The following is a 60,948-nucleotide window of genomic DNA, read 5'->3' on the forward strand; positions in this document are numbered from 1 at the left end:
GTGAAATTTTTCAGTGCAGCCTAGACATATACAGTGTTGCTGGAACCTGACATTCTTATACTAACATCACGGTCTTTACCGTATCAGCATACCATCTGTACTCTCATGAATATTTATCTTAAATGGATCAATTCTTTTTATTTTAATGCAATCATTCAAAAAAGGAAATTTTACACATTTCCATAAATGGAAAACTGTATAAATTGCCGTGAATTTAAAAGTGTTAACAATAAAATTTCAACTAAGTCAATTTTAAAGATCTTACTGGCTTTAATCAGTGATTTATGAATTGGGCAGCTCTTTTTTAGGACTGCACTGCTGGAACTTTTCATAAGGAATCTCAGCTTGAGCACTTAAAAGCCTTGAGGCTAGGAAGCCAAGCCAAGATTTTGTCTACAATAAGATGTGGGTGAATTTCTCTCTCCTTGTGGGCCCCCCTCCCAAATGCTGACGTCCCTGGGCCTGCCAGGAAGTGGTCTTCCTTACTCACCTGGTGAGGCTGCCAAGAACCCTGTAAGCAATGTACCAGGTTGGTTTTTTTTTTTTTTAATTTTTCCATATTTTATTGGTTCCATAAAGTTACCTTTAGTTCTTTAGAGCTGTCTAGTCATATCCGAGTCCTTGCGCATCCAACTGAAATACAACATTTCAGTCAAACCTTTGGTAATATAACCTATGTTTCCAATTATGGCCTGTTCCAAGGATAACAGATTCTTACTGAACATATGCAAATAACTAACTGTATTGGTATGAAAAGAATACTCAAGAGTTTCTGAATTCCGAAGGGATCGGGTGTGCTTACCAAACTGCTATAAGTCATAGATCGCTCAAGAGAAAAGGTTTCCTTATATCTGGGCAAACAAGACATTAAGGAAAGAAGCATTGTTTCAAACCAAATGTTCTAAAAATTATAATCCTCCTCCTCAGTTTATTCAGTCTCATGTAATTAACACTTGTTCTGCTTGAATCCAGTTCTGGAAATTCTTCCCCGGTTCAGTTTTATGATCTTAAAGTTAGTAGAAAATTGTACTTAAAGTCTTTCCCATGAATCTCCTTGAAGATGAAGCAGTTTGCAGGAACACTTTAGCAAAAGCATCAGAGTAAGACAGTGACTGTAAATGACAAAAGACTTTTAAATGGCCATAGTTAAAGATCTGATGAGAGTTTATTATAATGCAATGGACAAAGAAATGTGGTTCTCTCTTAACAAAATATTTCGAGATAATAGCTAGAATAACTAATAACATTATACCAGGGCATAGCAGAATTTTAGGAATTTTATACAATTTCTGGAACATTTATATTAACTATATCTATATAAAAGGAGATTTAGTATTACTTCTCATTGGACAATGCCTCCCATGTAATTTAATATATCAAATGAGCCCAGTTAGTTTAACATCTGTCTTTTTATATGGAGAGAGAACAAATGTATTGAGATGTTCTAGGGGCCCTCTGAAAAATAACCAAAGTTAGTTCAAGGTTAAAAATAATTCATTTAGTATTTGATATTTTGAAAGTCTGTGAAAAATATCAAAAAGTTTAAAAACATTTGGTCATATAGGATCATAAGTCACTGTGAAACAATACTTGGTTATTTATCCCCTTTAAACCAAAGTGATAATTAAAGACTACACAGTTACGTAATTGTTTTTAAAATTTTTTATAAAAACTTATCTCTCTTAGCTCTTTTAATAAAGAAGACTCAGTTTTCTTAAGTAATCAGGGACTTCATAAACACAACAAATAAATCTATGCTAGCTTTGTTATAAAATTTATCAGTGAATCAGGGGAGGGTGTAGCTCAGTTTTCTTAAATAATCAAAGACTTCATAAATACAACAAATAAATCTATGTTTGCTTTGTTATAAAATTTATCAGTGAATCGGGGGAGGGTATAGCTCAATTTTCTTAAGTAATCAAAGACTTCATAAACAGAACAAATACATCTGTTAGCTTTGTTATAAAACTTATCAGTGAATTGGGGGAGGGTATAGCTCAAGTGGTAGAGTGCATACTTAGCATAACAAGGTGCTGGGTTCAATCCCCTGGCACTGGCTCCAAAAATAAATAAATAAATAAACCTAATTACCTCCCCTCTCAAAAAAAGAAAGAAAGAAAGAACAATTTATCAGTGACAAAGAATAGCTTGGATTATGGCTAGCTTTGCCCAGTGTTTCATGAAGTTTTTATGGGTAAGTGTAAACATAATTAAGAACAATTAAACAGGTGTACATAAGATATAAGTTTATAAGTAAACTTTTCAGCAATTGTGCCTTATGGTATGTCTACTTAAATAGTTTCCTAAAATCTTTTTGATAACTTGAAACTTTAGAGTTTCTCTAAGTGAAGTTAAATGATGGCCAGCCATTGAATATCTAGGTCACTTCCAAATAAGAGAAAATACTAAGACATTGATTAGTGAAGATAGGTCTATCCATTTTGGGTTTCTTTTTAAAGAGGAACTAAAGATATTGGTTCTATTAGTAAACATGTCTTGTGTCACATTGAAAAATATACTCGGAGGAAGAATATACTTCTAGAAATTATTAAGTATACTGTGTAAGTCTGCCAAGTCACAGAATGCTAGTGCAGGAGCCCACAATTCCTCACTTCTTAGTTTTCACTAGGAATTAAGGATTCTAAGAGCTAACAATTCTAGCCAATATATGTAATTCAAGCTACTTAGAAACAGTAAGGGGAACGGAGAGGGGATAGCTCAGTGGGAGTGCTTGCCTAGCATGCAGAAGGTCCTGGGTTCAATCCCCAGTACCTCCACTTAAAAAATAAGTAAATAAACAAACCTAATTACCTTTTCCCCTAAAAAAAGAGAAAGGAAAAGAAACAATAAGGGTGTAAGAAAACAACTGCATATAAACAGTAGGTAAGGAAAGTAGAGTGGTTAATTGTCCAGAATGAGAGGTTAGACTACGTATGTGCATAACTGAATTGCTTTATTATACACCTGAAACTAACATTGTAAATTGACTATACTTCAAATAAAAAATTTTTTAATTAAAAGAAAAACCAAATTGTAGAAGGCCTGTGGGCAAGGATTCTTGGTAATGAATTTCATGTGTGGTCAAGCTGGCTAAGATTGGAATGAGTTTATTTGAGTTAAAAAAAAATCAGTTAGCACTAATAGTAGCATACTGTGCAAAATCAGAATTGGTTTCAAAATCTATGCTAAAAAGACCAAGAGTTTCTGTTGGGTTTTTTTTTTTTCTTTTTGGACTATTGGTATGCCCTTGATAATAAGAGATTGTGAAAGATTTTTCTTTGCCTATTAGGTAATCTGCCTAGAAAAAAAGATTCTGCGTTTCATCAAAACAATTTCCTGTATCTCAGGTTGTCTTTACATAAAGTCCTTGATTACTTAAGAAACCTGAGTCTTCTCTATCAAAAGAGCTGAGGTTATTTATTTATTTATTTTTACAATTATATAGCTTTGTGTATTTGCCTGTGGAATCTTTGTCACTCTGGTTGTGTACAACAGAAGTATTGTTTCACAGTGACCTATTATCTTATTTGACCAAGTGTTTTTCACTTTTGATGATTTTCACAAACTTCCCAAAAGTTATATTCTAAATAAAGCCTCTGTGATCTCAAACCAACTTTGAGATTTTCGCAAACATCTTTTAGGAATATCCTAAAAGATTTGTTTTCTCTCCTTATAAAAAGAGAGATGTTCAACCAACTTGGCTTATTTGATACGTTTCCTTACATGGGAAGCATTGTCCAATGAGAGGCCCTGGAACTTCAGGATATTTGGGGAGAACTTCAAAAAGAGAGGAGTTCACCCTAACTATATTGCAAGCAAAATTTTGGCTTGGCTTCCTAGCCTCACAGGCTATTAAGAGCTCAGTCTGAGATTTCTTCTGTAAAGTCCAGCAGACCCGTCTTTATCTTATACTTGTATGGGTGCATGTTAATATAAATGTTTGAGAAATTGTGTGAAATTCTTAAATTTCTGATAGGTCCCAGTATAATGTTATCAGTCATAATTCTAGCTATTATCTTTTTTTTTTTTTTTGCTATTATCTTAAAATAGTGTATGTCACAGCAATGCCAACATTTCAGTGTCTATTGATGTAATAATGATCAGCATTTTTTCAGGCCTCAGCTTTTCCTCTTTCTTGATGTGTGACTGTGGGCCAGTCCCTTGATCTTGCTGAGTCCCAGGAGATGACAGTATCAATTCATGGGTTTATTCTGAGAACTAACTGAGATCCTGTATACAACACCCTCAGCACTGTGTCTGCCACAAAGTGAGCTGTCAGTAAATATTTGCCAAGTGACTGATAAATGTGGAAATGAATGAAAAAAAGTAGAAAACACTAATATCTAAAAACACTCACAATACTATAGCCAGAAAGTGGCTGTTGTAATACAAATTAGATGTATAAACTTCCGGAATTTTTGCTACCCAAAGATATATATATATATGTAGTATATATATATGTAGTAAAAAAATATATACATATTTCATATATATATTTCATATACATATATATTTTTTTTACTACATAGGGACATACATGACCAGATGTTTTTTTAATTTCCTTACTGAGAGATCATCCCCACACCACAAAACTCACCTTTTTAAAGTGTAATATTCAGTGGTTTGTAGCATATTCACAAAGTTCTGTAGCCATCATCACTATCTAATCCCAGAAGATTTCCATCATCTCAAAAAGAAACCTCGTACCTATTAGCAGTCACTCCTTATCCCCACCACCTCAGCCCGTAGCAACCGCTAAACTACTTCCTGTCTCTGTGGATTTGCTGATTCTGGGCATTTCATATAAACAGAATCATACAGTATGTGTCCTTCTGTGTCTGGCTTCTTTTCATTAGAGTGATGTTGTCAAGGTTCATCCATGTTTAGCACGTATATCGGTACTTCATTTGCTTTTACGGCTGAATAATATCCCATTGTATGGATAGGTCATATTTGATTCGTCCTTTCATCAGTTGATGGACATTTGAGTTCTTTACACTTTTGGCTATTATGAATAATGCTGCTATTCGAGTTCAGATTTTTGTATGGACATGCTTTCAGCTATCCTAGGCATATACACAGGAGTAGAACTGCTAGGAAATAAGGCAACTTTGTGTTCAATTTTTGAGGAACTGTCAACTGTATCTCATAACTATTTTACAAGCTGATTTTTCCCCCATTCACAATAGATCATGACTGTCTTTCTTCGTTAATAGCAGTGTGCGTCACTAGTTTGAGTGAAAGCATAGTGTTTCCTCAACCAGCTGTACCCGATTGTACTTAAAGAAGGTCCTATGATTGGGCATTTAATGATTCTATGAAACAAAACAGGTTTTGAGCATCTTCCTTGGGTCCCCAGCAGGTAAGGGACACTTTCCCAGGTGTACCCAGAGCACTCTGTGTCCCTGCTTTGGTGCTTTCCCATTGCACTGAAATCTACCTGTATCCCCTCTCCCCTCACCTGTCTCATCCATTGTAGTGAGCTCCCCTAGGAGAAGGACATGTCTTGAACTCATCTTTGAACCAGAACACACAGCACAGTGCCAGACACTTGGTAAATATCTGGAGACTGTTTAATAAATAAAAATGAAATAATGAATAAACAGAAGGAGACATGGATGGTTAGAGCCAAGGACTGTGGAGAGATGGAGTTCCTTTACTATAAGGATGTTCTGTCCAAAGATACCTGCCTGGAGCCGTAGTAAGTTCCCTGCCCCTGGAGGGGTGAGACAAGAGGCTGAATCACTTGGCAGCAATATTGAAAAGTTAATTTAAAAATCAGAAGGGAGACTGGATGAACTTTAAGATGTTTCCAAATTTAAGAGCATAGAACTCCATGAACTAGAAGCCCAGGGAAGCTAAGAGACTGGCCCTAAGTTTCCCAGCTGAGCAGCTGTGGGGCTGGGAGTTGCTCTGAAAGTTTTCAAGTTGTTCTGAGGACCCCAGTCCAAAGCCTCCTCTTGCCTAAAGTCATCTGTCTGCTTGTGCCTGGCTTTGGGAAGCTCACAGCGCACAAAGGTCAAAGTCCAGGAAGGGAGAAATGCTTATGAAACAAGTTGTTGAACAAGTCTGTGGCCAATTATAATCGGAGAGTTTGGCTCTGGTTATGAATACAAAAGAGGGTAAACTCCAGCAGGGGTGGGGGTGGGGGCGGGCAATGTTACAAGGCCCCAAGTTGCCCAGGTTGACACAGAGAGATCTTTGGAACCTGGAGAGCTTTTCTGCTGTCTCCTGGTTAGGCTTCTGGGTGGTGGGGGCGGGAGCTTGTGACCTGAGCTGGAAAGGGCAGTAACTAGAGGAGGGTGGAGCTGGGGGGTGTTAGGACCAGCACAGGCCCTCCAAACTCAGGGACCTGCAGGCACCAGAGCTCTTCTTTTTCCACTTCCCTCACCACTTCCACTGTTTGGAGGGTGAGTCTTCCTAAAATGCAGACAGCAGGGCGACATTTGGAAATTCTTGCCTGGGACAAGGGCAAAGGTTCCGCAGCAGTGCATGCCCCCTTGGACTTGGAGCTTCAAGCCCAGCCAATCTGGAGGCAGGAGACACAGGGGCGGGTACACATGCCGAGACACAGCTGAGCTCCATCCATGTGCCAGAGAAAAATCAGCCAAGCTCTAGCCTTGTAGTTGAAAACTTTGGAGAGCTCCTAGTATTTTCCTCTTGATTATCAGTACAGATGAGATCAGATCATGGAGAGAAGTTTACCAGAATAATAACATTGACTCTGGGGCCAGGGTGCGTGGGTCCGTATCTCTGCTCAGCGCTTCCCAGCCCTGGGTCCTTAGACAAGAGACTGCCCTTTTCTGTGCCTCAACTTGGCATTTCTAAAATGGGGGTGACAACTGTATCTACCTCGGGCTGATGTGAGGTTGAAATGTTGTGAAGACAGACAGGAGAAGACCTGAGGAACGGGGACGAGCACGGGCCCCTAAGGCCACCTGCACGGGAAAGTGTGGGATGGTCCCAGAGCAGGTGGATGCAGGCCTGGTGTGGAAGCTGCAGGGAGATGGGTTTCACCCAGTGAGAAAGAGACGTCTGCTGCACAGACAGAATCTGACGGCAGCCTCTGCCTGGGGAGGGCCGTGCTCAGAGGCCCCGGAGGGGTCCTCTTGTGTCCCTCTGCTGTACTTCAGAACAGATCACTGCTGCTCGTGTACAAACTGAAAAAAGTCCGAATCAATGGACTGGCATCTGAGACCCTCCCATATGAACTGTCTCATTGCCGGATTATGTTCCACTGCCCGTTCCCCGAAATGCTCCAAATGGGCCGATAACTCCCCCAGGCAGGCCTTGCACTTTGCTGTCCTAGGGCCTCACTGCTGCTCAGTCTCAGCTCCACATTGTACTTTTATACCTTCTCTCCCCTCTCCCCTTGTCACTCCTTCTGAGGTGAGAAGCCCCATGAAAAAGACCTCTCCTGCTGGCACCATCTGACTCCCTGGCCCAGTGGCATTATCTCGCTTTTTAAACTCTGAAATGGCTTGCTTCTAGGAAAGCGGAACTTACCCTAAGATTCTGTTGGTTCCCTGAGCTAACTCCTGATTGGTCCATTTGTAGTGCTTCATTTGCATGGAGCTCACTCCTGATTGGTCCATTTCCCTCATTCCTGATTGGTCCATTTCCCTCACTCCTGATTGGTCCATTTCTACAAAGTTTGTTCCTAATTAGTCACCTTTGTTATACCTTATTTGCATATGATGTTACAAAATGTTGCAAAGTCTAGGCTGGTAGCCTATAAAAGCTTGTGTAAACCTACAGACAGGGTCCAGAGCTTGGAGTGTTAACTCCTCTGGGCCCACTGGTGTAATAAACCTGAGTTCTCCAACTCTCTGAGTGCTGCTTGGTCTCTCGCCTGGATCCAGGTTGCGGTCACAACTGAGCTGTAACACTGAGCTATAACACACTTTGCTGCAACACTTCCACCACTGCAAGTCCCAGCTCCAAGTCATCACCTCCACGATGCCACCAATCAGAGGGCCTCCCTCCCTCTTCTGTCTCCTATAGGACCTTACTGGTACCTGTCCTGGACACCGACCACTTCCTTCCCAGCAGGAGGATCAGATATGTATGTGGCTCATTCTCCCCACAAGGTCAGATTTCTGAGATGAGGGACCGCCTCTTGTACATCCTCTCATCCAGCATGTAGCTCAGCACCAGGATCCTTTGGATAACTGTTTCCAGAGGCTCCTAAGACTGGAAACTGACTGCCTTTGTCGTTCCCAGCCCCTCTCCTTCTTGTTTTATTTTTCCCTTAATGCTGATATACCTCCAATTCCAGTTCCCTCCCTCGGATAGCCCCGTGAGCTGGAAGGACAGTTCACCCCGTCTCTCTTTCACATAAGAAGCAACGGGGGCCTGGAGAGTGGAGGGGACTCATTCAAGGTCACATGCAGAAAGTGGCAAGACGCCCTGGAATCGAGTTCAAACCTTCACCAGTGACGTGCCCTCGTTTGCTCTCAATGTCCAGCAGGGCAGCCCCCCTCGCCGCCCGTCGTGGACACGGCGCAGGGCAGAGTCCTGGGGAAGCACGTCCGCTTAGAAGGACTTGCACAGCCTGTGGCCGTTTTCCTGGGAGTCCCTTTTGCCAAGCCCCCTCTCGGATCCTTGAGGTTTGCCCCGCCGCAGCCTGCAGAACCATGGAGCTTCGTGAAGAACACCACCTCCGACCCTCCTATGTAAGCCGGGGTGTGGTTTGGCGTCTCTCGGGGGGGATGTCAGCCTCCTAAGGATGCAGGTTGGAGCCAAGGCAACACTCTGCGTGGCTCATACTTTGTTCTGGAATCCTCAAGATACTGTAGATCCTGCAAAACGTTCCAGAACTCTCACAGCATTCTAGAGCCCTGCATTCCACTCACATTCATTGAGCAGCTTTGCCAGACATCTTCTAGTTTCCCGGGATCCATTAGTGAACAGAATAGAGATCCCACTTCATGCAGTTTGCATTCTAGCAGGGAGCGACAGACACTAGACAATATACAAATTAACAAACAGATTATATAATATGTTTGAATCTGGTAAGTGCAGTGAAAATAAATAGGAAGTTGAGCAGGTGAGGGGGATCAGAAATAATGTTTCTGTTAACCTAAAACCATAAAACAACCAAATATTTTATCAACAAAATGAATTTATCTGGGAGCAGCAAAGAATTGCATTGAGATATGCAACTATGGCGAACCACACACAAGCCTGGTACAACAAAGGAGAAGAAACTTTTTTATAGTGGAGAAGGGGAAGTTGGTAGGCGCTGTTATAAACAAAAAGTCAATTGGAGGAATCTGGGAGTTTGAAATGTAGCGGGCTTTCATGTGCTGAGTTGTGACAGTCTCTCACTGGCTGAGATGTTGGCAGGGCTGGATAAAATCTTTCTTGTAGCAGTGTCATTTCCTGCCAGACATGCGAGGTACTTCTTGTTAGAATCTGCATTGAGGTGAAGCTTTTTTACTGCTCTGGGTTTGGTGCCTCTCATCCCTGCATTATTCAAGAGTCAACTATATATTTATATGTATTTTTATATATTTAAAACATATAAATATGTATATATTAAATATTTCTACATATATGTATCTACATATATAAATATGTCTATATATTTATGTCTATGTACATTTCATTTTGAGTGAAGATCTGCGCCGTCATCTGACTGCTGCTGGCCCCTGGTCAGAGGTTTGCCCTCTGGGGTCACACAGACTTGGCCCCTTTGTGAGGACCCAAGGGTGTAGTCCCGCCCACAGGCACACAGGTCTGTGGTGCTGGCCCTGAGATCAGACAGGGGAGAGGGGGACATGGGTGTGACCTCGAGGGGGAAGCACAGTCACAACGCTGCCCCCTCCCCAGAGCCACCCTTTCCTGCACGCGGTTGTCGACAGAGTGCTGCTGCCGAAGATTCCTGAAGAGATTCTGGCTGAAAAGGTCTTCAACACCGTCCCCTGCATCGTGGGGATCAACAAGCAGGAGTTTGGCTGGATTATTCCAATGGTGAGAAAGTGCAGCCTCTCAGACCTGCCTCCTTGCCTGTCCCATCAGCCCTCCCATCTCTGGTCACAGGACCCTCCTTCTGATCCCCCTCTGGGTCCAGGGCAGCTGTCCCTTCCATACCAGCTGACGTTTCCGTGAAGACCTTGTCCACAATGCCCGGCTGTCACCTGGGAGGTGTGGCCCTGGAGAGCCCCACCCCAAAACATTCTGAGTGTCTTTGCCTCCAAGAATCCGGAAATGTGAGTGCTGGGAGGGCTGCTGGGCAGATGAAAACCTAAGGCCAGGAAAGGGGAAGGGGCTCAGAGTTAAGGAGAGGGAGGTGGGAAGGGCCCAGGGATGGGACCCGAGGGCAGGGTGTGCATAGGGACACACCTGTGCTAGGGCAGGTGATTGGAGCAGAGAGGAGGTGTGGGGTGAGGAGGGGGGGTTTGGATTTACCTTGCAGCCAATGGGAGGCCCATGAGAGGGCTTTAAAGAAGCATGCAGCAGGTGCTCAATAAATGTTTCCTTATCAGTACACCATCAAACTGAGATTTCCTGGGGACAGGGTTATTCCTTCTTTGTATTCTCCAGTTCCTTCCTGGAATATTAATAGGACTGAGTATGATTCTGATCACTGAATGAATGTGTGAATAACTCCATCCAAGATATAATGATACAAAACCAAATGGATCTTTTCATCCAAACAAGAACCATTTTCACACCCCTGATCAGGGAGGTGCTGGGGGTTCAAATAGGCTCTGAGACAGTTCCAGAGAACAAGACCCCTAGTCCTCCTGGCTTCCCTCAGCCTCTGCTTGGCAGCAGGAGCGTGTGCTGGTGCCACCTGGTGGCCACAGTGCTCATGTTCTACTTTGATCAGCTTCCTCAATTGCCAAGGTGCCCTGTCAGGCCAGAGAAGGGGAGTGGGAGCCTGGAGTGAGCAGAAACACTCTGCTCCGCAGACATACCCTCCCACCTACAGTTAGAAGTGTCTCTGTAAATGCCAACCCCAGGTCAGTCTATCCTCACCTGCAGGACCTGAGTCCCAGGTCCCCATAACTTGGGCCCAAGAGAGTAATTAATCTCACCCCATATCACAGAGAAGCCTGTACCTTTGGCCACTCTGACCATGGTGCTTTCTACAGGGGTCCCTGCCATTGTCAGCAGATGATGGAACCAGGTAAGGAAGCCACGGGAAGGGAGGTAATGACCAGCATCCTCCTAATATCCTTCTCATCCTCTTCCTAAGACCCTCTTCCTGATTCTGTCCAGGGCAGTGATGTACCCAGCCACGATTTCCAGAGGTTGCCATGTTACATGGAGATGTAACCCCAGGTGGGGTTATAGGAAATCTACTCATCTCCAGAGTCAAGAGGCACAGGTTCAGCTGGCCTCCGCCTTTCGCCCTGTCTGTTTATTTCCTTTCTACCTGCCTGAAACTTGGGCAAGATGTCCGTAGGTGGATTAGCCATTTTTCTCCGTAAGCATGAAAATCACATGCTACAGATGGTGGAACAGGAAATTAGAAGGTGTCTAAATCCTTGATGACTTTCTTGAGCATCTCCAGAGCCATCCCAGGCTTCTGAGCACGTCCAGAAGGAGGTCCTCACAAAAGCCTGTCCCCAGAACCATGGACACGTCTTCCTCCTCTTCCTGCTGAAGAACATTCCTCTCTGACTCATTGGTTATTTGTTATAATAATAATAATAATAACAAGAGACCACGGTTAGATTTCAGTCACATGCAGCCACTTGTCATCCTAACACATATACGTGTCATCTTCTTGCTTTTTGAGAGTGAGCCCAGGTGGACATAAAGACCAGAGAGCATGGGATTGGGATGTGTTTGGAGAAAGCCAGCAAAGGTATTTTCCTTGAGATACAGGAGGCCTCTGTTCAAGATGAATTCTCTTACTTTGTGATCCAGGGCAAGTCATTTGCTTCCTAGCACATTTAGGCAAATTATATTTCTATATTAATGTATATATATTTAAGTGCATGCATATATATATATATATACACATATAACATACGTATAGAAAGTATATATAAGTGTACAAATTACGAATGTGTATACATACAAATAAATGTATTCTTATGTCTATTATGTTTTTGTAATTGAAGAGGGTGTTGGAACTAGTTGAGGAACCACGCCCCTACCAGCTGGACCATATTATGCCTGGATGGCTGGGGACCAGGGGATACAGGACATCAGAGTGGTTAAAAGCCAGACTTCTTGGCTTCGAATCCCAATCTCACAAGCTAGAAAGTTATTTCATCTATTTGTGTCAGTTTCCCCAGATTGTAAACGGGGATAATAATACTACCTCATCGACTCATTAAGAGGATATGATAGTTGCACTTTGCAAAGACCTAGGAACAATAACTGCCGCAGGATAAGCCAGTGTGCTTGTTAAGTGAATATGCCGTGCACTGGCCTTGTCCGAGGTGCTGATGCTCCTAAGGTCTCAGTCCTCCTGGGAATTCATGGCTCATGAGGCTGGGATGGCCCCATTCTCTCTTTTAACAAAGCCAGGTACTCCTTGCACCATGCTCCCTTCCAATTCCAAAAGTCTGGTATGAACTCTATACATTTAATTGCTTGTCTAATAATTCTAGTCTTGGCTCTGACAGTTCCTGAGCCAACGTCTGCAACTCACTTGAAATGTCAGAGCTGCAATGTCCTTCCTTAATCTGTGATGTGGGTTTGTTGCATGTATCGGCCCTGCCCTCTCGCTCCTCTCCATGGATGGGGTATTGTTACTATCAAGTGACTGGAGATGGGAGTCAGGGGTCAGTAGAAACTACCACAGAAGTCTGAGGGGGGCTGTGGTACAAGAACAGAAATGTAGCAGGCACCTGGGAACGGACTCAGGGTGGGCAGCAGGCAGGTGCCCTGTGGTTGGCCTGACCATGGCCTTCAGGTCTGCGCCCGGCTCACTGTGGCCAGGGGCTGGGCTTGCCCCAGGCCTCTCCTCTTCTGACTCTGAGTCTTCCCGTCCTAGGCTGGGAGTCTAGATTGGAGCCTGAAGGTAGAGTGGCTGCTCCCTGTATAAAGCCACTCGTTGCTGTAGAAACAATGGATCTGTGGCTCCAGGGTATGTCTAGGCCTTGACCCTCGCCAGGGCCTTCACTGGGGATGAAGATGGTCTTCCTTGATTTCCTGCAGCCTTCATGCCCTGCTAATCTTCATGCCCCGCTCAGCCCCTCCCAGGCCTGATGCCAACAAGCCGGTAGCTGATAAGAAGGACATCAGAAACCAGTCAGTTGCCAGCTCTTTCAGGAGTCTCTGGTCACTGCACATCTGTCTCCTCCTCTTCTGGGTCATAGCTGAGGTCAAGGCCTCCCTGAAATGTGATCCAGCTGAGGCAGCATCTCCCTTGCCAGCAGCCTAATGGGGATTGACAGTGGAGGGCTCATGGGGCAGTCGGGTCCTGCGGGAGGTTGGCTGCTGCCTTTGCAGGCCCGTGGAGGCTGGTATTTCCCGAAGCTGGAACTTCCTGCCTGGGTGATCATATGCGGCCACGCCCAGCGAGACTCAGATTTGGCTACTCAGACCCAAATTCAAACCTCTGGGGCACCATCCTAAGGAAGGGACAAGGGTACAGAAATATTGTTTTGGCTACATGAAAACATAGCAGTAGCTGGGCTGTCTTTGGGCAAAAATGGGTGAGAAGGAGAAGAAACCGATATTCATTACGTAGCTGATATGTACTAAACGTATAACAACAAGCTGTGTAAGTTAGTACTGAATCCAATATTAATATTTAATCCTCTCCACGACCCCACAAGGTGGTCACCATTGTCAGTCCCACGGACAGATGATAAACTGAGGCAAAGGGAGGTTAAGTAACCCAAGTTAAGTAGCCCAAGTCTTCATACTATTGTGATGGAACCAGGGTTTGGATGCAGGCATGGTGGCCCCAGAGAAGTTGCTCTTAAGTGTTCCTCATCTTGTTTGATCCTGCTGATAACTCCCTCTTAGCAGTCTTGTTCCCACCCTTCAGAAGCTAGAAAGACTCAGAGATTTTACGTAACTCATCCAAGATTCCACAGGAGTAAGTAGTAGAGCTGGTGTTCAAACCCAGGTCTAATCTAAGGAACCCTTTGTTCTTTTCACTAATCCAGGGCAAACCACACACTGCAGGCCAAGTCCAGCCCATAACCTGTCTTAAAGCTGTGAATAAAGTTGCTTTCATGCTAAAACAGGAGAGCTGAGTACTTGTGACAGAGACCTTTACAGAAAATGTTTGCTGAAATGTACACTAAAAATGTAGGATGGTTGAAAGGCAGCAATTTCTGCCTCCATCAATCAGTGGCTGCCTGGAAAGGTAGTCATTCACAATTTAATGTGAATTAGTCCATTACATCTGTGATTGTTCCCTGAGAGTATGTCATAGGGTCAAAAACAGAAGGGACTTTATAGAATCACCTAATCCAACCATTTCATTTTCACCAATTAGAAAACTAAAGTTTAGTGATAACTTTTCCAATGTGACTCAATCATAACGTCAGAGTAGGTGGTCCCAAGTGGGCTCTGGGTGTCCCAGGTTTTTCCATAGCTTCGAGTCCTTGCAGACTTAACTCACCCAGACTCACCACGACTGTCCTGTTCAGGGCCGTGTGACAGAGTGATCTTCCCAGTCCCTGACAACAAACCCTCCCTTGATGTCCAAGACCTCAGAGCCCCGCTGTCTTTTCCCGCAGCTCTGGGCACCTGTCAGGACTTGTCTTATCTCTACCTCCACGTCACCTCCAGAAGGCAGAAAACATAATGAGAGAAGCAAAGAGTTTGTCTTTCAGGGGCTCTGTGACCTTGGGCCACTTCTCAACTCTAGCCCTCAATTCCCTCATCTGTCCAGCGGGCACATGCTTCCTGTTGCTGCCTGCATTGCAAGATTAGGCCAGGAAAACAAATGAGACATTGGATGTATGGGGTGGATTCAAATGAAAAGTCAACCTAATGCAGGGTGATGGAGATTTAGAAATGAACTCTGCTGTCATGCTAATTTAGCAGAGACAGATGCTATATACCAGAAGAGAGAGACCCCCAAAGGTAATATATACTCTTGAGGCTTCAACATTTGAGAATCTGATGAATGTATCCATTCTCTCTCCCAGAAAAGAAGACACAAACTCATGCACACAAAAATTTGCACCTCCTCTCAGAAGGTTCTGACATCTCTAAAGCCCATCCATGGCCACTTAGTTTTAATAACCCCAGGCCCAATGTACAGAAGAATAAATTGAGGCCTAGAGAAAAACTCCACATAGCAGTGCCTTTTGGATGGAGATAAAAATGAAGCTCTCTGTTTCCAAAAGTAGGATGGGAGTGCAATTAAAATTGGGACAATTCAGAAGCCACCAGTTACTCAAGTGAGGCTCACCTGTTAGCCTTCTCCGACCACATTTGTCAGCCTAGGGAACAGAGTGGCAGCCTGCCCCCCAGAAGAGCTGCCCTTTCCCCCCGGCCCAGGCTCCCTCCTCTACTCCCACAGGTCACTTGCTCATTAAATACCATCAGGTGTGAGGGAAGAGCTGGAGGCACTGTGGCTGCCTTTTGTTTGATTCATTCTCACGAACCCTAACTCCGATTCTGGAGTTAAAATTAACGGATCAGATGATAATACCCTCTCTGGGATGTCGGCCTGACTCCAACTGGACAGGCCAAACAACTCCCCACCCCGGGATTTTTAGCATAAATGTACTTGACTCTCCCAATGCAGGTGTGCAAGGCTGGGCTCAGTGGAAGGGGCCTCAGACGCTATGCAACCCCCTCCCCTACCCCACCTGTCACTAAGTCCCCTCTACAACCTCCCCAAGAGACATTGCTGCTGGGGCACTCCCTGCTTCCAGCACCAGCCCGTTCTCTGTTCTGGTCTCATCTTGTAAACTGTCTTCTTGGACTGCCCATCACTGGCCCCAGTTCAGCCCTTGAGCCCACCACCCACTCCCTGGCAGCCTTTCTATATTCGAAGACATATCCTGAACTGTTGTTTGTCAGTACGTCCCTTATATTGGTGTCACTATCTACTTGCTTACTTGCATTAAAAATAATAATGTAACATCACACTTTCCCCACACAATTCAGCGCTCAGCACTAAGGCCTAAGTATTCATGTAACCCTCTTCCCAGAAAAACTCACACATGCACTAAACTGGGTATTCAATTCAACCCAACTAGAAGTTCTGATCCCCTTGCAACTCAGCCCTAAAAGTGAAAAAAGCAAAACTAGTTAACCAACTTGGTATCCACTTTCTATTTAAATAAAAATATGTGTCAATCTTAGAGCTAAGATTACAGATGTAATTCCTTCCCCCAGTCTCTTGTTCCATAGATTATGAAAAGGGTTCTTTGGGTGAAAGGTGGGCTACTATGACCAGAAGCTCTTCTTTACTAACTAGAGGCTGATCACAGAAGACCCACTAGACTTAGTTAATTGGTAGCATTTTACCTTCATGGCAGAAAGAATTCCACTACCAGATACATGGCACAGGAAATATCCTTTATTATTCTGTACATTTAATTTTCCATGGAGAGAAGAGCTTTTAAAAGAAATGCACACCAGATATAGAAATCTGCATGACATTGGAACAGTCCATGACATGGGGCACCACTGAAAGTCTTTATTTACACAGAAGTGGAGAAACAGAGGGATGGGGTGGGCACGTCCCGAAGCAATGTCACATTCACCAGGATTTTGGTGACTTCTACGACTGCAGCAATAGTCATGCTGCGTATTCGCAGAGAGGCGGATCCTAGGACTCACAAGGACATGACAAGTCTACCCTCAAAATCCTCAAAACAAAAGGGTTGGATTTATTTTTTAAATATCAAGTGTTTCTGGCATCTGTTGAAGAAATATTGGAGAAAGAGGAACTACTGACTGTCCTGAAAAATCATAGGTCTGACATTTCTCTGCTCAGTAGTAGGTTTTGGGTCACTACATCATTCTGGGAAGTCCTACAGTAAGCAGGGTGCTTCCTTCATTGTAAATTTAGCACGATAACACTGTTACAGAGACAGGAACTTTTTTTTTTTTTACTGGATAGGACCTCTGATTCTCTGATCCAACCCTTGGTTTTACAGAACCCGAACTCTGAAGCCCAGAGAGGTGGAGCCCCTCTCCCCAGGCCACCCAGCAAGATAGCTGCAGACCCAGGTCTGTGCAACTCTAAGTGCTGTGCTGTTTTCACCACACTACACTCCCTCTCTGTTCTTCTCCCTTCCATGGCTCTCAAAGGAAACAGACAAACGAAATGAAATGAGCTCAGTGGGCTTCTTACTAAGAAATGACATCTTTGGTAAGAATATCCGGTCTCACATTACCACAGCGGCAACACAGACCATTCTGCACGAGACCAGTCTCCCACCTGGGCAAGAACCCCTCTGAGAATGAAGGCGGCTTTGGGGGCCTTTATTCAGCAGGATACTCAGCAGGAGTTGGCAATTCCCCTTCTCCTCTGTCTCATTCGCATCTGGAATGAAGACCAACTCACAGGTAGACGCTAAATAACTAGACCTTGAGTAGATATTAACGTGATGGTCTTAAACAGATATTTGTACACTTCATGGAAAATAATAATTCCTTAAAAATCTGGGAAAATATCAAAAGTGTCCTGTACAGTACACAGGAGCACCTTTATCCCGGGTAACCTCTATCAAAAAAAAAGGTCCCAAATAAGAAGTCAAACATCACTTATGATAAAGCACATGTTCCCTCCTCATGAAGTGTGGGTGAAAGGTGAACCCAGAAGGTCTGCCAGCACCTCCTTGAGAATGTCCATGGCTGTCCTGGGTCCCCCCCAACCCCAGGGACCCTGGGGTTGGATCAGGTTCCCCCCCAACCCCTCCAGGCTCAGGAGCCAACTTCCCCCACAAGACAGCACCACTGGGTTGGTTGGCGTGGGGTCAGCTAGCACCACATCTCCGGTTCGCCTTCGGACGAGTGTCTGGAGGCAGAAAGGCCATGTGCAGATGGCAAAGAGGAAATGGCAGGCTCTCTCTCAAGACTGCCCTGATACACAGGCTCTTCTGACTGTTTCCCCTCATTTCTGCCAAGCAGATTCAGCTGTTCACATCCCACTGTTCCCTAGAGGAACTGTTTTCACCAAAGGAGAGCAGCTAAGAACTGCCTCTCTGCAACCAGCTAGAGGAGGATAAATGACACCCCCTCTTCCCTTCTTTTGACACACTCTTGCTAAGAAATACTCCTTGGCTACTTGACTGGATGGATTTTTGTTTATTCTAAATGACAGCTCTGGGTGGGGTAAACCACACTGCGCTGGGAATTTCAAAGTGCTCTCAGCTGAGAGTCAGGGGATCTGCTTTGAGGATCCGACTGGATCCCTTCATAGCTGAGGCACTGAGCAAGACTGACTGAAATGCTGGACCTTGGTTTTCTCACCTGGGAAATGGGGACCCAGAAGCCAGCCCTGTAGTAATCTCTAGGCGGATGGGAGGCAACGTAGATCAAAGTGCTTGTGGAAAAAAAAAATTACACCTAGGGAGTAATTACCCTTCATGGGAGGATTCAAAGTCACTGATGGGGCCAGATTCCATCAGTGATGGGTCACCCTGCTCTCATTCCCAGACCCCTACCTGATTGGCCCACTCTGTGGGATCCTCTCAGGCCCTACCTTTTTCAGGGCCCCAGTCACTTGCCACTTGGGCTATCTCAGATTTTGAACTGGACTTTTTATATGGAAAGATCCAAGGTCTCTTGTTTCTCCCACTTTTCTTTAAAGAATGACATAAGGACCCTAACCCAGTAGAACCTTGCCCCCAGCTGGCCCCCCACAGCCATCTTCCACCGACTGCACCATCAGCAGATGGGGCTCAGTGACACCCCACTTTTCCCAAAGCACCTTTTGGATGTGTGCCTCCCTAGACGCCAGTGGAAAAAATGTGGCCTCTCTTTTTTTGCCCAAGATTCTACAATGGGGGTTCCCACAGTCAGAACAAGAACCCACAAGTCTAGATTTCCAACGAGGGTGTAAGAAACTCAAACCATAAATAGAAATTCCAAACAAATGGCACTGCCTTACCAAACTACAAATCATTTCTCTGAATGAGCCGAAACTAACCAACAGCACCACCAGGGGGCACCACTCATGAGTTTGTATCAGAAGTCAGCGTAGAAATTCTCCACCTACCAACCTGCTCCAGCAACTCAGAATAGTCTCCCCTCAACCTGAGTGACTGAGGTGCTACGTGCTTGGTTCCACGCTGCCCTCCACGGTACCAAGTCTGGTCCATGAAGAGAGACAAAGGGAGTTTTCAGGGCCTACTCTCCATCACTCCAGACGCCTGGTCTGTGCTGGGTGGGATTCCCAGGGACAGGCTTTGCAGGTATCCATGAACAATACAGAAACAGGCAGCCTGTCGGGCCGTCCTTGGACACCCGCCTGGCCCCATGAGGACAGCAGAGAATCCCATAGTGGAGACACCCAGCTGGCCTTGCTGGGTTCCTGGCCCAAGTCCCCCAGGAAGGTCTCAGGAGCCACAGACAGGTTTCTGGGCTCCATGTACCTGACACAGCGAGGCCCACATACGGTCTCTACAGGCTTGTCTGGTTCTTCTGCAGAAGCTGCTCACTGTGTCACCATCTGGACTCTACACACCAGAAGCCAGAAGAATGTTCCAGAACACACACAAATCAAACCCAGGTCCACCAGAGTGAAAACTAACTCTGAAGGTTTCTGCTCATGACCCCCCAAAGCTTCTATCCACAGACTTCATGGCAGCGATAAATACACCCAAGCTCCCTGACCAAGTTCCACACACCAGAGCACTGACTGGGGTGGACAAATCTATGGACACCCCCCCCCCCGCCGCCAGCCTCAGCTGGGCTTTTTATTTGTGTTTTGGTTTTACGGTGTCTGACCAAAAGCAACCTCCTCTGTCTGATTTGCCTGATGGAGGATTTCTTCTGAGGCCCAAAGTACCAGCACTCGTGGCGGGGAGTTCTGCCCGAGCCGTGGACCTCAGCCCAGGCCGGCTCCCACGCTGGGTGAGACTGCCTCCACACTAAGGAGGTTCCACAGAAGTCATTTTCTGGTTCCCTCCTCTCCTCTTCTCTCTGAGGCTTACCAATCCAAGCTCACAGCCTTCAGGCCAGGTGAACAGAAGGTGAACGAAAACCAGGGCACTAAATCAGTGGTAACTCGGAAAAGAGGGAGGTGGGGTGGAAGAGGAACCCCGAGACAGTGCCCGGGGTGGTAGGAAGCCTTGGACCTGAATGCTGGCGCAGCAGGGCTCCTCCTCGGGGTCAGGCTCAGATGGCCAGCCAGTGTTGCAGCTGCAGAGAAAGACGGCGAGGCCGTTAGGCTAGGCTCAGGGCAGGCAGGGACCGAGGGACAAGGGCCAGCTGAGAAGGGCAGTGGGAAGCACAGAGGGGCACAAAACACAGCTGCTTCCTTCAAAGACCCGGAGAATATGCAGGCTGATTCCCTCATGGTTACCAGGATCCAAAAAAGGCAAAGGAGCCTTTGCCAAGTCACCCAGTAAGTCCGAAGCAGGGGGCTCATGGGGCCCCTCCCCAATCCCCCACCACCACATCTTTAAGGGGAAGGGAGCAGGACTCAGGTCAACATGTTACTGATACACCTGCAGCGCTTCCTTATAGATAAAAAATCCTCAGCCTAATTTGGGGACACTCCAAGGTGACAACTCAAAGAGAGAGAACAGAGTTTAGGAAAGCTTGGGCATGTGGTATTCCAGGTCCAGGAAGCCAGAGGGGCAGGCAGAGGCTGGTGGAAGGCAGAGGACCGGCCCTCTCCTCCGTCCCGCCCAGCATCACACTCGCCGGGGCTACCGCCCTCAGCTGCTCTGGGGTTTCTGGCAGGTGGTGTGTGGTCCTGTCTCGGCCAGCACAGCGGGGAGCAGCCCCCGCCCCGTGGCCCCCACCAGAATGGTCCAGGCTGCACCTACCTGGAACTGCCTGACGTCCCTCTGGGCCACCAGGTGATGCTCGTTCTCTGGGGTGATGCCATAGGCCAGTCTCTGTGAGAGGATGGAGAAGGGGAGGCCTCAGCTTGGCCCAGAGGACAGCCCGCGCCCTGGTTTGTGGAGCTGGTCGGTTCACTCTGAGACATTCATCCAGTGAATGTTCATTGAGCCAACTACCAGACTTTGGGATTTCATAGACAGGAAACATGTCACAAGGACCTAGAGGGGAGGGGGTGGACACAGCCCTGCCTGGGACCCTCTGCCCGAAGTTTCTGTATGGCTCACTCCTTACATCCCCAAGTGTCTTATCTGTCCCCTCATGAGAACGTGAACTCCGGGGAGTCTGTCTACTGTGGGAACACTTCCTGCCCCGCACAGGTTCTCAGTTAATATCTGTGAAGCAAGTGGATAAAAGAACAAAGGAAGGAAATCTTTATATTTCAAGTAAGGACACTAGGAAAAGACTGTCACCGTTATTTATGAAAGAAAGGGCATAAATAACAAGGTCCTACTGTACCGCACAGGGAACTATATTCAATGTAGGTAATAACCTATAAAGAAAAAGAATGTGTAACACATATACAACTGAATCACTATGCTGTACACCAGAAACTAACACAACATTGTAAACCAACTATACTACAATTTAAAAAAAAAAAAGGAAGAAAGGGCATTTAACAACCAAAGAATAGGGGAGACATAATTTCAGTTAAAAGGCTCTCTTTCCTAAATACTTCTTCTCTGCATATGTATCTGCAGGGCACACTGCTAAAAGAAGAAAACACATCTTGGAAATCTCCAGTTTAAGCTGATCAGGTGTCAGGTTCAGGAAAGAGGCAGGAGAAAGCTGAGATACAAGGTCACAGTGAGCTTGGATGGGGAGAGCGGGGACTTCTGGGGACATGCCAGACCTCAGGAGGTGGGGCAGGGGTGTGGGCACCATGGATGCAGTCTGTCTAAGTCAGCCTGAGATGGCGGCTGAGCTTCTTATATCCAGAAAGTCTGAAGAGAGGAGGGGCACACGCCACACACGACGCACGTGATAGTAGGTACCACGTGTTGACCGTGTCCCATGTGCCGGGCACTGTGCTAAGCACCCCCTTTCACCTTTCGAAGTCCATATTATTATCCCCAGATCACAAATGTGGAACCCGAGGCTGTGGGAAGCAACATGGCCGATGTGGTGGGTCTGACTCTGGAGTCGGTGTCCTTCTGTCTCTCTCTCCCACCCCCACGGGAATGACTCCGGATCCCCCGCCCACGCTGGCCCCCGCCCTCCCAGGGCCACCCAGAGCTCACCTCGCGAAGGGAGCCCCGCGTGCTGAGGAACTTGTAGACGATGTAGGCCGGCACCAGGACCATGGAGGAGCCCGCGATGCCCCACCCAACCCAGTTGGCCCAGAGCGGGAAGACGTAGTCATCGTAGGTGAGCGGCTTGAAGTTGATGATGCTCACGACCACCACGAACTTGGGGGGGAGAAGGGAGAGGAGCGATGAGGAGGGGGAGAGACAGGGAGAGATGGGGTGGGAGAGAGGGAGAGGGTGGGAGAGAGGGATAGAAGCAGCAAGACACAGGAGAGCAGTGAGGGGCAGTGCGGGAGATGAACATGGGGAACAGAGACGGTAAGGAAGGAGGAGATAGAGAAGGAAAGGAGACAGAGTTCAAGTCAGGAAGGATAGCAAAAAGGAGCTAAAGAAGCAGAAGCAATAAAAGGAGGAGACTGGAAAGGTGGCCTTGGAGTTGGGCTGAGTGGTGGCACACAAAGCCCCAGGAACCGGGCCCCAAGGAAGCCCCCTTGGAATCAACAGGGCGGAGCATCCCGAGCACGTGTCTGCATGCCCAGGGCCCTGCATCCCAGAACCTCCTCCCTTAGAAGCACATAATCCCCCCTCCCCCTCCCCCCAGGGCGCCCCCACCAGGCACTACACACCAGGAGGAAGACAGGGCTGACGAACTTCCAGCAGAGTCTCCAATACAGGCCCGGCTTGAACCCCATCATCCGCTGGATGTCGTTGCTGAACCTGTCCACACCTGTGCACACAAGGGGCAGTGTCACAGCCACCCCTGCAGAGCCCAGGGCTGCCCCTGCTGCCTTCCCACGAGAGTCTGTCCCCAGAGGGCCAGCTGAGCAGTGGGGCAAGACAGGGACACCCTGGCACTTAGGAGACCTGGGGATGGGCACTCGGCTGGTACGGAACAGGGGAGAGGACTCACTCAGGGACAGTATATCCTTGTAGGTGCCCCTCAATTCATTTTTCAGAGGACAAACCAGGGATCAGGGAGGGGAGGGGACCTGCCCCAGGTGACACAGCCAGGGTGGCCTGACTCCAAAGCCCAGATCTTTCCTCTTGGTCCCTGCTTCTTAAAACAATGATGACTGTGTAGTGTTTGCCCCGACTTTAACCTGGTAGAAGTACCTAGACTCATGTCGAAATCCCTTTCTGATGAGTAGAAAGGAGTGAGGGCAGGACTAAACTTTGCTGTGACATGTAGGGGAGAAAAGGAACAGTTACAACACGTGTCACACTTTGTACCATGTTCTCCCCACTCAGGGCTTTTGTACCATGTTCTCCCTACTCAGTGCCGGAACAAGATTGGTGAAAAAAGCAGATGCCCAGTTACATTTGAATTTCAGATAGACAAGGAAAAAAATTTCAGCTTAAGAAAATTCTGTGCAAAATTTGGGACATACTTATACTAAAAAAAACTGTTCACTGTTTATTTGAAATTCAAGTTTAACTGGGTGTCTTGTATTCTATCTGCTGAATCTGGCGACCTGACTCTAGAATGAATTGCGTGCCCTGGGGAGCAGCAGCTTCCTCTGAGTTCCTCTCCAAAAGCTGACACTGATGCCTCTGGGGCCCTTGCATCACGCAGAGATGAGCTGAGGGCTGGGAGACCTGCGCCCAGTTAGCAACTTGCTCAATTCTAGGATCAGCCAGCGGCTGCCCTGGAAATGGAGAGTCACTCTGCATCTCCAGGTGAACAGGCTCCAGAAGCACAGGGGCCAGAGGCTTTTCCACCCGCTCAGGGCCCAGCACGTACCATAAAACCAGGAGACCCCGATGGCTTCCATGAGCACAGCAAACAGGATGGAGGTCCCCGCCGCAAACGTGTCCAGCAGGGTCAGCACATATATCCCACCCTGGGGCGTGGACAGAGATAGCCTGAGGCCATCACGGCTAGAAATGGCCACTGACTGTTACATCCATCAGAATTCACCTGTTCCCTGTCCCGCTCACTCAGAACCCTGTTTGAGAACTCAGATGATGGGGCTACAGAGCTACTGGGTTGCTGTTACATACTCTAACAAAGACCTTCTGGGGTCACTGGGTCTGATGTTAGTTGGGTACTTCAGCCAGTAAAAAGCAAGATGCGCTTCAAAGGGAATATGCTGCCTCCCAAACCAATAGGCAGTTAAAAGTTTTGCTCTAACAGGAGAGAGGACAACGGGGTGTAACCCTAGGGTATCAGGCCACAGAGTTCAGGATGCCAGGTACCACCACAGTTCCCCTGAGCTCACCCTGGCCCTGTCTCCAACTTCATGTCTGGGAATATCTGGCTGGATGGAAATGCAGCCCCACAAGCTCCAGGTGACCCAGAGCCCAGCCCCTCCTCACCTTGGTTATGCAAAACAGGGCCAGAAGGAAAGTTCCAAACGCAACACCAAATGTGAAGAGTTTTCGGTGACGCTTCAGGACCTGGAAGTCGTCAGCCAAGCCCGTGATGACCGCCTCCATGCCCCCCATCTGCGGGGAAGCAGGCAGGGTGGGATGCCGGAGTGGGGGTCCCCCAGCAGCCCTGGATTCATGCACCCTGCCAGCTGCCTTGTTTCCCTAGAGAAATCGGCAGGTCCTGCCTCCTCCCCCTCCTTTCATCCACTTCCGCCCTGTTCTCAGCCAAGCTCAGAACTCAGAAACCGCGTGGGAGAGGGTGAAGGGTTAAGTCCCGTCTCCTTCCACTCAGCAGGTACCTGACTCCTGTCCACTCTCTCAGCCTGAGTGGATGCTGAAGGGCAGATCGGACGGTAAAAGGGGTCACATGCCAAACCACCTGTTAGATATTTGCGTGCAACTAAGGGCCTTCTGGAAAAACTACCAAAGAAGGGCTTCTAGTGGTGGGAACTTTAGGCAGCAGTTTCTGGTAGGGTTTTTTTGGCCGCCTTTCTAAGTATCAAGCAAAACGGTCATCTCAAACTCCAGACAGAGTCTCACAGGGGCTCATATCCCACAGCTAGGGGCAATTTTATTCTCTCCGAGGTCACTACTGGAGTCTCATATGAGTAATAACCATGTGTTTATTTAAGTGACACCCCAAACCTGGATGACAGACAGGAAGCATCACTCCCCACCTTTTACCCTGGACACAAATTGGGGATCAAAATCAGTATTTCCTCCTAGGAGAGCAGAAGCAGCCTCAGAGTCCTTCTCAGCACACTGCTCTTAGCAGATCCACTAATGGCCAGGAAAAGCCAGTAAGAGGAAACCTATTTGCCAGCTGTCCCCGAACACTTCTGGCACACTTATCTGCATCGTGTACTAAAGGTGGACCTAGCTACGAAAAGGGGCCAGTACACCTAATCTTGCAGATGGGTAAAATAAAGGATCTAAAAAACTAATGCAGCTCAAAGTGTTTTTTGGTGGTGGATGATGAAACATCACGGGAAGAGTGGCTGGTTCTATCCGTGCTCTCTTGGGATGAGTTCCCCACCTACCATAGGAGAGCGCTGGGCCGGTTTACCTGAGGTCTCTCCTGACGTGGATTTCCAAGATGCCAAGGGGGTTTCTACTGGCTCCTGGATTTGGCGTCAGTCTTGCCTTTCTGAGTGAGTACTGATTTCCTTGTTGCATTTAAATAGGGCCTTATGGAAACAACTACTTATCAGGTGCTTGGGGGGATCTTCAGACTGAGTAGTGTGTGTGTGTGTGTGTGTGTGTGTGTATTTGGGGGAGGGAGGGTCAGGTCCAGTGGTGTCTGTCGGGGGTGGTATCTGAGCAAGATCACTCACTGAGCTGTCAATTCCCAGAGCCAGGAGCATGATGAAGAACACGACGGCCCAGAACGTGGATCCCGATAGGGTGGAAATGGCTTCCGGGTACAGGATGAAGACTAGGCCAGCTCCTGTAAGAAACATTGAGGACCTCACCAGTGGCTGAGCTGCAGATGAGAGGGGAGTGTTTTGAGGTCCAATACGCCCCAGCCCTGCCCCATGATATCTGAGCAGTCACGTGTGGTCTGGGCAAACCACGCTCCGAAGATGACTGATGGAGCCAGTTCCAGCCTGAGTTCACCGATGCACCCAGGAGGTTGACCTCAAACAGCCAAGCCAGAGAGCAGTGCCTCACCTGGACAGCTACACACAACGTGCTTCAAACCCCACCACCCGCACACTGTGAGGGATCCTCCTACTCTCCAAAATGCGTGACCTTCAGAGTCCATGAGAGGCAGCCCCTCCCCAGGTCTCAGCCTCTTTGTGGCCATAAGAATATGAGAAGCAGCGGGGGGAGGACGCAGGCTCTAGAGGCAAACTGGTTGGATGCTGGTGCCACTGCTCACTAGCTGGGTGACCCCTGAACAGCTTCTATGGCCTGGGTCTCAGCTTTCTCATCTTTAAAGTGGGTCTATTAACACCTGTCTAGCAGCACTGCAAGAACTAAACGAAGATATGTCAAGTGCTAAGCACAGGGGCTGGTACAGAGTGGGTGCTCCAAAATCTGTCTTGCCTGGCCTCAGGAGAAGCTTCTGCCCAGAATTCCTACTGATGGCCTCAAAGTCCAACAAATGAGCAGTCTAGAAAGCTCTATGTCCAGCCCTCTCAGTCCTGCAGCCAAGAGAGAACTGCACAGCCAAGAAGGAGGTGGGTTTCTCAGCCCCCTCCTCTTCTGTGGGGCAGAAGTCCACCCACCCACCTTCAGTGGCAACATCCTCAATGTTGACTTTGTGCTCATGGGCCATGTAACCAAGGATGGAGAAGATGGCGAACCCAGAGATGAAGCTGGTGACACAGTTGATGGTGCTGGTGAGCAGGGCGTCCCTGGGGGAAAGAAGCACACTGTTAGTTCAAGTTGCTTGATTCTCCCCAACCCTGCTCGTTGACGCTGGACCACCTATGGAATCCATGGCTTCAAATGCCATTCCCCTCGTCAGTTTCCCTGCTGCCACATGGGCCCCCAGTGCCCCACTAACACTGGGTCAGAACATGTAGGTGCAGGAAACAGGTCAACAGCTTCCGGATGAAACACCTTGATACCAGAGCCTGACAGCAAACTCTTGCTGGGAAGCTGAGTCACCAGCCTCCTTCAACAAACTTTTCACTTCTCTCCCAGGCTTTCAGGGGCTTTGCTAAGATGACCCAACCTTCTTTCCAGGCTCCTTTTCCATGACTCCTCAACATGCACGCTCCGAACAAACCAGTCAACTTGCTGGTTCATGAACATGCCACCTCCTCTGGCTTTGCTCGTACTGTTGGTCCACTCCAAGCACGTCATTCCCTTGCTCAACGTCTGCCTCTCCCAAACCTAATTATCCTCCAAGGCTCACCTCAAATGCACCTCCGTGCTCTCGCTGATTGCCCCATTTCCTTGGCCTCTCTATAGCCTGCCCCACTAGTATGCATGCATCCTACTCTGCCTTGTACCAGGGAGGCTGTGATTCTGTCTCAAGCTTTTGATAAAGAGAGATGGAAGCAGGCCAAATTGGTGCCCATGTCTGAGGCCCTTACAGCACCGGGCCTGCAGGGGGGCAGCATTAAATGCTGACTGAACCAATTGATCTAGAGCATGGTCTTCTGACTCCACTGCCCTAAGCGGACTTCTCATTATGCCCTGTGGTCTTAAGCTCTGACCCTGCCAGGCCCTCAGCCCTCATGTAACCAACCTGGATATTCCACCCGGGCATCAGGTAGACAGACGGACAGGCAGTGCTGGATGCTCAGAAAGTCACACAGTGGCCCTCTGTCCCAGCTACCCAGCACCATGATTTCCCAGTGTTAGTGGCCTTAACTTTCCCAGCTTCTCACCTTACATCTGTTTCAGAGGTGTCCTGAACTGAAAGATGTCCATCAGGACCCCCAGAGGCCACGTCAGCCTTCACAGAACATCCGGGATGGTCTGTACTCTGCCTTGCTTCACAGGGGATGGAACCCAAGAAGAAAACTTGACTTGTCTCAGACCAGAGCCCTTTCTTCCATCCCTGCAAGGGTTCATCCCTAGGGTTTAGAGCTTTCCAGGGCCCCAGTAAGGATCTTACCTGTAGCAGTTGTTGTCAAATTTGTTGTAACTAGCAAATGCAATCAAGACTCCAAATCCAGCCCCCAAGGAAAAAAATATCTGAGTTGCAGCATCAATCCATACCTGAAATGGGCATACAAAGGCCATCACCCTCTGCTTCCACAGAATTGGACTACCTCACTGCTCCAGAAGGGCTGGGAAGCCCCAGGGATGCTCTGAGACCTGAGGAAACGAGGTCTAAACCAGAGATGGGCAGTCATGCCCCTCCTGCTCCCCAGCAGCCTGTACAGAATCACTGGGGAGAGGGTGGGGTGTCTCCAGCATCTCCCAGCCTTGGGTGGCCATGAGCGAGCTCATCCCGGAGGAATGCACTGACTCAATTTGATGTCCTTATTTTCAAAGAAATAGACTACAAGTTCTAGGCTAGAATGTGGATGGGGCAAGGGCAAAGGGTTATGACTGTAATCTCTGGGGTTATGGAGACAACATCTTTGGAAATGGGTAATGATTCCAGTAGCTTCTGCCAACCCATAGACAACAGTGACTCCTTGGTGGGCAATGGGGTTTGTTTATTTCATCTTTTGGCTGATGAAAATTGTGTGGCTGGAAGCCCAGAGATCTGAGCCCCTCTCCAGCCTCTCAGCCTCATGGTCTAGCCCTGGTAAATTTCCCTGTCTGTATCTCAGTTTCCTCATCTGTACAGTGGGGATCCGTGTACCGAGCTCACCTGGACTAAGCTGCAATTCAGACTTGCGAGATTTCTGTCATCTCCCCACTCATGTTATTCTAGACTGCTGCTACTTTGTAAGCAGAGGGTGTAATGAGAGAAGCAATCCAATGGAGGAAGACAGATTTGCTCTTTGGGACGGCACTCAGGCTCCATTCGTACTGTCTGGAAAGACTTAGGATGTTTAAACAGCGCAGAACAGACAGAACTCCGATTTGTTTCATAGTTTACAAGGCTGACTCGTGCCTCCTGCTCTGTTCTTTCTGGCCTTACTAAGGAAATGGGTTTTTCTCCTGGTTCTCAGGCTGTAACACTGTGGTGTGTTGGGACTATGGGAGGTGCATACTAGGAAGTACCTCTCCTAGTCCTATTTGACCCTGCCTCCTGGGATTATTGTAGGTTCAAACAGAGGATGAGGATGCCTTTAGGGATCGTGAGGGGAAATGTTAAAGTGCTGTCCTTGAGGTGGACATGGGGGAGGAGGGCGGGAATAATCTCAGCTGTGATTTGAAGATGCTCAAGGCTCTAGGACCTCTGAGATTGTCTCTGCTTCCAGCCTCACTCCGCTGCTTTGGACTCCACTCCAAATTCACCCCCTCTTCATTGTAATCTGTGTCTCTGGGCGGGACAGTGAGCTGGAGGAAGCTGCACAGGGAGATAGTCAGCAGGGTCCGGCTCTCCCTGTGGCTGATGCTGCTCCTCATGTCGACATCACAGACGATAGCAGAGGCCAGGATTGGGGACTAGAAATAGGGCTGCAGTAGCTGGGGAGGGGGTAGGTTAGGAGGCCCATGGCACAGGGCAGGGGTAAGAACCCAGGACAGGGTATTGCTCTCCTTGACAAGAGGGGTCTGCAACACTCAGTGGAACCACAGATTCCAGACCATCAGAGCTCATGGAGACTGTCAGGTGCAAATCAAATCGGCAATGATCAGATGGAGAAGCTGCAGCCCAGAGAGGAAAGGATCTGTCCCAGGCTACGCAGAGCTGGGACCAGATTTTCTATCACCACCTGCACTGAGAACCCTCCCCAACCCTGGCCCAAGGGTGGGTGGTCCCTGGGCACTGACCGTGGCCTCTTTTAGACGGTAGAAGTCGATGTGCAGATAGGCGTTGATGCCGTTGGAGGCGCCGGGGAGCGTGACGCCGTGGACCAGGAGCACAAACAGCACGAGGTAAGGCAGCGTGGCAGTGATCCACACCACCTAGCAGGGGACACACTCACGGTGAGAGCCTCGCTCTGCTGCTGGTGGGGAGCTGGCAGGGCAGGGACGGTTGGGGGGGGTGTGGTGCTCTCTCCCAGGGAGCCAGTCACACCCTCCCCACACCTTCTTTTACACAGTGCATATGCTAAAAGCTCCATCTCTGGGCCAGACATGGGGCATCCCAGGACAGAGTGAGCAGACAAAGGCCACACTCTAGAGCAGTTTGGAACCAGGTGGAAGTCAGTGCACTGAGGGTGGCACTGCCGTGGAAGCAAAGGGCAGCGAGGACGAAGACTAGGTTCTCATAGCACCCAATGCCTCCTCCTCAACAAACGTCCTGTACAGACTCCTTCACATTGGCCCAAGCAGAAGTAAGCACACCCACCTTGTGGCTCTCCTCCCTCCCTCCCTCCCTCCCTCCCTCCTCTCTCTCCCTCTCATTTACCTTCATTCAAGTATCTCCTCCTAAGCTCACTGCCCAAGGAGGGATGTGGTTGAGCAGAAAAAAAAATCTCAGAATCTCTGTCCGCTCTTTATTTGGGGATGGATTTAGGACAAAGACAGACTGTCTTGTTCAGAAACCCATAAGGGAAGAGATTATCCCCAGACTGAAGAGAGACAGCAACCCACCATGCCCAAGATGAAGAAACAGAGAAGAAAAGTCGGGGGAGGGAAAGACTGTGTGGGCTTCCTCACTGTTCCTTCTTACCCCTAACTCTACATTAGACTACTCTGGGGGAAGTCCCAGATTAAAATGTCATGGTTCAGGTCCCATTCTTGGAGTTTTTGATTTAATTGGTCTAGGGTGGAGCCCGCACTCCACGGTTTAAAAGCTCCCCCTGGGTGATGTGATGTGTAGTCAAGTTAAAAATCACTGCTCTAGGCAGATGCAGCCACGGGCAGCTTTGCAGAAAGAAGACTGTGCCCCTAGCAAAAAAAAAAAAAAAAAAAAAAAATCCATTCAGGGCCAGGGTAGCCAGACCCTAGTAAGACTCAGCTGAAATACAAAAAGACAAATGTCAAAGACTAGACGGTCCCTCCTCCCCAAGCCCTGGCACTGTGTATCTCCTAAAACCTTCACATATCCTTAGAGAGAAAATGGAAGCCCTGAAACATGACCGAGGGTAAAGTTCTTTGCTAGCCTAGAAAGATATGGCCTCAACACAAAAACAGATGTAGCATATAAAGTCATGTTTTCCATATCTACACTGAAGGACTGTGGTTTATCCTCCCTGTCTGTCTTTCCCACTAGACCAGGAACTCCTTAGACGCAAACTCGCCATATTTTTCAAACTTGTATCCCCAGCCCAGGGCACACATGGGTGCTTAAAATATGTTTGTTAGATGGATGGATGAATGACAGGATAGTTGTACAGATGAATGATTAAACTGATGGGTAGATGGATGGATGGGTGGATGGATGGATGGATGACTGGATGTACAACTGGGTAGATGATTAAATGGATAGATGGATGGTTAGCTGAGTCAATGGTTGAGTGGATGGATGGATAGATGGATCGGTGAATCAGTGATAAATCAGAGGGTTAATGGAGGACTAAATAAATAATGAATGAAAGAATAAGTAAGTGAATGAATGAGCAAATGAGCTCAAGAATAATTCAAAGCATCAATGTTGGTCATGCCTTCCAAGGGAATCAGAAGAGGAATCAAGCTCTTCTGTTTTGTTATCCAGCTTGAACGCCATTGCTCCCTTATTCTATGGGGGGGTCTTTGTAGGTATAGGCTTTAGGCTTCTGTTTTCTTTCAGGGGCACAGGAACAGGGAGGACAAATTGCCAAAAACAATAAAAGATGGAAACATGCTTTAGAAAGTGAAGCCACTGCATCTGGGTGGCCTCATAATCCTGGATTGATTCTCCCAAACTGAGACAAATGAGTCTGGCTTCTTGGTGACAGGCACAAGGAAGAGCCCTCACTATCCTTGTGTTGGATCCTAAGTGCTGTGCCCCCTACGACTCACATCAGCAGATGCAGGCCCACTGCCCAGCCCAGCAGGCCTGGTGAGACCACACTCCACCCATCAAAAAACAGCATCCTCAGGTCTGACTCTAAGGAATCTGCCACAGGGTCCAGAGGCAGCCCTCACCTGCCATGTCTGAGGCTCCAGCGTGGAGCCCATTTCCCCAGGGAACACATCAGGACATGACTGAGCTGTCTCTGCAGTCAAGCATCAGGAAAGGGGATTCTGTTTTGTCCGTGCACACGTGTTCAAAGCTAAACCTTCTGAGTCCTGCTGAAATTTCTCAGAACTCATGGCAGAAGGGAGTTCAGCTGCCTAAAATCTTCTGCAGAAAGGGAGGCTCCTGGATCCTTGGCCAACAGCTTGCTTCTGCTAACATGTACCCAGTATGCACACTGGGCAAAGAGAAGGGACACGTGGGCACTGTCATCTCCACCCCAGGCTGCTCTGCTCTCAAAACTTCAACTTGCAGTGCATCTCTGGCCATAAGAAGCTAAACTTGGTCTGTCTCTGAGCATCAGATGAAGAGAGCAATGAGCAGCCCAACGTTTGGGCAAGTGTCCTCAGTCCCTAGGGGAGGCCACTGCTTCCCATCACCTCAAATTCGACTTCTTATCCACCTTGTGTTTCTATGGATAAGGGTTAGAATGTGTGTGTTTCTAGAGCCAAACTCAAACCAATGGCTGATAGTCACAATGAGGAAGATCTTGGCTCCATAAAAGGGAAAACTTTCTCACCAAACAGAGCTCTAAAGAGAGAATGAGCTTCCCAGAGAGGTGGTGAGGTCTCAGTCACTGGAGGTGTACAAATCTTGCTAGGAATCCAGGCATTAGGCAATTGCCAAGGTCAAAGTGAGGCCCATGGCCCAGCAGCAGCAGCATCACCTAAGAGCTTGTCAGAAATGCAAATTCTCACCCCACCTCCAAGGAATCAGATTCTCAAGGAAGGACCCAGGAATCTGAGTTTTAACAAGCCCTCCATGTGATTCTTACGTGCATTAAAGGTTGAGAAGCACTGCTCGGGGTCACCTCTAAGGTTCACTCTAACACAGAGATCATAAATGCCCACACTTCATCACTACAAAGCTGTGTTCATTTAGCTTCTAATGATTTAAAATTGGTGATCCTCTGAATTGGGTTTTAGGGACATTTGCTCAAATAATTAAGATGTACGTACTAAGATGTACGGGGGTGAGGGATATGCACTGAAGTTAGTTAAGAAAACACTGAGCTGTAAATATTTTAGTAAATTCATTGCTCCCACGCAAATGATGCTGTACACTGTACCTGGGCTTGACCGAGTCACTAAAGCAAGCCAGGACCAGCCTGTATCGACACAGTGGGAAGACGTGGCTAGAATTATGACTTGAACACAAAAGTAACCAAATGACCTTTCTATTGAAATATCTAGAACTCAAGTTTTCTTTGAATAGGTCTGTCTTTCTCTCTCCCCAACCCCAACACCACCGCCAGAATTCGAGAAGTACTCTGTCTTTTCCCATCCCCCAAACAGCCTGGCAGTGAAGTGGGCAGAATGGTGGCCGACCCTGGCCAGTTCTGTTGTCTGGGTTTCTCTCCAGGCATAGGGGAGTCCAAGGTTTCTGAAAGTTTAGTCCAATATGTAGACAGAGCAGGTGGAAGCCTGGGCCTCACCATCCTCCCAGCCCCTCAGGAAGTCAGCAGAGTTCGGAAACCACTGAGGTAGGGACAGAGCCCTGGAAGTGGAGCTGATGCAGGGGACAAAGACAGATGAGGACCATTTATTGAGCAATTTCCATCTGCTAGCTCTGCACTGAGGACCTCTCACTCCCTCCTCCCAACTGCCCGGGAGGCTGTCATGATCTTTAACTGCCCTCCCTCTGCTGGTGAGGACACTGAAGTTTAGGGAGCGTCATTAATCCTGAGGTCACGCAGCAGGGAATGATAGATCCTGGACTCCATCCACGTGGGCTGACCACAAAGCCATGTTCCTAATCACTTACATTAGTATATACTTGAGACCCAGATTCCAGTCCGAACCTTGCCAAGACGGCTGTGAAACCCGGCCCCTCTCCTGGCCTCAGCTTCCCCATCTGTACAAGCAGGCTGGAGTAAGGGCCTTGGAGTGCCTTCCAATTCACATTTACGTGCTCAGTTATGGGCCCGTAGTTGCTAAGCGCCAGCTCAGCCAAGGACTCACGAGACGGAGGAGGCAGGCAGGACTCCAGGCTGGCGAGCAGCCCTGGGTTGCATGCTTGCCCAACTTCCCGGGAGCTGACTGACTCCTGACTGACTCAGACCTCCGCCCTCTCCCCTGAGGTGGTCAGCAGGCCAGGTCCCAGAATGTGTGGTCTGCCGTAACCCCTTTCCCTGATTCAGACTCTACCCCACCCCCACACCCCCAGCTGCCAGCTGTGGAGTCACTCATCCTCCCAAGCACAGAGCCTTCACTTGCCAAGACAGGAAGAGTGAATATTTGCAATTCATTTCAGGCCGGCTTTGTGGCTGTGGAAGTCTGCTAAGAAAAGCTCTGTGTCCCGTTCCAGATGGAGTCTGGGGAGAAATAAACAACATTCTCGGTCTTCTCATGAGCCAGTGCATAAAAACAATTAAAGACAGGGCACAGCCATGTCCTGAGTGGAGTTGCCTATTCTAGAAGGCCCTGCCCCATGGGCAACAGGGCCCCTCGCCTGCTCAGCTGCCAGAACACTGGAGGACTTAGGCAAAATGTGGGCAGGACTTCAGTGGTTGGCGTGTTTCTATCTCAGGGAGCAACACTCCTGTCCTGCCCCTTATTACATTCTTCGGGGGGTGGGGGAGGGGATGAGTCCTCCCCCAAAGGTGCCTTTCCTCAAAGAAACGGAGCATGCACAGCTCCACTCCTCTTCAGCATCAGTCTCTGCAGAAAACTCAAGCGCTGCTCCGCCAAGTGCTATACTGGGTGGCGCAGGCTGCACCCCTTTTGGCAATGGCTATGGGAAACTTAATTTGGGGATGCAATATTAGAAGCCTGTGGTGGCCCCACACGCCAGCTGGGAGCAGTCATAAAACACATTCACCTTCTGCAGTTCTGCTGCCTGCAGAGGCCAGGAGAGCCCTGCTCCGGATACCCAGGAGAGGCGCGGAGAGGCTGGACAAGGCTGGCCTGGGGCTTCCGCACCTCTGTGGCTTTGCATCTTTCCACTGAAAACCCCTCCCCTCTGCCCCATCACTACCTGTCCCTGTCCTTAGAAACCCAGCCCGAATGCTGCCTCCACCACGGTCTCTGCTGACGCTCTCAGTCTGAAGCGCTTCCTTCTTCCACTAATGCAGCATCTCATGCTTTTTTTGGCCATGACAACTCATGGTAAGGAAAACCTGATATACTGAGACATATGGATCGCTGCAAATGAAACACAAATTCCACAAGGCAGCTCTTCCTTTGCTCTGTGCAGTGTAATCCGTTACTATTTAGACTATTTCATTTAAAAAAAAATTGTGGCTGCCCCCTAAATTGATTTAATGACAATTGGAAAATCCAGTTTGTATCTCAATTAAAGTGCAGCCTGACTACCTGATGTAAAATTATCTTTAAGGTAATGTTAAGTTTAAAAAAGCAAGATATGTAATAATGTGTATAGTTTGGGACCATTAGCCTTTATTTAGAAGGGGGCACATATATGTCTCTGGATAGGGACTCAGGAAACGACACTCGGTGGCCTGCCTGTCTGTAACACACACAAAACCATAAGCAACTGAATCTGTCTTGTTTGGAGGAGATTTGTCCAAGGTCTCCAGCCAGCCGGTGGCAGGGCTGGGCTGCAAACCCAGGCTTTATACTCCAACCCATCTTTTCTTTTCACCAACTACCTGATTATAGGTAGAAAAAAGAATTTTTTTTTTTTTTTGAGGCCAACTTCCCAACCAGAAGAGAAACCAAGATGTTACCTTTCCTGATGTCTTCACTCCTTTCCAGAGGCTAAAATACAGGACGATGACCACCACAATCAGACAGAGCAAGAGCTGCCACTGGGGCAGGCCGATGTCGTGAATTCCACTGCTCTCATGCAGATGCAGGACGCCTCGCCTGCCCAGAAGAGAGGGGAAGGGACGGGGGAAGACGGTGTCGTCAGGGAGGATGACCAAGGCTTGGACCACAGGCCAGTCCCCAGAAGTGCACATAGATGGAGAAGGGCCCCGGGCTGCTCCTGCCTCTGGCCTGATCGTTTGGGCTTGTGCTTGGCACCACCCGGCCCTGGACCAGCAACTCACCGGGGGAGATGCCCCCACCCAAGGCTGCTTTTTAAACCATAACAGAAATGTTCAATGTAACAAAAATCTCTCGAGTGCCACCTGCATGCCTCGTCTGGGGGAGATGGTGGTAAATAAACAGAGGAAAGATTTCTCCCCACTATCACAGTCTTTCTGCCTCCAGTTTCCCTCTTAAATCCAGTCTGTGCTGCTGAAATTTTGTTTTAACCTTGTCACTCTCTTGCTCCCAAATCCTCAGAGGCTCCTTATCACCTGAAACAGTGGTTCTCATGGAGGAGGCAGTTTTGCCCCTGCCTTGCCCACACATTTGGCGACACCTGGAGACATCTTTGGCTGTCACGTCTGGAGAGCAGGGGGTACCACTGGTATCTAGCGGGCAGAGACCTGGGATGGGGCTATACATCCAAAATGTACTGGACGGCCCTCCCCCTGTAGCCCAGAGTTATCCAGCCCAAACTGTCTCAAGTGTCGAGGTTGTGAAACCCTGGTCTGGAGGATGAAAACGTAAGCCTTTAAGAATCTGAGGCCTTTCACAACTGTCCTGTGCCAAGGGCACCCTGCCTTTGGCTCCTGGCGATGGCCAGCCACTTGTCACTCCCCAGCTACAGGAAGCTCTCATTGCTCTGGGATTGGACACGTCTATTCCTTTCTGCCTAGAACACACTTCCTGGCCCAATTTGTCTGTCTGGCAAACTTCTCTCCCTGCTTATCTTTTTTTTTTTTTTTTTCAATAGAAGTACAATCAGTTACAATGTGTCAGTTTCTGGTGTACAGCACAATGTCCCAATCATGCAAATACATACATATATTCGTTTTCATATTCCTCCCTGCTAATCTTAATTCAAAAATGGTGCCCCTCTCCTGTGCTGAGAAGGAGGAGGGGAGGAGAGAGACAGAGAGAGTCAGAGAGAGAGAAAGAAGGAGGAGAAGGAGGAGGAGGGAAGGAAGAAGGGGAGGGGGGAGAAAAGTATAAAGAGGAGGGTAGGGAGAGGGAGCAGCAGCCGGGAGAGGAGGGGAAAGGAGGGGAAGGAAAGAAGAGAGGGCAGCACATCTAAAAAGACAGAACCAGAACCAGGTACTTGGCCCATCTGACTCTTAAATTAGTCCTGCTTCTTCCCACTGTTTTATGGACCAAGTATTTAATCAGTAACCATTTGGCCAATTTGACTGTTAGAATCATGAAAAAAAAAGGCACTGAACCAACTATGCTTGCCCTGAAACTTGCTAAAATGACTCTAATGTCCAATCAGATGACCGAGATGCCTCCTGATGGGCCCAGGCACCCCCACGTGTGTGTGAAGTCCACTGTCAGGGTTGCACTGGTTGTCTAGATATTTCATCAGTGAAAAAGTCAGCCTCCAGAGCCAATTCCTGAGGAAAGGAATGCCAGCCCAGCCTCCTCCCCGCCAGCAGGCACAAGCCTTGGGGGTGAGTACGAGTAACTTGGGTTTACTGTAGTTTTCCAGCAGTTTAATGAAAATGAATCATTGCGAAGTACGCGGCCCAGGCTTTCTGAAGTCTACGAGCCAAACGGGCTCCGATCTCGCTTGACGTTTAAGCCCAGAGGGTTAGTGCTGGGGTAGAGTGAGCGTGCTCGTTCCCCCCAGGAACGGGCAGGGGGTAGAAGTTTTCCATCTCCCGGTGCGTGTTCACCCAGGGTACCTTTTTACAGATAAAGGTACAGAGCATCATGGCTCTTTTAGCCACCGGCTGCTTGGCTTCAGGCCTGAAGCCTTGGGAGAATCAGTTTTGTTACATTGAATGATATGATATGGTCAATCCATCAGCTTAAATGAATACAAGGTGGCAAGAGAATTGGCCAGCAGGCTCTGAGAAAAGCAAAAACAATGACCTAACCTCCTCAGGGTTGGCACTGGGAGTCCTATTCGCTGGGTCCCCAGACTGTGAGGGGGTAACTGTTTTAAAGCAGAAACATTTAGCTGAAAGGGCCATTAAAAAAAATCCAGAGGTGGCTTATGATTTAGAGACTTAGAAGCACACAAAAGCCGCCTCCAGGTGAGAACGAAATGCAGAAGAAGGACTCCCATCTACCCGCAGAGACTCCTGCACTCCTGTTCTGTATACACCTCACTGGAGACCCTGCAGGATGGAGGAGAAGACAGAGGAGAGGCCCGTGGATGGGCTGACAGCCTTGACTCAGACGGCCTGGGTTCAGATCCCAGCTCTGCCCTTGCCTAAAACCTGAACCACTACATTCTTATCTGTGTAACAGGAGCCATTCCCACCTCCATGAACCATGAAGACTAAATGGGACTTGGATATGAGGAGATGCTCGGTACATGGCTCGTGGAAGCTATGAAGCTTGGGGTGGGGGTGGGATACTTAAAAGGATGGAGGAGGGGCGGGGGAGGGGGGAGGGAAAGGGAGAGGAGCTCTGTAGAGCAGGAAGCGGCTGAAATAAGCCCTGGATTGTGCTCCCCATTACGTCCCCCAAGCTCCCTTAGCCCCACACATCAGAATGTCATCTTCTTCCACCATACTCTGCTTACAGCCAAGCCTGGAGGAAGTTTAAGGCTGTAATTAAAGCAACCTGGGTCTCAAAACCCAGCTCACTTCTCCCTCCTGCTGGGGCAGACCCGCTGGCCATGAAGACGTCAGAGGAGGAATCAAATAATAACTAGACTAGAGACGAGGCTATCACTTTCCATTTTAATTTATGAGGAAAAGGGTTGCCAAGGGCAAAAAGAAAAATTGTGTTTTTCCCTTTATCATGAGACGATAAGGGAGAAAGCATGGAACCAATTGTACGTATCAGCAGCACCCTGCTCTGCACTCTCCTTCACCATCTCCCGGTCCAAACCACACTCATAAACTAGGGAGGCCTAAAACCTCCGTCACAAGCTCCTCAACAGTTCTGGGATTTTCTGAGGCCAGGTTCCCCAGGAGAAGAACAAAGGAAGCCCTAGATTTTCCATGACAGAGTACTGTAGGGATGCCAGCCCGACCCGCGGAAGAATTTCATTCTGCCTGAGACAGGGGAGTACAGAGGCTAAGACAGAACTTTTCAACTTTGGCTGAATACTTGAACCGTCAGAGTTAAAAAAAAAATTCCCCTGGCTGCACCCAGACCAATGAAATCAGAATCTCTGGGCACAGGGTCCAGGCATCAGTGTGTTTTAAAGCTCTCTGAGAGGTTCCGATGAGCAGCCAATTGTTTAGAATCAGTGGGCTAAGAGCTTAGACTTTGGAACCAGATTTTTTGGGTTCAAACTCACTTCAAATGCCACTTCCAAATGCACGGCTGGGACATACGCTAAGCTGGATAAATGTCAGTTGTGACTATGACTGTATTTCGGAATAGTTATAACCATTTATAATGGTTAGAATCCAATATAACACAGAGGTTAAGACTGCAGGCTCTGGAGTTTCACTGCCTGGCAAGGCAGGGGCCAGGGTGAGGAAAGCTCTCAGGGGGCAAAGGGCAAGGTGCGCTCCCTCTCAGAGTCCTGCAGGTGTAAACTGCCAGGGTCCAAATCTTGGCTCTGTTCGGTCCTAGCCGTGCAGCCATGGGCCAGGGATTTTCTGTCGCATCTACAAAATGGAGCTAATATTTGCAGCCTCGTCACGTATGCGATGAAGGTAAGACTTACAGAAGCCTCATTGGGTTGGTGTGAGGTTACACTGAAATACCACACACAGAGAAGTTAGCAGAAAGCCAGGCCCACATGGTAGGGAAGTGATCAGCTGCTGATGCGACAGTGAGGAAGACAGTGGTGGTGCTGTTCCTTAAACAGAAGCTTGCTTTAAGTAACAACAATCTTTCAGATCCTTTGGGGACAGTAGAGGGATTTCTAATTCCATGACAACTGTAGACCCTCTCTCTGCCTCCCAAATTCCCAAATCTACGTCACTGTGCGCGTGCCTGCTGGAAGTCCACGGGATACACAGATAGAAGCAGGTGGACAGGCAGGTCCAAGACCCTTAGCAAATTCCCCTGCCGTGGCTCACTGAGGGTACTTCCTGGGTCCTGAGAACCCTGAGTCCCTGAGCCCCAGGGGGAGGCAACAGACTTTCCAGAGGCCACATTTAATCATACCAAATCTCCGTGGTCCCGCTGCACTGAGATGGTAGGGTGGCAATGGACCCAAGGAACCTCATTCTTTGAGTAATCAGGACTCAGGACTCATTCCCAGGGTTTAGGGGATACACAGAACCAAAGAAGACTGGCCCTAAAGTTTTGTTGTTGGTGAGTCTGTCTTTTTATCCTCTAGACCTGCACCATCCAGTATGGTAGCCACTGGCCACATGTGTCTATTTAAATATAAATTAATGAAAATTAAATAAAACTAAAAATTCAACTTCTCAGTCACATTAGCCATATTTCAGCTGCTCAATAACCACACACTAGGCTGTGCAGGTATAGAATGTTCCTATCGTTGTGGAGAGTTTCCCTGGGCAGTGCTGCCCTAGACCAGGAGTCAGCAGACCAAGGCCCCCAGGCCAGATCTGGCTGTGGCCCATTTAGTTATGGCCTGTGAGCTGAGGATATTTTTTTATCTTTTTACAGGGTAAAATTAAACAAAGAGTCTGCAAGAGACATATGCAGCCCACAAGGCCCCAAATATTTTCCTATCTAATCTTTCACTGGAAAGTTTTCCAACCACTCCTCTAGACCATGCGGACCGTGAGAGTGTGGTTCAAGTGGGATTTACCTGTCCTGCCCCACAGCTTGTAACAGGGACTTTCTGCTTATCTGCTGACACTTGTGTAGGGATTGCTAAAATGCAACCACCCCCACCTGAGGGCTAAAGACAAGAGATGCTACATCTTGGAAGGGGAGGGTATAGCTCAGTGGTAGGGGGCTTGCCTAGTATGCATGAGGTCCTGGGTTCAATGCCCAGTACTACCATTAAAAAAATAAATAATGACATACACAACCCCCCCACACACACACACACAAAAGATGCTACGTTCTGAAGAGACCACCATACAAACACTTGAAATTAGGTGGCTGGAAATAAGTTGACTATCAGCAACCTGAAGGACATAAAAGGATGGAGTAGAGACTGAAAGGATTCAAGGGAACAAAATAAATAGTGATGGTTATGAGTTAAAAACCACAGAAGAAAATAAATACCCATGAGCCCATACTGATATCAATGAATAAGTGAGTAAATGAACAGATGAATAAATAGGAGGAAAGGGACAAATTTTCCCTTCATTTTGGGGGAATGATGGGACGAGAAATCACACTTAGACCAACACTATAGTAATAATCCTTGTTTGCAAGAATCATTGAAGGATGCTAAGAATTGTGGGCAAAGTATGATGAGAAACAAGATATTTACATAACCTCAAAGTAACTCCCCAGAAGACACTCACTAATTATGAAGAGAATAACGCCACCTCTGCATGGGAGGAAGCTGACAGATAGCACTTTAGCTGAGTGATTAAGGTCAACATTCCTAGCAATAGGAGCCTGGCATCAGGTACCCCCTGATATGACGCACCGAGAGAGGACACAACATCACCTCCAAGTTACTCTTGCCAAAAATACCTAACCTCAGTCTAACCTGGAGAAAACAATGACCAATCCACACCGAGGGCTAGTTTACAGAATAACTGGCCGGTGCGCTTCAAAAAAGTGTCAAGGGCGTGACACTCAAGGAAAGACCGAAGAACTCTCACAGACTGGAGGAGACTCAGGAGATGTGACAACTAAATGCCACATGGGGACTCTAGGCCGGATCCTGGACCAGCATAGGACATTAGTGGGAAAACTGGTGAATTTAAAACAAGTCTTTAGCAGGTGGGTTAACAGCATAACAATGTTAATTTTCTGGTTTCAGTCCTTGCACTGTGGGTGCATAAAGTGTCAACATTAGGGGAAGCTGGGAGAAGGGTCTTCAGGGCTCTCTGGACTACGTCTGCAACCTTTTTCTACGTCTAAAATGATCGCAACATAAAAAGGTTCTTTTTTTTTTTTTTTTTAAAGATATTCTATCTTCTACCACCAGTCAGTGACTCTCAGGCACCCATAGTCCAGATAATTTCTCTGAGCTGTAATAGCCGGGCTGCATCCACTTTCTAATTTGTACTCACAAACTCTAGCTACTTACACCCATGGAAGCCCCGGAGAGACAGCAGCACAGGGTGGACCAGATGACAGCTTGAGGATCAGACTGACTTGGGTTCAAGCTGCAGTTCCATCACCTGCCACCTGGGCCCCTAGATGTTCCCGTGGCCGATTTCATCAGTTCTTGTGACGCCTCCTCATAGAAGCCCTCCTTGACTACCTGAGCTAAAGCTCCTTTTCCCTCCACAATCACTGTGTACCACATGCCTGGTTTTAGTTCCTTAAGAGCACTTACACTTCCTAAAATGTGTTTTCTTCCCCAAAGGCCATGTTCACTCTGTAAAATCTTCTTGCTTCCTTACTTTTCTGCTAGTGTATTGCCTCCCCACCCCCACTCTGTGCCAGAACACAAGCTCCTCCAGCTTGTCCACGGCTGTACCCTCAGCTCCTAGCCAGGGTCAGGCCTGCGGTGGTGGCTCAGTACACATTACACACAACGACCAGCATGTCCCTCTCTTCTCTTGTGGTTTTCCTTAGCGTTTGGTTCAGGTCCTGCCCAGCATGGGTCTCTGTGTGCTTGTATGAATGGGACGAGAGGTCGATGACTTACTCATAAAACTCTGCTGCCGGTGTGAACTTGTACTTGGAGTACTTGGTGTGGTTGCCCAGCACGGAGCTGTTGAGGAGCTTGGGGTCGGTGCAGTTGGGGCTGTTCCAGGCGTGGCCACAGTCCGTCCAGGGCAGGTTGAGGGTGAAGGAGGAGAAGAGGTAGTAGAGTGACCAGGCGATGATGACATTGTAGTAGAAGCCAACATACAGGGCGATGAGGATCACAGCGTAGCCAACTCCTGGGCGGGGAGGCAGAGGGGGTCAGGTAGGGGCTTCCCCAGGCCCACCCCAGAGCCACCTCTCATGGGCAGCTGGCTCCAACTGCTGCACTACCCCATCCCCACAACTCTCTTTTTCTGCAGCAGATTGTCATAGCCTCATCTATTTCCCTTAGGCACCCACCACCCCTTTGCCTGAGGGCTCCCTCTTGCCACTGGAGCCCCTTCTGCCCACTCATCAGGCAGGGCAGAAGTGCCGGGACCCTAAAGTCCAGGGAGCAGCCGGGTCAGGTGTTGGAGTATAAACATCCCAGCTGCCCCGCCCCTTGGGTAGGATAACACTGAGATATGATAACATTCTCTCCCAGTGGGATTAAGCCCTTCGCCCATGGTGGAACTGGCTTATTGGCTGCCTCCCCTTCCCTATTTCCTACTGATGCTTCCTGGGATCACCTCCCAAAATAACTCCTTACACTGAAATCCTTGTCTCAGGACCTGCTTCTGAAGGACCCAGATAAGCAACCCCTGATCAGAGGTGTGTTCTTTGGGTCTTGCTTCATGTGCCAAGCTCACCTTCCTGAATGCATCAGAAGCCCCTTTAGAGCTAGTTTTATAGCTTTTGACTACAATAGACATATTTGGTTTTTTGCCTACACAGCTTTACTAAAGGAAGTAGCCTTAAGCAATTCTTAGCATGTGAGGTTTGGGTGAGGCTAATCCTTCCTTGATCTAGATGTAGGCACGTGACTGAGGTCTGACCAATCAGAGTTCTCCTTTCCCACAGCCACAGTGATTGGCTGATAGTCGGGCATATGACTCAAGTCAAGCCAATGGGAGTCTTCTCTGTGACTTTTAATAAGCTATAAAGATATATAAGGTGCTTTTGTTTTTCTCATTATTAAACTTGGAAATTTTAATTCTTGTTGTTGGTGATGGCCATCTCTGCTAGCACTTGAGGAGAATGTGGCTGAGACAAATGTTAACACAGAAGAAAAGAGACTTGAAGTAGAGAGAGATTCCGAATAATATTATTCAAGCACTTGAATCAAGTTGTACCTGAAGCCAAAGAAATTCCTGGATTTTACTATAATACAAGCCAACAAAAATTCTCATTTATATTAAAGCCAGCTTGAGTGGTATTTCTGGAAAATTAGACAAATAAATCCTAACTAATACACACGTCTTATTAGCCTCTTGTACTAGCCTGTATCTACTAAGGACTGAGTACACAGGAAGTACTTAGGAGACATGTGCCAGCTAAGAGGCTCATAGAAGTCACACTGGACCTCATGGCTATTGGGGCCCAGTTCTCTAACCAGCACTTAGGAGACACTAATTTCTACTCCATGCCCTTCTCACAGCTGCAGAGGGACCAAGAAATGACAGTTGCTGTGGCCACTTTCTCCAGATGTGTTCTAAGTTTCAAATCCAAGTTGGCTTCATCTAATCTCCTGGCCGTAATCAATTAGTTATGCCTGTCATATTAAGGATTGTGAGGCAGTCATCTGGCTGAGGTTAAAAGATGTATGATCAATTTGTCATGTCTGCCATGGAAGCAAGAGGGGAGAATGGTGGTATGTGTGCCAGGTACTTTTGACACTTCTGTGAGTATTTCCCATTCAGGAAAACAGACTCCCTCTGGTCATTCAGCTGTAGAGCCCAGACTGGAATTCAGATTTCCAGACTTTCTAGGCTAACACTGTTCCTGACATACCAGATGCTCTCCATACAACTTTGAATGGTAAACACACTTGACCTTGACAGCACCTGTAAATCCCACAAGAGAGTTGGTCTCCCACAGATCCCACCTCTGGAGCAGATTCTCCAGGGGGCACATGGAAGTCTTTGAGAACCACCCTTGACTCCCCCAGACTCCTTCTTTACCTTTGAAGAATGGGCAGATCTTCCACACAGTGGCCGCCCCTTCCCGGTTGTACTGGCCCAGAGCCAGCTCCATGTAGAACAGGGGCATCCCAGCAATGATGAGGAAGAGGGTGTATGGGATCAGGAAGGCGCCTGGAGGACACAGAGGCACAGCGTGAGACCCTAGACCCTGCCCAGCCTGGACCTGCGCCTCAGAGTGTGTAGATAGATCCTGGCCAGAGCTGCAAGGTTCCTCATTTATCTGCTCACCCAGCCATTTCTCAACGGATGTTTTGTGGTAAGTAAATAGAGTGACACAGAGCAATTAATATACATTAACTATAACCATACTAATAAAAGTTACAGCAGTAGTCATAGTCATAATCATAGTAACAAGGTTCTGTGCTCAAGTTAGTAAAATCTGGGTTCATCAAAACTAAATAGGCTTGTTTCTTGCAGGATTCTCCCAAGCCTTCACACACAAGCACACACTGTGAAGCATCATGAGGATCCCAAATACAGTCTTTACCAAATTGATTTCAACTCAGCACCTTTTCTTTCATGAATCATCCCTCTGGGGAATGTCAGTCACCCCAAACCCTTCCTTTTATAAGGAAATTGCGACCAAAAAGGGAGAGACAGTGCCCAAGGTTACATATGATTGAGTTTTAATTTTGTTCGTATCTGTATCAGTTTAAAGTCACCTCAGGCTTTCCCAGACATGGCCTCGCTGGATTGTCCTTAGTCCCACAACAGCTCACAGGCATAACCAGAGAGGGTCATTATCTCCCTCTGGCGGAAACCGAAGGCAGAGAAGGGAGTCGAACTGGTTTTGTTTGCACTGCTGCTAAGTGACAGAAGCAGGAATCACATTCAGGTCTTCTAACCCATCAGGCTCACTCTCACAGAGTCGAGGCTGAAGGTAAATAATCACTGGAGCAAAGAGGCCAGAGGCTCAAGTCTCTGATCAGGGAAGCTGCCCACCTGGAATAGTGCAGAAGCTAGAGGGAGCCCTTGGCAATGGGCAGCAATATCCTTGGGAGAATTCTGGCAGAATTTGACACATCTGAGTTTCCGAGACAGGGCTCGGTATGCCCAGTAGCCTGGGGTGAGCTTAGCAGGCTCTGACGCTGTGAGGTGACTCACGGGGATACAAGCCACATCAGCCCAGGCTGCAAGCATGACCAAAGTAAAATGCCAGCTCCCCTCCCGCCACTGGCCTTTGGCTGAGTTGCCGTAACCTTGGAAACCAAACACCCTCTGACCTGCCCATGATAGCGAAGTATAGAAACCAGGAAATATTTAACGATGGTAACATTAGGCATATAACATTCCCTACCGTGTTCCAGGTACTTTCCAAGCAATGTCTCATTCCATCCTCACAACAACCCTAAAATGCAAAGATTACTACTACCTCCATTTTACAGCTGTGGAAACTAAGGCCCCAGGCTAGCAGAGAACTGTGGTAAATTCACATGCATTCAGGGTTAAACTCACCCAGCTACTCAGACTGTCAGGAAGCCCAGGGCTTTTAAGGACAAAGCAAGAAGCTTTGGCCTCAGGGCTCTGAGACCCAGGCAGCTGTTGCAGATGGACCAGCAGGGTGGGTGGTAGAGAAGAAAACACCAGAAAATGAGTACCTCCTATGTATCAAGCACAGCTCTGGACATCTGTGATCCCATTTGCCCTACACAGAAACCATCTGAGGTAGCAACTACTGTGCCCATTTTTCAGAGGAAGAAACTGAAGCTTGGAGAAATTAAGTGACTTGTCCAATCTCACCAACTAGTAAGTGATAGATCTGGCATTTGGGCCCAGGTCTGTCTGGCTCCAGAGCTCCAAGCCATTCCCAACATATTCTGCAGATTCCAGAATATCGCAGCCTAGATGAAGGATGAGTCTGAATAGTCTTGAGAGAGGGTGTTCTGAAACCAGGAATCTGGGGCCAGCTGAGCCACCTGGTCTGTTGGTCATGGGCTGGTCCAACCCTCCAGCCCCTGTTCCAGGCTGGGCTTCTTTGAAATGACCACATGGCAACCTCCCTTTTCCTTTCCTCATTTCTTGCTTTCAATCTCCACCCTTTTCTTTCCCCACCCAGAGAGGGCTAGTCTGGGACCAGAACCCACATTTGTCCACATTGCTGATAGCAATGCTGGTGATGCTGATGGAGGCCACAGTGGTGGTGGTGGTGACGGTGGAGTTGGTAAAAGTAACAAGTACCCTTTATTGAGCATCCGTTATATGCTAAGCCACACGCTAAGCTTTTGCATAATTATTCCTTTAAAACTATCCCCAAGAGATAACTACTACCCACCTCATTTAAAAGATGAGGAAACTGAGGCTTAGAAAGGCTGAGTTGCTTGTCCAAACTGGTAAGTATGCAGCACGGCTTCACATCTGTTCTTTGTTTTTTGTTTTGTTTTGTTTTTTGTTTTTTTGGTTTTTTTTAATCCTTTGGTGATGGAGAGGAGGTAATTTTTTTTAATTTAATGGAGGTACTGGGGGTTGAACCCCGGACCTCATGCATGCTAAACATGTATTCTACCACTGAGCTATACCTTCCCCCCTGGGGCGTCACATCTGGATCCATCTGAGCCCCACTCTGCCTTGTGGCCACCTGCTACTGCCCTTGGGGGCCCGGAGTCAGAGAGTAAGGGAAATAGATGGGCGTATTAAAATGTTTAATGGGCCTGAAGACTGAAGTCAGTGGCCCAAGGGACAATGGGGAAGGGAGAAGCCAGGGGTCATGGCTCAGATCTTGGCACTGTGGTGTGCTGCTGGTAACAAGATTTTTTTTTCTACAACCAGAGGAAAGAGTGACACCAGCTAGTTACCCAGAGATCTCACGTTGGCCAGTTTTCTCAACTCTCAACCTCTGGGTGGTAGTGCCAGCAGGTAGGTAAATTGCCCAGTTTGAGATTCAATTTTGTGCCGGCTGGGAGTCCCAGGGAGGGGAGGAGAGGAAAGATGACGTATCTGCACAAACCCAAGACTCTTCCAAGGGTGTCTGATGTGGGCCAGGCAAAACTACAAGAGGAAACAGACTGAGAGCACTCAAGAATGATGGAATGGCTGAGTATGAATGAAAAGCAGAAAGCTGCCCAGTGGCCAGTGCCTTATTCTAACAGAGGACATCGACCAGTGAGCTGGCCCAGGCCCTCTTGCACAAAGATCTGGAGGAAGCCAGGGCAAATCTAAAGAGTCAGAAGGTGATTTCGGGGATGCCTGAGGTCAGCTGAGGAAGCCTCTGGTAGAAACAGCCCTGCAGCAGCTTCTGGGAAACTGAGGCTGGTTGCAAACTTCCTAGAAGGTACTGCCCTGTAAGGCCCGTAACTGCCACATCCCCCCTGCCCCGCCTCATCTCCATGCATGGCGTGTGCTAGCTGCAACCAGCCTCACCCAGAACCTCAGAACTGAGAACCTCTGGGGCCACCAGCCCAGAATCCTGGCTCGGGAATGCTCTGGCTGTGCAGGTGCTGGGAATTTTCTAGGCAAGGAGTGTCTTTGTTCTAATGAAGCCACTCTTTGTGGGCTTCTGGATGGGTCACCAGAAAGATCAAGCCATGATTAAACCCCCAGGGAGGGAGGAGGGACTGGAGATTGAGTTAATACTCATCATGCCTATGAGAGGAGACTTCATAAAAATCCCTAATACATGGTGTTTGGAGAGCTTCTGGATTTTGATGACCCGGTGAGACCCCCCATCTCCATGGGAACAGAGGCTTCTATACTCAGGACCCTTCCACATCTCACCTGATTTACTTCTTCCCCCGGCCGTTTATCTGCATCCTTTATGATACCCTTTATAACAAACTGGGAAGTGTAAATGTTTCCCTGAGTTCTGTGAGCTGTCACAGGAAATAATCAAATCTGAAGACAGCATCATGGGAACCCCTGATTACAGCTGGTTGGTCAGAAGCATAGGTGACATCTTGACACGTGACTGGCCTCTGAAGTGGGAGAGTTCCTGGGAGACTGAGCCCTTAATCTGTGGGGTCTGCACCAACTCCAGGTAGACAGTATCAGAATTGATTGTTAGGACACCCAGCTGGTGTCCCAAAAGTTGGAGAATTGGTCAGTGTTGGGAAAACTCCTACACTTTCGGGGTCAGAAGAGTGTAGAGTGTGTACAAAAATAGTTTTTTCTCTTGCCTCTTGCCTGGATCTAAGACAATCCTGGCTCCCCCAGCCCTGCTACTTCTGACTATGTGACCTTGAGCCAATGTGCCTTCTCTGAGCCTTTGTTCCCCTGCATCCCCTTCATAAAAGGGGATCATACCTGCATCATTGTTTGCTGTGGTAATTAGAGAGAATGGAGGTGAAGTTTGTGGCACTTGGTGCTCTGTAAATGGGAATCACGTCCTGCCACCACACACAAGGGCAGCTGGGACCTGCCTCCGTAAACTGGGAACCATGAGCACAGGATGTGCGCCCATGTGGTGGAGGGTGGCCGGGTCCTTGGCAGAGCACAGCACAGAGGCTAGAGGGACAGGACTCTGGGCCAGTCTCTTGGGCAACTCATGTCCCCGTCCCAAGTGAGGCTGGCTACTCCTCCTCGTGTCCAAACATGACCGCTGACCATGAGCAAGTGCGGGGGCAAGGATTCCCGTAGGCCACAGGCAGCCCCATGAGCAAACAGGGCTCCGGATTCCCCTTCAAGAAGGAAGGACCTGCTCCCCTGCCATGGGGACCACTCAGCCCCCACTGAGCCCTTTGGGAACTGTCCCTGCCAAAGACAGCGGCCTCGCCCAAGGCCACAGCCCCTTCCCAGGGCAGCTGGCATCCAATGACCGATGGAGTCTGGGGCATATAGTCCTGGCCACCTCACCCCAGTTCAGGACCAATCTCAAGGACTTCATGGTCACTGAGGCTTTGCTCAAGCCGGCCGCCCAACCTCTCTGTCTGGCCAGCGCCTTTTCCTCCCCTTCCCTGAATCCCTCCCCCTGTGGCCTCCACCTACTGCCTTCTTTCTGTCCTTCGTAGCATGGAGAACAAAACAAAGCAGACTTTTCCAGAGCATTGGGAGCCAGGTGTAGGGTCCCCCTCTGAGTCTTTGTCATTGGCCTGTGGCCATTTCTGTAAAGAAACACACCTGTTTCTAAAAGAACCCAAGCTCAGACCATTCAAGTCTGTCAACACAGAGAGACCCTCTGCCTTGGGGAGGGGAGCTGAGCCACATGGTGTCAACTGGTGTCTCTCCACCCTAAGATCAAGCTTGTCCTTGGAGCCCTCAGTGACCACAATGGGGCTCTGCCCACTAGCCTCGGGGTCCCTGGAACCTTCGCCCAAAGAAGCCTTGCACCTCTTCCCCGGCACGTTACTGAGACCAGCCAAGACCATCTATACAAGCCCCTGTGTAAGTTCATGCTGTTCCAAGATGGGATTCTACACAAAATGATGAGAACTGGCTTTTTTTTTTGCCCCACAAGGGGTTGCTCCCTCCTCTTCATTTTGGGTCTTCCTAGCTGACCTCTGGGTCTCCTCTGAGACTGTGTCAGTCCCAGCCAGGAAGGAAACACGCCCACTCCCCTGGTAGATTAAACCCGGCTCCTCTAAGGAGGTCAGTGGGGGTGGGATTTGGGGAAATCAGAGTTGAGGCTACCCCTCCTCCTGGGACAACTCTCCCTCCGCTGTCGGCTTTGCAGGATCTGACTGGATTCTTCCTCATGAAGTTTCTTGAAGGTTCTGGGTTCCCATCTCCTCCATCCTGGCCAATTTAAGAGGAACAAATTTTGGGGTGTTTGGGATGGTAAGAACTATATTATAGAAGGAAATATTACCCACAAAGATCAGAATGGAACTTCACCTCCTTGATTTGAGATATAATACCTCCAATAATAGAATCTAACATAACTTGTAGGCTATCCACAATAGACTATGAGTTCCCTAAAGGCAAGGATTGCCTTGTGCTCCTCTCTGTGTTCCTGGCATATGATGGGCATTAATAAACTTTTTTTTTTTTTTTTTTTTTTTTTTTTTGCTAAATAAATGGATCCTGGCAGTGACTCACAGAGGATGTAGCTAATGAAAGCCCCGGGGCCTTTCTCCACTTGTGCTGTGGCCTAATCCTTACTTAGGCACACAGGCTAGGCAGTTGGGTTTGGGACCGCAGGGCAGGATGTAACATTTATCCTTATGAAATCCCATCCTGATGGGCACAGCCCCTCCAGATCTTTTTGGCCAGCTCAGAGCAATGGGCCAAATCATGCTGGTAACTCCGGATCACGGTCTCAGCTCCAGCCCCTGATGAACGCCTCTTTCCTGCAAACTTGCTAGCTGGAAGGCTAAACCAGCTGGCTGGCTCCTCTGCATCTGACCTGAACAGCAAGCTCAGGGTCCAGACGGCCCCCTGCAGCCAGGCCCAATGTGAGGGCTCTGAGTTTGCCAACTCCTGCCCTTTCTACCAGCCGCCACCTCGTATCTGGCCTCAAGAACCCCTAATATTTTGGCCAAGAGGATTCCCAGAGGCCTGTGGGCACCTGAGACCCTGAGCTACTTGCTGAAGGAAGGGAACCCCATTTGGGACCCAGAACCACAGATCTCATGGGACCCCATACAGGAAGGTTAACCCCCATCTTCCAGGTGGGGAAACTAAAGTGGGATAAGGTTAGGCTGTCCGAAACCCAAGACCCAAGCCTCACTACTTTCCAGCCTTAGATCCCCTTAACAACCTCCTCTTAGAGTCAGTTCTGCTCCCACCAGAATCAGGACCCTGTCCTACTCTTGGTTCTAGCCTGTGTCTAGCAGTTCAAAGCCACTGAACAATAAACATAACAGTAACAACTTCATTTATTGAGCCCACACTATGTGTCAGGCACTGTTGTGAGTGCTTTGCTTTTATTATCTCTAATGTCGTGTCGCCCTACAGGAAGATGCTTCCTTTTCTGCACAAGGAAGCTAAAGCCCCTGGGAGGACGAGTGACTTGTCCAAGGCCACATTTCTGGGGAATGTCAGACTCAGATTCAAACTCAGTTCTGTCTGAACCTAAAGGCCATGCCTCTCTGATCAGCCGGACACATCTCAAACAGAAGCCATCATTTACAAAGGATAATTCACAGTGGCCTCTTCCCTGGCAGGGAGGCAGACACGGGGACCCAATCCATCTGTCTATTCCTCCCCAGAGACCAGCACAGGCCAGGTCCAAGACCACAGGAGCAGAGGGACAATCTAGGGACCCCGGAAAGACCCCTACTGCCCGACACTGCCTCCCTGTTTGAGAAGGTTCTGAACAAAGCCTTGGAATTTCCAAGAGTGGTTCTCCCCACCAGAAGCCACCTGCATCCGTGCATCCCAGCAGCTGGCTTATGGGAAAATGTTCAGACAGGCTGATCTTTCCCAGGAATTCATTCAGAAAATATTAGCCGGGGGCCTAAATGATTGGCACCTCTATCATTTCAAAACCTCCTCCAATCTGGGCCAGTGTGAACAGCTGGACTTGGAGGTTACCATGTTAATACTGGCACCAGAAGAGCACACAAGCTATCAAATAACAGGGCGTGTAAGTCCTGGCTTGGGTGCAGTGCTGAGCCAGGGCACTGAGAAGGACGGATCTTGGGGGTCATCCAAGCTCACCTCCAGCTGTAGCAGGGAATTTGAGCTCAGAGAGAGTGACAGAGATGGGATTTGAACTCGGGTCTTTTGGCTGCTTCTCCAATTACAGGCTATCCACCTGCCAACCTGCTTGCCCATCTCTGGGGCTAGCTTTATAGTTGCTGGATGAGGCTTGATCCACAGGGAGCAGCCAGGAGGTCTCAGCAGAGACAAAGACCGGAAGGGGCCAGCCGAGCATCCCCTGGAGGCCTGAGAAGAAAGTTGGAATAGGAGCTGCCTCGGACTCTGAGATGCAGGGCTGTACTGCTCCACTGTGCCAATCATGAACATCTCAGCCAGAAACAGAAATTCACTGGTATAACTTCCCTACCCGTAGCCAGCTAAGCAAGGTCTCCATAGCCTGGTCCCAACTTGCCTTTCCACCCTTACCTCTCTCAGCTTGCCCTTCAGCCAGCCTGCACTCCCGGTTTCTCAGATGCTCCCACCTACGTTCTCAGCTAGAATACCTCCTCCCTTCCCCAGGTTTGCTCGTGCCCCACCCATCCCAAGGAGCTGAGCGCCAACCACAACCCATCTCTCCTCTGAGTCCTTCTCAAGCAGCCCCTCCTCAGGCCTTTAGAGCACGTGGCACTTCTCCCATCCATTCCCCACATCTTCCTAAAGATGTGGCATAAGAAGCAGCTGCTACCTTTACTAAGGCTGGACTTCATGCCAGACCCTCCACGGGTATGATCGCATTTAGTCCTCACAGCAGCGCTCGGAGTTGAACACCACTATTTCCACTTGACAGATGAGGAAACTGAGAGATGCCCAATGTCACAGAGCCAGAATCTGGAACCCAGGACTCCACAGCCACAGCTCCCCATCTCTAGGTGCCAACCCCACCCACCACCAGCACATGCTGCCTCACTTTGTTCCTGCTCTGCCTGGATAGGCATTAGGTCTCTGAAGGTTTGGACCATTTCATTAATTTATTCATTCAATAGATGTTTGTAAGGAGAACTTCTATCACATTCCCAGGATCTAGGCCTTACCTTGGGCATTAGACATCCAGAGATGATAAAACCGCAGTCCCTACTCTCAGTGTGCCCCAGTCTGTTTGGACGACAGACCCACAAAGAGACAAATTACCAAATGACTCGGGATGGGTGATGTGCAGGGCTAGCAAGCCTAGGAGAGGGAGCTTCTGACCAGCTTCGCCTCAACACTGGAACATGTGACAAATCTGCTGTGTTTTGTGCCCTGGGTGCCTGGGACAGGTCACCTTGTATACAGCAGGCACTCTCAGTTGGTGGTGATGACCAAGTGAGCACACAGTGTCAGTGAAAGCCCTGGAATATCCATCTAGCTGATGTGTCCAGCTGGCCATCTGGGGTGCTTTTAGTTTCGACAAACACTTATAACAACAGAAATGACAGTGTAGCAGCGTGACAACGAAGCCCTTAGGTGACTAAAGCTCCTGACAGGCAGAAGTGGTGGTTAATACATCTAAGTGACCCCTGCAGAGCCCAGCACTGTGCCTCATGCAGAGAAGAACCCAATAAATATTGCTGATTAATGATAGCCCCTTCTGCTGTCTAGGGACACATAACCTTGGACAGTCATGGAGGACATGTTAGATGGAGTGTTCTAGGTTCTCTCAATCTGTCTTTCATTCCTAATCTCTTTGTCTGCTAAAAGGACAGAACATCTGCATTTCTTCTCTCCTTGGATCCAAAGGGCCAGGAGCCTTAAACCTGACCAGGACCTTTAAGAAGGGGCAGCAGCCAAACAAGGAAAAGTTTCCCCTCTGGATTGTCTGTTTCCCATGCCTCACCCAAAGCAAATGTCCAGAGTACATACCGAAGCAAATAGGTGGGTCCAGACACTAAGGGACTAGGTCATGAGCTTTCCCTTTACCCAGCCCCAAACCCTCATCCTGCCTCCCTCTGACGCCCTGGAGTCCTGAGCCAGCGCCCTGCCAGGCAGATGGCCCCATGGATAGAGAAAGGTTTCCAGAGTGGGGGCCCCCTTTGCCAACTTCTTCTTCTAGGTCATTTTCCCTGAGTTCCTTACAGGGTACTCCTGAGCTCATCCCAGCAAAAAGGGGAAGTTTGGGCAAAAGCTCTCAGGAAGGAGTTAGGGCTTAGGACCCAGTATCTTGCCCCCTGAGCTGCTTTGCCCAGGACTCTGCCCCGAGTGGGCTGTAGTTGATCTCTAGGCTCTCATTCCAGGGCAGGTGGGAATCGGGTCACCCAGCAGAGGGAGGCAGGAGAGAGGCTGGCTCTTGCACTGGAGTCTCCTCCAGGGTGGACTAGGGTCCTGGGGCCAGGACCCCAGGAGGCAGAGGTTTCATCCCAATCAACCAGGCCTCCTGCCTCAAGGACCCAGCCAGCTAGGGTACCTCTGACCCAATCCCACCTAGGCTGTGCGCCCTGGCCCCTCCGGCCAAACAACCACGAACTTGAGAATGGAATTCTCTCTACCACTGGCTTCTCTTTGCGTGTCTCTGTTCCAGGGTGTCTGTCCCTCAAAGCGCAGGGCCTCCCAAGTGTCTTCAGGGAACTCAAGTCCTCTATCGGAGTGCTGGGGTTAGAGTCACCGTGTGCCTGACTGTCACATCTCATACACTTCTGGCGCCCCTTCAAGAGCTCTCCAGATATACATCTCCTTTTCTGAGGACCATGAAAAGGTCAGGGTTCTTCACCCAACCTGGTGCCCTGGATTCTGTACAAGGTCATGCCTCGATTTCCCTCTTCCACAGGGGACTCCAATCCTTCATCCGTGAGCCCTGTCCTATCCCTTCCTGTGCCCCAGACTTGCCCTTCTTCCTCCTCTTCTCCGATGTATATCCCAGCTCCTCTCCCGGCCACCACTGCGGACCGCTAGCCTCCCAAGTCCAAACCCGCAGCCCATCATGGGGCTCACCGCCGCCGTTCTTGTAGCAGAGATAGGGGAAGCGCCACACGTTGGCCAGGTCTACCGCGAAGCCGACCACCGACAGCAGGAAGTCGATTTTCTTGCCCCAGGTCTCCCGGGGCTGCTCATCGCCGTCGCGGGACGCCAGGAGGCACTGGACGCCGTTGCGCTCTTTCACCACCAAGACTTCCGCAGCTTTGCGCTTTCGCGGGGGCTGCTCTGACCCCGGGCCCGCCCCGCTGTTCTCCGGCTGCACCTGCGGGTTCATCCGCGCCAGAAGCATGGGTGCGGCTGGCGAGGGACGTCAGCTGTATTGGGAGCACGCCGAGTCTGCTGGAATCAAAGAAAAAGATGTGGTCACTGGGCCTTTCTGCCCTGCCTGCGCCTCCTGAGACCTCCCAGGAGCGCCGGGACGCTGTGGTCGGCGCGCTCTGAGCAGACGCAGAGTTCCCAGAAAAGGGCGCACGTCTGTTGGAAAAATTTGGAGGCAGAGGTAGTGGCGCGCCAGACTGGGACAGAACTTAGGTGGAGACAGCCCCGGCCGCGCTGGGGACCCTGCTTGGGACCCTGCAACTCTTCCCTCATTAGCCCGCTCCCGCTCGCCCCAAACGGAGGGGTTTGGACACGCCGAGGCCGAGGTTTCACGAGGCGGTGACCTGGCCCAGGGCAGCAGGCTACCCCTACCCTCAGCTCGGGTCTGCGCCACCTCCAGCAGTCCCAGGAGTCTCCCCGGACACTTACACCCCTGCATTTCAAACTCGCTGGCACCCTAGCTTTGCACATCTCAGCCTGGGTCTCCCTGCACAGCTAGCCCGGTCCCGCGCGCAGGACGCACTCACGTGTCCGGCGGCGACGGGATCCCGGGTGCCGTGCGCCCTGCCTTCCTGCCCCGGACCCGCCTCGCCTCTCCAGGCTGTGGGGCGCGGGCTGGGGCTGGACTCCGCGGCGTGGCGCTCGGGCGCGGCGGAAGGAGCGCAGAAAGCGCGGGGCGGCCGGCGGGGCGCGGGCTGGCTGGTTCTGACCTCGCCGGGCGGAGGCTGGGCTGGTAATGTAGCCTGCGCCCCAGGTAACGCGCCGATTGCATTAACCCAGCGCCGAGCCCGCTCGGTCTGGAGCCTGTTAGCGCTAATGGAGACTGACAGCGCGGCCGGGGATGGGCAGGGGCGGGGGCGCGGCGCGGGCTCAGGGGACAGCGGGAGCCCCGCTCCCCGCGACTCGAGGGACCTGGGCGCCCATTCCCTTTCCAGCACACAATGGGACACCAGACTCAGCTCCCGGGGACACCAGGCTCTGACCTCCCACCACAGGAAGAGAACGAGACTCTCAGAACTAGGACCTCAGTCGCGTTTGAGAGGGGACCGGGAAGGGACCGGGGAGAGCAATGACAGTTCAGTACCAGCTCTATCATCCGCAGCAGGCCACTTAAACTGCCTGGCCAAAGTTTCTCCGTCAACAAAATGGGAATGTTCTGTTCAGTGCTTAGGACGGCAAACTGATGACTGGCGAGCCATGGGTGGGTTTTGGTGAGCTGGCTCAAATTAAAAGGTCGCAACCCAGCACTTATTCCTGCATATGTTTGTTACGGGCAAGTCGCAAGGCATTTGAGGTTGTGACCCCTGTTGTATGAGGCTTAAAATTGCTACTCATTCGCTTATTTATTCATTCATGCCCCACTTTGTTCAAGTGTTCTTACATGTGCCTATTATGTGCCAAGCACTGTTCTAGGTTTTGGGATACATTAGTGGGCAACTGACTCAAAAATCACTGATGTGATGGCATTTACAATCAGGGGGACTCAGGGAAAAACAAGAAACATAACAAATACATTATTATGTGGTATATCAGAATGTGATCTGTACTATGGGGTAAAAGTCAAGCAAGCTGAGGGGATGGGGAGTGCTGTGTGTGGGGAGGGTGCAGCTACAGTTCGACCAGGGAATTTGAGAAGAGACAGTGAAACAGGTAAAGGAAAAGAGTCATTTGGACCTGGTATTCATTCATTCATTTACCTATTGGTTAATTTATTCATTCATCAAGCAGAGGCTGATCACCTGCTATATGCCTGATCAGTGCTGGCTAGTGGAGCTATGGAGGTAGTCCTTGCCTTCAAGGAGCTCTCAGTCCAGTGTGTAAAGAGTCCATCACAACCCGTTGTGGTCAGGATTAGTTGTGACCACAGGGGTGTGGAAATTGAGTGTGGCTGAATTAGCAAGTAAGGGGTGGGGTGGTGATCCAAGAGGGCTTAATACAAGTGACAGCACTGAAGTAAGAAAGATAGGTAGGTACACTGACCTTTCTGTTCTTTAAACATTACAAGCTCAAACCCACCCCAGGACCTTTACACTTGCTGTTTCTGCTGCCTAAGTTGTTCAGGTCTCAGCTCAGTGGTCCTTTTCTGACCGCTCAAATTGAAAGTATACCCTTGCTCTCTCTCACATCACCCTATCACCCTATTTTATTCCTTTCATTACATCACTAATCCAGATTTATCTATGTGTTTATTGTATGTCTCCTCTTGGGTGGCATATAAGCTCCATGAAGGCAGGGACCTTGGCTGTCCTACACACTGCTATATTCCTAACATCTGGAACACACTAGAGCATCAATTATGTTAGGCAAATGAATTAATGGTGGTGCATGGGGTTGTTTAGAGCATCTCCATCAGAGCGGCCAGTATGACAGATGTCATCTGTGGAGGATGCAGAGAGAAGGGAAAGGGAAGACTAGTGGGGTGGTGGATCTGCCTGGACTTTTGGAGGCTGATGGTTGGAGGCAGAAGATCAAGGAAAGGATTGAGCAGAGGTTTCAGGAGAAAAGCCTGGAACTACACCCATCAAGGATGTTCGTCTCCTCTGACCCGTGCACCATTTTGACAAGCCTGTGAGGAAAGCACGAATGTAATCATCTTTCCATTTTGGGGGTCAAGAAACTGTGGCTCTGAGGTCTCAGAGGTTGGAGGTGACAGAGTTGAAGTGAGAACCCAGGTCTCCCAGCTCCCAGCCCCTGTCTTCTCCACCAGCTTATGGATGGAGGCACTCAGAATCTCTCTAGGAGTCACGTTCCCCTCCTCTCTTCTACCTCATATCCCATCCATCTGGTCCTGAGAATTCCACCTTTAAATGCCCTACAAACTCCCACCATCCCATGGCTGCAGCATCCCCACACAGGGTCCCCACCCATCCATCACCTTTCACTGCAGCAGCCTCCTGGCTGGTCACCCCATGCCCAGTATCTTTCCAGCCACATGATAGTCACCAGCTGCCAGAGCCTTTTCTAAAACTCAAGTCTGATCACCTCACTCTCCTGCCTAAAACTCCTCTAAGAGACAACACGTCAACGTGATTTAATTAACCCTGGATTTGAGGTAATTCAATTTTCTCCTTTATACTTCTCTTCATCTGCCAACTTTTCTTCAATGGGCATTTGATACTTCTGCAATCAGAAAAAAATAACCCATAATTTCTTAAAATCTTCCAATCTTTCTAAGATAATATCTACATACCTTCAACAGTACAGACAAGACTCTGCCTGTCTGTTTACCCACATCTCTTGCTATTCTAATTCTCTCCTCATTGTCCCTGAAATTCCTTTCCTATCTCCAAAATATGCTTTATTCTTCAGCAATGTGAGAGATACTCAACTATTAGTGGTTCCTCGGGGACCTGGTGCCTTTTTACACCTCTAGATTTTTTTTTTTTTACACCTCTAGATTTTTAAATAGCCTTTCCATCTTCCTCTTGTCTACCTGGAGAACTCCTATTCATCCTTTAAAACCTCAGATGTCTCCTCCACTGTAAAGCCTTCCCTGATAACCACCTCCCACAACAGAGTAAACGCCTCCTTTATACTGCTTTGTATATTTGTCTAGTACTTTATCTGTGTGACTTCCCCATCAGGGATGAGGACAGTGCCTGATCTATCCTGTTACGCAGCTTGCGCTCCAGAAATATGTACAAAACAGAACTAGGAGAGATCTCAATCGCTGGTTTGGTTTGGTGTCTTTGGTTGGGGTTTTTTAATGTTGGATCCTTCCGGAACTAGAACCTGAAACAAAAATTTGAATTCAAGTAGTTTATTTAGGAGGCAATCCTGGAAGCACTGACAGAGAGGTGGGGAGGTAAGAAAGGAAAGGAAACCAGTTGAGGGGACATTAAGGAGCAGTTATGGTTGTGGGCAGCTGGTGTTCAGTCCTGCTGGGAACCTCTTGAAGACAGCATTGATCTTGCCTCAGAGCCGTCCCCCCACCCCCCACTCCCAGGATGCTCCCAGGATGCTAACGTTCCAGCATTTCCAGCCTGCCTGGTGGGCTGAGCAAACTCCCATGAGAGTCCCAGGTACTGGCAGTAGGAAGCTGGTGGGCTGGGTCTGCGTTGGCAGGAAAACTAGGCGTCAAGGGGTGTGGGTGGGGTGCTGGAAGCGTTTGCTACAGGGATGGAGGGAAGCCCTCCCCATGCACATCATGGGTGCCAATCAGCAAATCCTGAGAGTGCCACCTTGTGGTTTCAAAGACTTCTGGAGGACAGCAGTTTGGACACTAGCCTGGGTCTGGGCTGAAGGGGAAGGTGTCTCTCTCCATCTCTGGCCCCAGACTCCCTGCCCTCAGTTCCAAGAGCCATGGGGCCATGTGGCTTCTCTCTGTGCTCTGCATCCTACCCTTCCAGGTGGCCTGAGGGCCAGGCGGCGGAGCATTATCAGAGCTAACGTGATCCCTGGGGAGGCGTCACTTCCACTTACCATGGCACTTGGTGACACAGGCCATGGGCACAAGGCTGGTGCTGTCAGTCCAGCTCTGGTCATCTCCCCAAGGACACCAAGACCCTGACACACAAAGGCTAGTCTGGAGGATATTTGGAATCCAGAAGACTGGGTCCTGGAAGTGTCCGGAGGATACTATCCGAACCTGCAGCTCCATTGCCCTGATGGGGAAACTAAGGCCAGAGAGGAGGAGAGGTTCGCCCATATATTCCTCCTTTCATCCTTCTCTCTCTCCATCCCTCCCTCACTCCTTTTCCCCCTTCTTTCTCTTTTCCACTTATTTGTGTGTGTGTGTGTGTGTGTGTGTGTGTGTGTGTGTGTGGTTTTTTATTTTTTTCTTTCTTTCTATCAGGGCCTTGGACCTCTGTCCTTGCCATGACCTGTCCTGGGTCGTCGGTCACTGGTATAGGTTACACTGCATTTACAGATAACAAAAAGTGCCCTCAATAAAAGACTCCTATGATTTGTTTCTGGGATCTTTATTCTGCTCCATTGGTCTGTTTTCTGTGTCCAAGCAAGACCACGTTGTCGCAATGAACACTGCTTTCCAGGTACGAGCTTTCAGTCATAAGATGACTCAGTTCTGGGGATATAAAATATAGCATGGTGACTACAGCCAGCAACAAACACTCTATCGTATGTTTGAAATTTGCAGAGAGTAGATCTTTTCTGTGTCACCACACACACAAAAGGTAACCATGTTGGGTGATGGATGTGTTAATTAACTTAATTATGGTAAC

At 48.8% G+C, this 60,948-nt stretch overlaps 1 protein-coding gene and 1 long non-coding RNA gene across 3 annotated transcripts; one reads left to right on the forward strand and one right to left on the reverse strand.

Moving 5' to 3' along the window:
• Nucleotides 1-16,440: 16,440 nt before the first annotated feature.
• SLC6A2 (solute carrier family 6 member 2) lies at nt 16,441-56,340 on the reverse strand. Of its 2 annotated transcripts, none has more exons than XM_031458421.2 (15): nt 56,293-56,340; nt 55,463-55,783; nt 45,026-45,157; nt 42,925-43,162; nt 35,954-36,092; nt 29,934-30,068; nt 28,156-28,259; nt 26,817-26,941; nt 25,916-26,028; nt 24,528-24,656; nt 23,953-24,052; nt 22,838-22,938; nt 22,206-22,373; nt 20,889-20,960; nt 16,441-20,256 (listed from the first exon to the last, which is right to left on the reverse strand). In XM_031458421.2, exons 2-15 carry the CDS (start codon nt 55,734-55,736, stop codon nt 20,233-20,235), a joined length of 1,854 nt encoding a protein of 617 aa, XP_031314281.1. In that variant the 5' UTR covers nt 55,737-55,783; nt 56,293-56,340; the 3' UTR covers nt 16,441-20,232. The 2 variants fall into 2 exon arrangements, with proteins under 2 accessions (XP_031314281.1, XP_031314283.1); XM_031458423.2 differs by having other exon boundaries at nt 55,463-55,786.
• Nucleotides 37,613-38,562, forward strand: LOC135322038 (uncharacterized). Its single transcript, XR_010382299.1, has 2 exons — nt 37,613-37,705; nt 38,336-38,562. It is a non-coding gene; the product is annotated as an uncharacterized LOC135322038 (long non-coding RNA).
• Nucleotides 56,341-60,948: the final 4,608 nt, after the last annotated feature.

This window comes from Camelus dromedarius, chromosome 9 (assembly GCF_036321535.1).
Source record: "Camelus dromedarius isolate mCamDro1 chromosome 9, mCamDro1.pat, whole genome shotgun sequence".
Classification (NCBI taxonomy): domain Eukaryota; kingdom Metazoa; phylum Chordata; class Mammalia; order Artiodactyla; family Camelidae; genus Camelus; species Camelus dromedarius.

What these genes read in the sequence shown, in the direction of transcription:
- SLC6A2 (XM_031458421.2), bottom strand. Translation starts at nt 55,736, where the DNA reads ATGCTTCTGGCGCGGATGAACCCGCAGGTGCAGCCGGAGAACAGCGGG. An exon ending in TCAGCCCTGTCTTCCTCCTG is followed by an intron (nt 22,374 to 22,837) that starts GTGTGTAGTGCC and finishes CTCCCCCCCAAG; the next exon opens with TTCGTGGTGGTCGTGAGCAT. An exon ending in GGGACGTCAGGCAGTTCCAG is followed by an intron (nt 20,257 to 20,888) that starts GTAGGTGCAGCC and finishes CTTTCTCTGCAG; the next exon opens with CTGCAACACTGGCTGGCCAT.